At 48.9% G+C, this 71142-nt stretch overlaps 2 protein-coding genes across 2 annotated transcripts; one reads left to right on the top strand and one right to left on the bottom strand.

Moving 5' to 3' along the window:
- Positions 1-20268: 20268 nt before the first annotated feature.
- On the bottom strand, positions 20269-34875 carry LOC149866620 (C->U-editing enzyme APOBEC-1-like). Its single transcript, XM_090043974.1, has 4 exons — positions 34574-34875; positions 29193-29575; positions 23171-23361; positions 20269-21436 (listed from the first exon to the last, which is right to left on the bottom strand). The coding sequence occupies exons 1-4, from the start codon at positions 34873-34875 to the stop codon at positions 21314-21316; spliced, it is 999 nt and encodes a 332-aa protein (XP_089900100.1). The 3' UTR covers positions 20269-21313.
- Positions 34876-37396: 2521 nt separating this feature from the next.
- LOC149866619 (C->U-editing enzyme APOBEC-1-like) lies at positions 37397-46459 on the top strand. Its single transcript, XM_090043976.1, has 4 exons — positions 37397-37516; positions 41106-41503; positions 42669-42787; positions 44267-46459. Exons 1-4 carry the CDS (start codon positions 37485-37487, stop codon positions 44279-44281), a joined length of 564 nt encoding a protein of 187 aa, XP_089900102.1. The 5' UTR covers positions 37397-37484; the 3' UTR covers positions 44282-46459.
- The last annotated feature ends 24683 nt before the right edge of the window (positions 46460-71142 follow it).

Below are 71142 nucleotides of genomic sequence, written 5' to 3'. Positions count from 1 at the left end.
CTTCTAACAACTCGGGCCAGTCGCAGCCCAGTACCACTGGCTGGGGTAAATGTTCTGTGACCCCTACTAGAATCTGGCAGGTCTTATTGCCTACTTGAAGGGTGACCCTCACCCTGTCAAAATTGGGGGGGTCCCCACACCAACACTGCACCCTCACGCGATCCACTCGTCTTATCTCCCTTGCCGGTAACACATTGCTCTGCACCACTGTCTGCACTGAGCCCGAGTCCAGCATAGCCACTACTCTTTTTCCCCCTATGGTTACTTCTACAACCGGTGAGGGCAGCTTGTGGCCAACACGGGCTACATAGCTGCACATTCCTACCTGCATTGTTGGACTGGGTCGGGTGCTTCCAATCACACTGGCTTGCAGGGTTGGTTGTCCTGCTGCTTGATCCTGTGAGCCTTGTACTGCTTGGTGTGGTCGACCCAGCTCTTGTTTCCCTGACTCTGGGCTGGGGGTTAGCATCCATCCACATTTTTCTCTCCACATGGACCCAAGGGTTCTCTTCTTCATACCAGCAAACCAGCATCTTATAAAGCATACCGCCGTATAAACCTTTCCTGGCCAATGCACCACTGTGATGGCAGTATCGCTATCAGAGCCTTTCCAGGAGTGGCTCCACCCTCCTGTAATGGGCCAACTGCCTGCTCCCTCTGCTGCCATGCCTTGATCTTATTTGATTAATAGATTGTTGTAATCAGCAGGAGGCTGCCCATTTTACACGCCCCGGTGACAGGGGGCACTACCTGCGGCTCCTTTTCCTCCCCTACACCGCAGCCCAAGCCTCGCAGATGGTGCTGATGTGGTTTGACCTTGGCCCTGTTGTGTCTTGGCCCTCCCTGTTCCTCCTGGGGCTCCTCGCTGCCCCCTCCCGCTCGGGGCTCCTTGCTGCCCCCTTTACTCGGGGGCTGGGGCCAATGCACCCCCAAGATGCTGCGCCCTCTCAGGTGCCAGGACCCCCACACTACTGTGGAGTCCCTATGAGACCTCCTCCAATCCCTAATAGCCTCACCTGGTCCTCTGGTAAAACAGTAAACACAAAGCACAAAGCCCCTGGGCTATAACGTAAAACTAAACTGTCTGGTCAAACAACATTTGATCCCTACCAGGAAAAATACTCCAGCCCATGGCAGCAAACCAGGGGATGTTCATGCAGTCAGTCCTCGCGCCTCTGTCTGCACTGGCTGAGCTCCCTCTCCTTGGCTGCCAGAGGGGAACTGCCACCCTGCTCTCCTGCCTGGGCTTAAGAAGGGATAAGCCCTGCCCCTTCCTGTCAGCAGGTTTTGCTGGTTGCCCCAGCAACCAGCACCTGTGCTGCCCTGGTGACTGGCAGCTGCACCCCCCCTTCTCACCACCAGGGTACTCTCTTGAGCCGTCTCTGTTCTCAGACTGGTACCTAAGTGCTCTGCAACAGGGCTTCTAGTAACATGCTGCTGTATTCAAACTAACATTCACTAGCAATGCCTGGAGATGAACAAGGCTCAGAATTGAAAAATAAAGGCAAAGAGCTACCTGGGGACAAAGGAGCCATCATATCCCTGAGGGCTCAGCCACAGTAGGGACAGTTTCCTTGCCAGCCTCCAGAGTTTTAAGGCAGCCTTGATTGTTTATCTGGCCAGGTAGATGAGGCTACAGCAATGAAGACTGGGGCAAGGGAGGGTGTGGAATCCCTTTCATGGGAGATTCCCAGAAGAGGCTGAGCAGGCAATTACCAGGCTGGTTTGGGGACAGCACATCCTGCACCTGCTCAGAGGCCTGGACTCAAGGATCTAGGATGTGCCTGACAGTCCTTGAAGCCTATGACCTTCACCTTGCTGTTTGAGTTTAGATAGCATTAATAGGGGCAGAAAAGACTCTCCTGTTAAGGTTACTGATGGGAAAAGCCTTGGCTTCAGTAAATTTGCTTTATAAAGTCATCCAAGCAGAAATATATAACCCCTCACCCACACCAAGATGGAAGCAGAGGTGAATATTGGGGACTACTTCTTTTCTTTATCTCACTGGATCCCCAATGGCTTTATAGACTGTCCACACAGGGGGCCATGTCACCAGTTCTGTTCCATATGGAAAGGCTGTAAAGTTCACTTTTGTGCCAAAATGGCACATCTCTTTGTAATAGAGCTGTTGGACCTCGAAGTGGCCATGAGCAGCATGACCCAGGGGCTGCACCATAGGGCTGTACACTCATGGGCTCTACCAATGTGGACCACCCCACTGTATCCCATGTGCAGAAGGGTCCTTTCCATCTAGTATGTGTGTACAGTGCTCCAGACTCAACCTCAGCTCTCCAGCCATGGGCTCCCATGGTGTACTATGCTATGTCGCAGGGTCACCCTGGGTCATGGGCTCCCCCTGCACTGCAAGCTGCACCATACCATGTCATGCCTCACCAGACCACACAGCATTGCTCCTGTCACAGGGGCAAGGTGTGGAAGCCAAAGACAGGAGGAGCCTGGAAACCTTGGCTGCTGCTACAGCTGGGGCAATGGAAGGCATGGTGGGTGGGCGGGAGCCTGGAGGCTAAAAATAAACCCAAATGATAGATAGCCCTACTTTAGAACAAAACACATGTGTAAGGAGCCAGACACAGATCTTCTCCTTTGTGCAATTATCCAGCCTATCAGCACAAGGATGGCTGTAACTCAGGGATGACTAATACTGTTTGTACCTGCAGCATGGTGCATGCAGTGGTGTGTTTCACCTTTGCAACATATTGGGCTCATTTTACAATGGAGAAACAAAGGTGAAGCCCTCCAAAAAATAGCCAAATGTGAGGCAAAATTTGGGATGACTGTGTGTTAATTAGAAAAGCTTTTATAAGAATGTTGTGGAAGAGGTAGAAGTGCCAGTGTTTCTGTGTCTGTGCAGGTATTTAACAGATAGCAAGCCACATATTGGGACAAGTAAGTATCTAACATGCACTCCCATGCATTTGCATTTCACAGACCTGCATTTTGCATATTGGTTTGTATTCCATCATGGAGAGAACACAATACCAGCAAACTCTCCCCATGCCTGAAAAAGGGTGTTTGTACCCCAAATCTTACAAAGAACAATTTTTCCAACTACTTAGTTGGTCTAATAAAATATATCACATTTACTCAAAGAGTCTTGTCTGCCTATCTAACAGAATTGATGAATTTGTGGGGTGGTTACTGTTCTTTGCACCAAACGGCTTCCTGGGGTTGGCTCTTACCACCCAATCCTCACCTTTGCAGCTGCTGCACATGATCTTTTCCCTGAGTATGGTAGTTTTCCAGGAGACATTTGTTAGCAAATTGGTAATGATGACCAAAGAGTTTCTGCAGCTTGAATTCATACCCGTCACTATACCCAGAGCCAATGGGTTGTTTGCCCAGGGAAGAGACAGGGAGATACAGCAAGAGGGTCAGACCTAGGGAAAGCTGGAGAAGTTGTGAAGTCCTTAGTAATATAGGAAGGAAAGGAGTTAAAATTGGCAGACCTTGGGGGTGAGGGCTAGGTTACCCCACACATTCACCAAGGAGAAATGCTCTTAGTCCAGCCCCTTTACCCTCGTACTTACCCAGGAGAAGCTCACCCTTCAGTGATATTTGCCTCCAGCTGGACCTCATTCCTTCCCCACACCCTTCTTGCACTGTATTCCTGGCCCCAGCTTCCCAAACCTTCCCATATGCCCCCTCTTTCTTTCCCTTTCTGCCCCCTCCCACTACCACAGGGAACAAGTAATATGCCCAGGCTCCTTGTATTACCTCATCATCACTTGCATCATCAGTGGGCTATAATCATAAGATGTTTGGATAGGGATGATCCTGCCTCGGGCAGGATATTGGACTAGATGACCTCTGGAGGTTCCTTCCAGCCCTACTGCTCTATGACCCTGTAATGACAGATACCCTTCCATTGCTGTTGTGCTTTTCAAAGGTATCCTGTGTCCAGAGACATTTGAACACTGTCTGTTCTCCAGACATTGGCATGTGATGTAGCAAGTCTTTCAACATAGTCTTCCTACATAACTATTCCATACTATATGTCCCTTCTTTGTTCCCTGACCTTTGTGGGATTATGCAGCAGACCAGGTACTGGTGTTCACAACCTCTTACAAATTTAATAAGCTTTTCTCTAGATTTTCTATACTTTTGAGAAAATGTCTCACCGGAGTCCAGGTAGGAATTTCCTCACAGTCTGGGAAAGAAGGACAGGGCATCATCTGGCCCTGGGGCATGGGTGGAGCTGAGATTTTGAAAAGGGGTGTGCAGATGGTGTGGTACATCATCACACATGCTGTCAGAATATTATGGCAGAGTGCTGTCAGAACTGCACTTTGAAAATGTCAGTAAAATACGTAATACAAACAGTGTTTCCTTAAATTAGACAATTTGTTCAAATATTATGTTTATAAATATCACAACAATAAAATCTCAAAATATACAAGGAAAAAAAATTCTAATAAAAAGCCCTGGAGCATAAATCCTGTCTAAGATTCTTTGAAAGCACAGTGCACCACTCATTATTGCTTTATAATACCCTTCATACCGAGAAAATAATAAATTATTATGTTCAATTACGTTCACCCTATGAAACTGTAGAGCCCGAGTCTCCACAACAGAGGAGGAATGCCCTCCATATACATCTATAGGAAACTTCTATTTTTTTGTTTGCATTTCAAATTCTATATGGGGACATTGGAGACAATGATAGTAATCTGGATGTATGACCCCATAACCAAGGTTGGGATCTGGCAACATACACTGTTCTACCTTTTCTGCACAGCTCACCTGAGGTATACTGCAAGCATAAATGTGCTCCAGTAGTGTGGGGGTGAAGGTAGCAAAAAGCCCAGGTGGATGCAGCTAACTTTGGAGAGCGACACAGCTGCTGTGTTATCTAAATGACACTACCCAAAAGTGCCCTGGATAGAGCAGGTGCAGGACAGGAAGTTTGGATCTGAATCTGTACTTCCCCATAGGAGCAGAATCTGGAAGGGGCCTTCTGGGCCAACAGGTGTGTTTGCATTTTAAATGTCCAGGTCCAGCAGAGAATAGAGGTGAACATAAACCTCACAGTTCAGATCTGAACTCCCCGAAAGCTGGAGGAGGTGACCAGATCATAGGTTTGATTCCCAGCCTGTTTTATAAGATGATGGAAGGAATTGCAATTTCAGCTCTGAAGCTCCATGGGAATTGTCAGAGAGCCAAATGCTGCACTCTGCTACTTGGTGCAGCTCCCATGGACCCAGTGTCATCCCCCACTTGCTTCTTAACCAGGGCAACACAGCCTTCTCCTTGCAGGATTGTTATGGGCCCATTTTGGATGAGACACGTTCAATGCTTGTTGTGGTGCTCACCCCACTCACAGCAGCCGAGCTCCTTCTACTGCCCTGCTGGGGACTGAAGTCAGGACAGGCTGAGGGCAGCAGCAAGTCTCCTATGTCATTCCTGAAGCTGTGCTGGGTTTTCTGCAGAGGGCTCCCATCTCATCATTCACACACCCAGGTGTCTTTGGGATCTGACAAGATACCTTGACATAGGCTGCCAGCTGGAACAGTGGAAAAGGAGTGGTCAAGAGTATACTAAAGAAATGAATGGACATTGTTCTTTAATGAAGACATTTGTACAGACATACACATCCATTATCCTGCTTCAAGTCCCTCTGCAGTATTCTGGGTTAATGCAGTACTGCTTTCTCCCAGGACCTCTTGGTGTACATCTGTACGGTTAGCGTGGTTCATTAATCTGAAGACAAGCCTGTCAAGCTGTGCACTCTCACTGACCACCTACTGGTGATGGAGCAGCAGTGCAACTTCCAAGGGTGACATGTACAGGACTGTGCTGCACCAGTAAGAATCTATTTGTAGCCTAAGAAACAGCTCAGGCCACAGACAGAAGTGCTTGAGGCAGCAATGCTATTCTACACCACGCTGTGGGCTCCTGTTGCAGCCAGGGGCAGGCCCAGCTGATGGAAGCTGCAGATCCTACAACAACTGGCACACATCCTCTTCTCAGCTTTCCTACCTCTCTGCTAAGGGCAGCTCTTGCTAAACCAACCTCCACAGACTTGACTCACTTTTCCCCCAGGATAAGTCACTTAATCCTTGAGGGGAAGTTGAATGTCCTTTACATCTTTGTGCACATTTAGGAGTCTATTTCCTGGTACATTAGACACAGCAGCTACACTTCCCAGCTTCCCCCAGCACAAAGTTCACCAGTGCATCTCTACCCTGAGTGACCACCTCTGGCAGTAAAAAGGGCACTTCCCTTCATAGTTCATTCAGCCCTCAGTTTCCCTCCACGAACATGGGGATGAACAGATAGATAGATAGGCCTGGAGATTTTGAGATGCACATGCCTGGACCTCAGCTACCACCTCATTTCCCAGAGGCCATGGGGTGCCCTTCAATAACAGGCACCAGGAGAGTATGGAAAGAGAAGACCCCCCCACCAAGAGAAATACTCCACACCCCAGTGCAACCTCTGCACACAAGATGGGGGCAAGGCAGGTAGCACTGACCTGGACAGGAAAGGCTTCACAGTGCTTTCCACAGCCCCAACTGAACCAGTCAGGGGCCCAACTGGAACCATGTCCTACCAACAAAGTCTTCCATGGCCCAGACCTCTCAGAGCCATCCAGCCCCCCTAACCCCATCAGCCAATACCTAGGATGTCCATGACTTGGATGGTGACTCTGCTCTCCTCCAGGTTTCTGAGACTCTGGCAATTAGCCTTTACAGCAGGGGTGGACAAAATACTGTCCATGGGTCAGATCCAGCCTGCCAACTGACTGGATCCAGCCCATGGCTGCCCCCACAGCACTCTGCATAGGGCTGAACCCCACCTACTCTTGCCAAGACAGCTCACACCATGCCCACTGGCTCAGGCCTCAACCATGGAATCATAGCATCACTGAGTCGGAAGGGACTTAGACAGATCATTGAGTCTGACCCCCTGCCATGGGCAGGAATGAGCACTGGGGGTGGGAGGGGTCATAAGACCCCAGCCAGGTGCCTATCCAGTCTCCTCTTGAAGATTTCCAGGGAAGGTGAGAGCACCACCTCTCTGGGAAGCCGATTCCAGGCTCTGGCCACCCTTACAGTAAAGTAGTTCTCCCTAATATCTAACCTAAACCTATCCTCCCTCAGCTTGTGGTCATTGTTCCTGGTGACTCCAAGGGGGGCCCTGGTGAACAGACTTTCCCCGAGTCCCTGCTGGTGGCCCCTGATAAGGTTGTAGGCAGCCACAAGATCCCCCCTCAGTCTCCTCTTGCGGAGACTGAAGAGATTCAGGTCCCTCAGCCTCTCCTCACAGGGCTGGCCACGGAGGCCCCCAACCATACAAGTGTCCTCCTCTGGACCTTCTCCAGGTTCCCCATGTCCCTCCTGAAGTGCGGTGCCCAGAACTGGACACAGTACTCCAGCTGCGGCCTGACCAGCGCTGCACAGAGGGGGAGTAAGACCTTCCTGGTCCTGTTAGTGATGCCCCTGTTGATGCCTGACAGGGTGCGGTTGGCTCTGCCTATTGCTTCATCGCATTGGCGACTCACATTCATCCTGGAGTCCATCATGACTCCAAGATCCCTCTCTGCCTCTGTGCTGCTGAGATGGTCAGCCCCTAACCTATAATCATAATCCTGGTTCCCTCTCCCCAGGTGCAGCACCCTGCACTTGTCCTTGTTGAACCGCATCCTGTTCAGATCTGTCCACTTCTCTAACCTATCCAGGTCTGCCTGGATGCGGTCCCTGCCTGCCGGTGTATTCACTTTGCCCCACAGCTTGGTGTCATCAGTGAACTTGAACAGGGTGCTCTCCACACCCTTGTCCAGGTTGCTAATGCAGATGTTGAACAGCACCAGCCCTAGGACTGAGCCCTGGGGGACTCCACTGCCCACACCCTCCCAGGTCGACATCAACCCATCCACCACCACCATCCTCTGGGTGCGCCCCTGGAGCCAGTTTGCCACCCATGTGACTGTGCATTTGTCAATGCTGCAGTCCCTCAGCTTGCCCACCAGAATTGGGTGAGACACTGTGTCAAAGGCCTTCTGGAAGTCCAAGAAGATTACATCAACTTCCTCCTTCCCATCTAAGCTTTTTGTTACTGGGTCATAGAAAGAGACCAGGTTAGTCAGGCAGGATTGGCTTAGCACAAACCTGTGTTGGTTACCCCTCAACATCACCAGTGTGTGCTGCTTCCAGTGGGGCTGATCCCAGTGCAGCTCTGCTCTCCTTGCCTCCAGTGGGAGCTACCCAGCTGAAGCATCCCTGCCCTGCCCACTTGCCCACCTGCAGTTGTGCAGCAGGGGCAGGAGTGGGAGAAGGGGCCTCCACTGGAGGTGAGGGGAGCAAAGCAGCACTTGGCCAGCTGCAACCACACTGGGAACACCCCTGCCAACGGCTGCATGTGGTGGCTAGGACCTGGGTTGGATGGGCTGTTCTGCTCCCCTTGCCTCCAGTAGCTGCTCCTCCTCTGCTCCTGCTCCTGCCCTGCCCCTGCCCCTGCCCCTGCCCCTGCCCCTGCTGTGCTGCTCCAGGTGGATGGGTGGGCAAGGGGAAAACCTCAGCTGGGCTGCTCCCATTTCAGGTGAGAAGGGTAAAGCAGCACCTAGCCAGCTTCAGCCACACTGGGAACAGCCCTGCCAGAAACTGCGTGCTGGCCAGGGCTGGGCTGGTGGGTGCAGGCGGGAGTGCAGTGTGGGCCGCCCCAGGCAGGATTAGCCCCATGGGGAGTGCCCTGAGCTCTGCTGCATGTGCCTCTTGCCTCTTCCTCCCCCTCCTCACCCTTATCTGGCTCCTGGGACCTAGTACCCAGGCAGCCCGCACCCACAAGCTTGTCAAAGTCACTGAGATGCCAGCCCTTCCTTCAGATGCATGTCTATAAAGTGCCACTGACGTTCCAAGATCCTGCTTTCCTTATGAATTTAAATTTTGCTTTATTTTAAATGCAGAGTCTGCTATTAAGGTACTTGGAAATAAATTTATTCACTGTTGTTCATTTATGAAAGTGACAGTTTCTCAGCTGATATATGCAGGTTTATCTGCTTTGGCACTTAGCATCTCACTAGAGGAAACCAGAAAAACAATCCCAAGAACCACTGTGGAAGAGATTTCCTCCTGCACACTGGGAGGAAATTTCCAGCACAGCCCTGGGGTGTTGACATTCCTTTCTTGGCATTTTCTCCATCTGCCATTACAACTGACAACTCATAGAATCATAGATGTTAGGGTCAGAAAGGACCTCAACAGACCATCGAGTCCAACCCCCTGCATAGGCAGGAAAGAGTGCTGGGTTCAGATGACCCCAGCCAGATGCTTATCTGACCTCCCCTTGCAGACCCCCAGGGTAGGGAGAGCACCACCTCCCTTGGGAGCCCATTCCAGATTTTGGCCACTCTAACTGTGAAGAAGTTCTTCCTAATGTCCGGTCTAAATATGCTCTCTGCTAGCTTATGGCCATTATTTCTTGTAACCCCCTGGGCTGCCTTGGTGAGTAGAGCCTCACCAATTCCCTTCTGCACCCCCATGATGAATTTATAGGCAGCCACAAGGTCGCCTCTCAACCGTCTCTTGCAGAGGCTAAAGAGGTCCAGGTGCCCTAGTCTCTCCTCATAGGGCTTGGCCTGGAAGCCCTTAACTATATGAGTGGCCCTTCTCTGGACCCTTTCCAGGTTATCCACATCCCTCTTAAAGTGTGGCACCCAAAACTGGATGCAGTACTCCAACTGCGGTCTGACTGGCGCCCGATAGAGGGGAAGTATCACCTCCTTGGTTCTGTTTGTCATGCATCTGCTGATGCACGATAAAGTGTCGTTAGCTTTGCTGATGACTTTCGTCACACTGACAACTCATGTTCATCTTGGAGTCTACTAGGACTCCGAGATCCCTTTCCGCTTCTGTGCTGCTGAGCAGGTCATTTCCTAGGCAGTAGGTGTGCTGGAAATTTTTCCTCCCTAGGTGCAACACTTTGCATTCCTCCTTGTTAAATCACATTCTATTGTTTTCTGCCCATTTGTCCAACCTGTCCAGGTCTGCCTGTAGTTGTTCCCTGCCCTCCGGTGTGTCCACTTCTCTCCAGTTTTGTATCATCCACAAACTTGGACAGAGTACACTTCACTCCCTCGTCCAAGTCACTGATGAAGACTTTGAAAAGTATCAGTCCAAGGACCAAGCTCTGCGGGACCCCACTGCCCACATCCTTCCAGGTCGATACCAGCCTGTCTACAACCACTGTCTGGATATGACCCTCTAGCCAATTTGCCACCCACCGGACTGTGTAATCATCCAAGTCACAGCCTCTTAACTTGTTCACCAGTATGGGGTGGGATACCATATTGAAGGCCTTCCTGGAGTCTAAGTAAATGATATCCACCCCTACTCCTGCGACCAGGTGCTTCGTAACCTGGTCATAAAAAGAGACTAGATTAGTCAGGCATGATCTACCTGCTACAAACCCATGCTGGTTTCCCCTCAGCATAATTTTTCCTGCTGGGCTCTCTCATATATGAGCCTTAATAATCTTTTCAAAGACTTTACCGAGGATGGAGGTGAGGCTGACTGGCCTGTAGTTGCTTGGATCTTCCTTCCTCCCCTTCTTGAAAATGGGACCACATTGGTCCTTTTCCAGTCCTCCAGGACCTGGCCCATGTGCCATAAGCACTCAAATATTCTTGCCAGGGGCTGTGTAATGACATCAGCCAGTGCCTTCAGTACCCTCGGATGGAGCTCATCCGGGCCTGCCAACATAAACGCATCCAGTCCTTCCAAGTGACTCTGCAACATGTCAGGGTCAACGCTTGGTGGTCTGGTGCTCAGCTGTTGCCTCTCTACCATCCCATTGTGAGACTTGTCTTGCCCCTCGTTCAGGAACACTGAAGCAAAGAACTCAATGAGGAGTTCAGCCTTGTCCCCCCTGTCTGTCACCAATTGCTTTTGCCCATTCAGTAGTGGTCCTATACAGCCCTGGGCCTTCCTTTTACTCCCTATATATCTGAAAAACAATTTTTTGTTATCCTTAACTTGGGATGCCACCCTCAGCTCCATGGTAGCTTTGGCCTTTCTAACTGCCTCCCTACAACTGCGAGCTGAGGAGGCATACTCCTCTTTAGTAATTTCTCCCTGTTTCCACTGCTTATATCCCCCCTTTTTGGGCCTTAGGCTGCTCTGGATTTCTTTGGTTAGCCAAGGAAGCCTCTTGGCCCCTTTCCCCGTTTTCCCCTGCATCAGGATCATCTTCCTCTGTGTCTGAAGGATCATTTCCTTAAGGCACAGCCATCCTTCCTGGGCTCCCATCTCGCCAAATCACTTACCCTGCAGTGCGTCATTGACTAAACGCCTGAGTTCGCTGAAGTCAGCCTTCCTGAAGTCTAGCACTTCCACCGTACTAGTTACCTTACCCACTCTGCGCCTTATAGTGAATTCTATTATTTGGTGGTCACTGTCCCCCAGGTGACCACTGATCTTCAGGTCCCCTACCATGTCATCCCCCATTGGCAGTACCAGGTCCAGTAAGACATTCCCCCTAGTGGGACCATGTACCTCCTGCATCAGGTGGAGGTCCTGCAGACAGGATAGGAACCTGCGTGAATGGTAGGAATTTGCTGTCTGTGTCTCCCAGCAGATGTCAGGGTAGTTTAGGTCCCCCATGACTACTGCTTCCCTAGTCTTTATGGTCTCTGAGAGCTGCTTCAGGAGTTCCAAATCTAGTTCTTCCCCTTGGTGTGGGGGTCTGTAGCAGACCCCTACCACCAAATCCCTTTCCACTTGACCTCCATATATCCTAACCCACAATTCTTCCACTTTCTCCTTCTCCAATTCCATTTTTATAAGGGTTGATGTATAACGCTCCTTGACATAGAGTGCAACCCCTCCCCCTCTCCTCCCTGCTTTCTGTACAGTTTATAGCCAGTCGTGGGTAGAGTCCCACCAGGTTTCTGTTAACCCCACTAAGTCATAAGTGTTCTCTGCAAGCAGGAGTGATAGTTCATCCTGCTTGTTCCCCATGCTCCTAGCATTTGTGTATAGCACTTGAGCCCTGTGACTGGTGCCTTTGTTGCCCCCCAGCTCTGATGCCCAATGGGCCCCTTATTGCTTACCAGCTTATTGCTTACCTGTACTGTACTGCTGGATGTCCCATGGATTGCAGGTTCCTGATGTTCTCCTTCTTCTGCCTCCCCATTCCTTGTCTGAGCTAGTTTAAAGCCCAACATAGGAGATCAGCCAACTCATTGGCAATGACACCATTGCCTCTCATTGCTTTGGCCATTGCTGACTCAAGGCTGAGAGCTGACACAAGAACATGCAGGGGATTTCAAAGCATGCTCCTTGTAAGGGCTTTGTACCAATGAAGCCATAGTGTTACAGTGACACTAGTTCCATATTACAATGTGGCAATGCCATGCTGATGCACACACACATGCACAACACAGAAGAATGTGTGCAGAGATATACCAAACATGTGAACTGTTTGAAGAAAGATGGATTCAATGGGATGCCCTAAAAAAGACATTGCCCTTCATGCAATCACACAATTCTCCCAAATTAATCCTCAGTTTTAATGGATTAGATAATATACTTTGCAAGTGGACTTCAAGATGGGTCAGGACAACAAGAGAGGGTATGTGGACGCATTTCTGTTTTGGATTTAATTTTCTGTTGCAGCAGTCCTCCCCCCGCCCCCCACTGCTATCCCACATTGCATTGCTTCACAACAAGACACATTTCTATTTACCTGTGTGTTCCCTATTGCCCTGGGGTCAGGTGAACAGATGTTACATTCTTGCTTTAAAATGTTGTTCCCCCTATGCAGTCATACCTTCCTGGACTCAAATGTTCTCCTCAGTATGACTGCAAATGTTCTTGTCAGGATGGTAGCAACCACAACTTTTGTATCCATCTTCCACTGTGCAGAGGTCATGGGTTTCCTTGTAACCTGGAGAGAACAGAAAATCCATTCTAGCCTTAATAGAAACCACTATAATGAAGAGGCATACTGGCATATGCCCAAGTCTATGACAAAGTAGGTTTAGTCCTGTGCTACAGCAGAATTATAAGCCATAGCGGTTAGAAACTGGCACTCCTGCAAAGCCCCAGGGGGCTGTCCCTATGCTTAAAGGCATAATTCTGGTATTTTGTGAACAGTATTTTGTGGCATCCAGGTGACCACAGACCCCAGCCCTAGCCTGGACTCTGATGTAAAGGAGATCTCTCAGAACTTCCAAGATCTCTACCCTGTGTACTAACCCAAGGCAAATCCAGGACATGGGACAGCTCCCAGGTAATGCTTTATGGAATAGTCACTTAGGCAATGAAACTGGGAGCGCTCTTTTGGCCTCTCCTTTGTGCATAAGGAAGACATCAAAGCAAGGCTGGTCTTAGAAGATAACTTTAGATGACATAATAACAAGGTAATTTGTTCCAATTGAAGTGGAGGACTGTGCCAGGCATTCTTGATTTCCATGACTGTTTTGATTAATAGAGGATCCTGCTTAGTGAAGCTCACAGGACTAAGAAGCTTAGGGTCCTGAATGTGGAGGAGATCTGCAGTTTGTTCAAGTCAAAAGTACTAAATGACTTGGAGATTGTATATGAACCATAAGGAAAAATTAGCATGGAAAGGCTGAAAGCCTAGTGGGATGAGTAACCACTTTGCAAAAGGCATTAGGCAAGACAGCCTGGAGAGGGAGAGCACAGGGCACCCACCATTGAGCAGCTGGGGCCAGATTCTCTTCCATCTTCACTGGACAATCTATTCCAGCTGAACTTAGGCACCTAAGTGTGATTTTACTGCCCCCTGCTCATGTCAACTAATGCAAAAGGTAGGTAAGTCCTCCTCCTCACTGCTTTTTTGTGACTTAGTCATAAGGGTCAGATGTCAGGATGTTACAAAAGCAGACATATTCATGGATTTTCAGGGAATCTAGAAGGGTGAGTTAGAAATATACTTAGTCACCAAAGTCCACTGAGATGCTGTAACAGGGCATCTTTAATGAGAAAAAGGGCAGCAGACAGAGCCTAGAAAGCTGAACAGGGGCTAGCCACAAGGAGGAAGGCAACAAAGAAACGTTGTTGCCAGGAAGAGAGCTGCCTATCAGAGGCAAGGGGCAGACATTTGGCCAGTTAAGAGAACTCTGCCTGGGGGGAGTTGGCTGTAAGGGAATAGGTACCTAAGGAAATGGGTCAGTAAGCTGGTGCAGCAGGGAGACTGCTAAAACAGCAGTCATCAGCTGCCATGGCCCCCAGCCTTCAGGCCCTTAACAAGAAACCCTGCTCAGCTGGAGCGCCACCTGACCAGAAGGGGCGGGGCTTAAGATGCATATAAGTGCAGGGCCTAAGCCAGATCAGGCAGGCTGGCCAGCAAGCTACAGTGTGAAGCTCCTAGTGGTAGACTGCAGGAAAGGGCTCTGCTGATCCATGGAACCCCTTAATGATTCAAGTAAGGTGTGGTAAGAATAGCCACACGTTGCCAGCTTCACCAGTTTGCATGTGTGTGCACGTGCTTGCGTGTGTGCGCATGTGCATGTGAGAGAGCAAGAGAGAGGGGTGAGGGAGAAAGCTGAGGGTGGGCAGACCATAAAAGTGCAAATGCATGGACATTTGGGGTATAAAACCCTTCCCTGATGAGAATCACAGTTGGGAAGGGGATATTTGGGACTCCCTTCCCCTCCCCCAAATAAAAGGGGGGATCCTGCAAAATGTGTCCTGGTGCTGCTGATACTGCTTTTGGTTCTCTGAAAAAGATCCCAGCAAGGGGATGCACACAATAAAAATATTACCAAATAAATCCTGCCTCACTAGGTTTGTGAAGGAAGCTTGAGGCATCAGCAAGTTGACTCCTACTTCTTTATTTCATAGAAGAGGTCCAAGGCAGCCAAGCTGGTCAGGGTCCATTGGTAACAGATGGGAGAAGCTGCCATCCCAGGAGTGCCAGAGCTATTCCAAAGACCACATTAAATCTCATGTTCTAAAATTGTATTTACACTTTCTTTTTTTACAACAGCTTGACCAATCATGTATTCCAGATGGTTGTATAAAACAGTTTGGGCACAGTGTTCATAAATCTGCCCAAGTACAAACATCTTAATTCTAATAAAGAGATAACAGTTAAATATCAGTACAGAAATGCATGATATTGGTCAGATCAAGACCAAGGATTCACCTTAGCCAAGTCACTCCTTGAGCTTGTGGTTTAGGCACCCTATCTTCTTGTAGCTACTGACAACTGCCTGATGGTGAGTCATAGTGCCACGTTCAGCTGCTTTGGACTCCCGATCCTCAACAGTGAAGGACCTGTTCCTCTTTCCCCTTCATGGCTGGGACTTGACACAGACCAGCTGAGATAGGGAGTCAGTTGGGGCCAGAAGGAAGAGAACAAGGCAGGGTGAAGTTGTCCTAGTGAGACAGCTGCTTCCCAGGCAAGGAGGGGTCCAAGGGTTAAGCCATCTTCCAAGGGGGCTGAAGAGTTTCCATTGTTGTTTATCATTCTTCGGTGAACATTGAATGCAAAGTGAAGTGGACAACCCCGAGGGAAGGGCCAGAGAGGACTCAGGAAAATCATGGCCCAATGACTGGAGATCTTTGCCAGGAAGCTGGAGGGGTAGGTTCAAAATCTTCCTGAGTAAAAGAGGAGGTCTGGTTAGTAAAAGAATAAGAAGTGCTTCTGGGATTATTATATACTGAGTTCTGTATGAGCATGTAGACAGGCAGGGTTCTTTGGGTAGATGTGATATCTTTTATTAGACCAAATAAATAGTTGGAAAAAAGTATGAGCATGTCTGCACTTTTGTCAGTAGGTGAAGCTATTCCATGCTGTGTTTGTCTCCCAGCCCTGTCTGCTGTTAGAGCTGGAAGACCATTCAGCTAAGCCACCTTCTGCTTGTACACTGCTGTCTGAAGTAGTGAAATAGGGTGACTGAGGGAGGCATAGGGACAGATCTAGCAAAGAAAGTATTAAAATAAAAACTTGCTTCAGGAAAATGAGGCTTTATTTTTCAAACACCAATGTGTGTCTTCTTGGAAACCTACTCGACTTGTTCCTTGCTGGTTTCCATTCTGTCCTCTGAAGGAAGTATTTAGGGTCAGATCCTATTCCACAACATTGGGCACCTAAAAGTTTCAAGAGCAGATTAGACAGGCAGTTGACTGGAATGGTTTAGTTAAGGATGATCCTACCTTGAACAGGGGGCTGGAATAGGTGACTTCAAGAGGTCCCTTCCAAGCCCCACTTCTTATGATCTGACAGGTGCCCAGAGTGATTCTATTGCATCCTGTTCAAGTCCCTGAAAATCTATGAATGCATCTACTGTTGTAAAACAGCATAATCTCATCCTTAAGATTGAGTTTCAGAAGAAGAGTGGCCACAGCCACCTTTTGCATGAAAACTATTTTTAAATGGGAGGATAGGACAGAGTCTGCCCCTTAGATTCCACCTTCAAAGAAAACCCATGTTCTCCCTCCCCTGGCTCGGGAAGATGTTTCACAATTAAGATAAACTGAGCTAGATCTCTTTGTCCAGCTGGGATGACTTCCCATCCCCAGTGCAAGATCTGGCAGGGGGTGGGAGGCAGCCCAGCTGGGCTGCTTCCCTGTCCCCTGTGCTACGTTGTGATGTGCCCCACGCTGGGCTGCCTCCTGCCCCAGCACGATGTAACACAGGGGACGGGGAAGCAGCCCAGCTAGGTTCCCTCCTTCCCCCAGCTGGGCTGACTTCCCACTCCCAGCAAAATTTGAAACAGCGTTGAAACAGCCTTTTTGTTTCAAAGGAACGGAATGGAACATCTGTTTCAACTTAAAATGAAATTTGATACAAAACAATGTTCTATGGAACCGTCAAAACTCAAGCAAAATGGAACAGTGCCTTTTTGCACAGCCCCCCTCGCCCTGCTTGGGGCTGGCACATGAGGGAGCCTAGAGCTCCCCCAGGTTTCCACATGGGAGCAGAGTGGGACAGGAATAGCCTTCCTTGAACTGGTCCCTTCAGGGGCGAATTTGCTCCTGACAGGTTCACATGTAGACACACTCCCAGGGAAAGCTTACTGCAGAAATACTGTGCAGTAAGCTTTCTGCACATTAACTGCACATGTCTGTGTGCCTTGTATGGAGAAATATGCTTGTGCAGACTACAGAAGGAAAAGAAGCATGGCAGGTCTGGGATAGCAGTGGTAAAAGAAAAGGCAGAGTAAGAGTGAGGCACTGTCAAGTCTGTGTGGGGAAATCCCCATTGAAATCTCTAGTAAAAGGCAAGCAATGTATACAATCCAAAAAACAACTCTCTCCCTTTTCTGGGCCATCAGGAAAACATGCTTGGATTGAGATGATCTTTTTGGCCATGGGGGTCAGCGTTATAGTACAGCTTGGTCAGAAGCTGTCACAAAGCCCTGTAGGATGAGTCCTGATTCTCCATTGTATCACAGAGGCCACCCTCAGGGGCTGCTGAAAGGCAAAGTTACAGGCTGTGGCAGACTGAAGATAGGACAGATACCTTCAGGTTGGTCGGGGTGAGTTTCACTGCCGTCAGTCGGGGCTCCAGGGCACAGCATCCTGCAGTGTGACCACACAACTTGGCTCTGCTCAAGGCTGCCTTCTTGTGCTCTGCACAGATGCCTAATGTCCCAGGCACCCACTGAGTTCACTGCTTTGTGCTACTTCACAGGGCAAACCCAAGTGAGTCGGGAAATGAGATAGGGGAAAACATCTTCCAGGAAATGGAGCTCAGTTCCAGGTTCTGCTGCTTCATCCCTTGCATGATGCAGATGGAGCCACAGTGCCCTGTTTGTAGTGGGAGGATGTTGGTGTCTTTGGGAAGTTCTTGGAAGTCTGTGGAAGTGAGATGCTGCCTCACTTCCTTTCCATTCTGGGGCCAGAGTAAGATGGCTCCCCTCCTCCCCCAGCCCCTTCCTCATGTGCTGTAACCAATACCACAATTACCATTGCGAGCCCTAGGTTGTCCCTGATGAGAAGACACCCCAGATTTCCCAGTGCAATATTTCATAGGTAGCCCATAGAAATGGGCTGCTCAGATCCAAGTAGGTGGCACAGAGGCAGAAAGCACTGCTCCCTAGGAACTCTCTCCAGGAAAAGCTTCTCACCTAGTTGGGGCAGCACCAGATGACGAACAGGGAGAGGAGTCATCCCAAATACAAACGAGGAGTGGGTTGGCAGCAACTTGTGTTTCCTTTGGAGGGGGCAATTGTCATCCCATATCTAAGAGAAGAATTGGCTGAGGGTCACCTGAGTGTCTCCAGGCCAACCATCAGGTCTCACATGAAGGGCTGGAGAAGATGCTGATGCATCATGGGAGGGAGTGTAGTTTGTGCGCTGAGAGCCCCTGGGTGATTGGGTCTGTTGCTGCGAGGGAGGCTTGTAGCACATTGGGATCCCAGGGATGGCCGTGACACCCCCGGTGGCTCCATGCCTGCACCCTGCTTCACCCCAGGGCATCTTCCCTTCTCACCCACCACGCCTTGATGGAATACTAGTAATAATTATAGGGAGGCTGCCCATGGGCCTTTGCATGGCCCCAGACTAACTGACCTCCCCCGTGGGCCACTCCTGTCCCAGCCCCCCAACTCAGGCCAACTGTGCCCTGCAAGGCACCCAAAGCCTTAAACACTAATTGTGTGGCTCCAATCCTCCCCTACACCATACCTCAAGTCTCACGGGTGTTACCATAATGTTGTTCCCTCTGTTGGGGCTTCCGCCTCTTTGGCCTCCACTCCTTTAATTTAATTAGGCCTTCTACAACAAAGACCCTCTGCCTCACTGACAAGCCTCCCCGACATCCTTAATCTTCCCTCCCTTTCCCCTGCTCCTGTGAAAGGAGGGACCTGTTCTGCAGCCTCCCCTACCCTATGCATGCCCTAAAAGTTCCTGAAGAAGGAATGAATTGAACCCTACGCACCACCAGCCCCTTCAGTAAAGTGGACTGAGTTTCACTCCCTAGTCTTTGATTCCCCCTGGGCATGGCCTCAGTCCAGCCACAGCCCATAACAGCAGCACCATAAACTAATATCAGATCACCCAAATCCTTCCTTCCCATTATGCTCATGACTAGTGATTTGGAGGGCCTTAGAGAATGCCTTGTTATCTTTGATTTTTGTACAGCCTCAACTGTACTGAAGAGCACTCCCTCTATGAGAAATAGGCCCCTTGATGGCACCTTCAGCTGGGCTCCTGAAAAAACAAGGCACTGTTAAGGTCAAACACTGAAGTGACAAGCAACTAAGTGAGAGTCTGGCTGGAGACAGACAAGAAGGCAAATCAGGATGCACTGAACTCATGTTTCCTACAGCAGATTAGACCTGTCTCATACAGAATAGGCTGTTTGTACCAGTTCTCCTAGCTCAGGAAAAGGGTAAGTATATTGCTCTTTATTACTGGATGGAAAGCAAGCATTGTACATGTATATTTTCATTTAACTCCCTTGCTTAAAAAATTAAGGAAAGAAGAGGGCAGAAGGAAACCATTCCCAACACACACACTGACCATATGCATAGACACCAGCGGGCTGGAACTCCACCTTGTCTTGATGGTGTTTTGCCAGAGGAGGCGGCAGGACTTAACTCATCACCTCAGTGACTGATCAAGGGCTCTGCACTGACACCATCAGAAGATCAGGCCCCACTTGGAGACAGGGCTTCACCTACTCCTGCAAACAGCAGAGCTCTTGTGTGGAGATTTGCTGGCGTTATTCAAATGTGGGGAATCAGCTTGTCACAGGCCCTAGCTACAGACTCTGCCAGCAGAACTGCGATAGACGGACAAAAAGAAAGTTACCGTGAGGTGATTCAATGTTCCCATTCTAAATCCAGTTGTGTAATGATGGCTGGGTAAGCAGAGCACAGTCCCTGGTTGCTGCCTAAGGCAGAGTGGGACTTGTAATGGAGCTAGAGGAGTACTTCACCTTCCTGTCCACCAACCACCCCACCCTGCACCTTCTTTGCAGTAGCCCTGGCTCTGGCAGCAGGAAGTGCATAGAAGTGATGGTGCTGTAGGAGTGTTTTCTTGGGCACTTGACAAACATTTCAGTGCCAAAAAAGGGAGGTTATTTCTTCCCCAGCAAGTGAACCTCCAGCCACTGTCCCTGCACTGCTGCTGCTCTGCCCTCCCCATTGCTGGAGCCACAACTACTCCAGGAAAGATTCAGGGTACAAGGATGAACAGTACAACCCAAGGCAAAGTACTGGCCGGTTACACCTCTGGCTAAATCAGACATCATTGTTGGGAAGATCTTTAGTACAGAGACATCACCCTTTGGTTGTATCACAGGTTTTCTGGAATTAAGTTTACAGCACACCTGTACATATACAAGAGAACCAGGCTTTATTGGAAAGCAAAGCACAAGCTGAGTAGCATAAATGCAGAGTGTACCTTCAGGCTGTCAGTGGCAGTAGCCTAAATGCAAAGAAGGGCTAAGGCAGACTTACAACACTGGGGAAGGAAAGGCATTGTGGTTTTCAAACTTTTGACATTTGTGGACCCCTTTGGAAATTCTGAATGCAAGTATGGATCCCTTTGAATTGTAAGTGTGGATATTCATACGCTTTTGATTGATCACAGTCATCTTCAGACCCCCGGGGCTCTGCGGACCACAGGTGGAAAACCACTGGCCACCTTTGGACCATGCAAGTAGACTTCTTCCAAAGTCCAAGTGTGGCACTTGACCATTATTAATGGAAATTTCCTTAATAATTTTACATTTAAACAGTAATCGGAGGCATGTTGTTTCTAAGTGCATCTGTTACTTTATAGGGGTGTTTCTGTGAATGCAAAGGTAGGGCCTAAAAAAAATGCTAACTTTGTTTTTCAGAAAGCGTGATTTGGTAGTACTACATCTGGGGTTTTTTACCCAAACCAGCCTGTTGAACCACAGTCCTTCTTATGGACAGAGATACTTGTGAGATACACTGTTCATAACTTCCATAATTTTGTAGGACAGTTCAGCCAATGACTTCTGCAATAAAGAGCTTACATGATAATGATGACTACCAGCTTACATAACTGCTCTTAGCAAATGGAGGAATTTTTCAAAGAACTGTACTTGTTTTTTCACGGGATGAATTCACCCACCCAAAGGTCTACACTCTTATGTTAGGGCATTGCAGTTGCGTTTAAGGACCGTTCTGTCAGGTAAACCAGACCACAGAGATCCACAAACAGAGGAAACGTGGTATGTGTGGAGCAGTGGGCCTGGGACACTGTTGTCCCCATGCTGACAGCATACTTCCCTCCCCATTCCCCTCACCCCCCCATGTGATGGAGCTGCATCATGGGGACATTTTCTGGAAACTGGTTTCTGTCACTCAGCTGATGGCCTGGTTCTGGTACTCATGACCCTTGTCGACTTATCCAGCTCCCCAGGGGTTGGCTGGCTTAAGTAATCTTTTTTGTTCTTGATCTTGGACACGAAGTTGGAAGGTAGGGCTCATATAATTGTGTGTGATGATGTTTAAGCAAGGTCCAAAGCCCTGGTGAAGAAAAAGGGAAGTAAAATTAATTCCTTGGCACTTTAGACCCACTCAGGTATTAGATGGCCATGACAGGAAACAGCATAAGGGACAGGGAAGAGCTATCCCACTTGTCTGCGGAGCAAGCAGCAGGGAAGCTCTGACCACTTGTTTCCCATGAAACAGAGATGGGCCTGGAAGGGCCAGGCCTAGGCCATTCTGACAACTGTACTGGTTCATAATACTGTATTTTCTCGCATAGAACCTATACTTTTTTCATCAAAATCAGCTTGTGAGACCTGGGGTGTGCATTATATGCAAGAAAAAGGGATCCCCATGGGTCCAGAAATTTGGCAGGGGGATGGGAGGGAGAGCAGTGCCAGTATTCAGTGCTGCAGTTCTTGGAGCTACAGCAAGAAATGCTGTCACCACCCTCCTCCTCCTGCCGAATTTCCAGACCTGTGAAGAACACCCCTTCTATGCCCTACCCCCTGCGCACTAAGGTTGATCCATGGCCAGACCTGACACAGCCCCAAAACCAGTATGCTGGATCATTTACTTACCTATCCTTCAAGGTAGGATTTTTTTCCCTTTAAGCTGCCTATAGAAACCAGGGGATGAATTATATTTAGGGGTGTGAGAAAATAGAGCATTCACGCTTCTTGTTACTGTTGAGAGCCAGGCCACTTCCAAAGCTGTTCTGTGATATGCTTAATGATCACATTGGTGCACCATTACATTTGTCATCCAAAATCCAGTCTGATCCCCCCCAACCCTTGCAGTATATCAGGGGTGGGTAAAATATGGCCCCACAGGCCACATCTGGCACTCCAATTGATTCCACCTGGTACATGGCACCAGCAGAGTCCAGAGCCAGAGCTGCCACCTGCCCATGGGCCAGAAAAAAATCAATTGGTGACCCTGTGTGCAGCAGCTCCAGCTCTGGCAGGGGATGCTGGGCAGAGGCAGCTCTGCCCTTCTGCCTGGCACCACCTGGCAAGCTGGGAGATGGAGTCTGACCTGGTGGTGCTGGGCAGGTGGGGCTACTTCTGTCCAGCATCCCCCACCATGCCAGCAGAGGCCAGAACCCCACCTACCTGGCACCATGTGGCACTGGGGCGGGTGAGGGAGGGAACTGAACCTCCCTTCTCCCCCCACCAGAGTCTGCACAGAGGGTCAGTGCAGAGGCCAAGAGGTGGGGGCATTCCTGCCAGCCTGCCTCCCCAGGGCTGCTAATGTCATGGTCCCATCCCCAGCACAGCATGGCTCTCAACCCCATTCCTGCCTGCCAATGTCAGCAAAGCCAGGCTGTGTTGAGGTTGGAGGGGAGGGGTGCACAGGGAAGAGTGGAGGTAAGATACTACAGCCCCAGGCGGGCTCATTATTTTGTTCCTGCTCTGGAGCCAGCCTCGGTCGGCGGCAGGGAGCTCATGTGTGTGCAAGACTATATGTGTGTGCGACTGTGTGTATGTGTGTATGTGAGACTGAGTACACACACATGGCCCTCAACAGCTCACCAAAACTCATTAAGTGGCCCTCCAGTCCAAATAATTGCCTACCCCTGTTGTACACCCTTTCAGAAGAATGTGCCTACACAGCACCTGAGAAAAACCCAGCTGTTTTTTACATTTATGGCAGCAGGGTTCCCGCTCCCCCTAGGATGGAAAGAACCACTCCTAGCTCCATCTGGCCCATTTATCTGAGACTGCGCATCACTCCTGGATGCAATTCCCTACTGCTTAATGGGTGACCAACCTGAAGGATGCAGCTCAGTTCAAGAGAATACAGCATTATCCATGGGGCAAAGTGCGTGGGTAAATATTTATCATCCTCATCCTCATCCTCATCCTCATCCTCATCCTCGTGAACACCTGCATATCCACAATCATCATCAGACTCATCCTCGCTGTCATCCTCCAAAAAGGTATTCCAACAGTAGTTATAATCTGGAGAAATAAAACCCGTCAGTCATGTGCTGATGGACCTAGCACACTCGGAGACCAGCCAGGCTTGGGGCAGCCAGGCTTTTCTACGCCATGCAGTGGACTCCTGTTACACAGGCAGGTAGCCATAACTCAGGTAACCCAGGCCCAGCTGACATAAGCTGAGGATCCCACTGCATTTGGCACACGTGCTCTCTTCAGCTTTCCCATCTCTCCACCCAGAGAAGCTCTTGCCAAACCAGCCTCCCCAAACTCGACTCACTTTGTTCATTTTAGCAAATCTGGGCTACAGTCTGGGGAACTGTTTTATCAATGATTATTTTATGTGTGCATTTTATGGTTTTTTGGATTTTTTTCTTGTTTTTATTGTAAGCCACCCTCTTTCAGAGAGGGTGGAATATAATCAAATAAGCAAAGGGGAAGTTGAATGTCCTTGGCTGCTTTGTGGTGACCTGCAGCACCTGGGCTGTGCTGGCAGGGCACTCCCTCCATTTCACCATAGCCAAGCTGACATTGTTGGAAGGGGCTGAGGAAGAAGCCTGGTGTCCTCTTGCTGTTCTTTGCCTGGTGCATTAGACATAGTGGCTGCACTGGTCCAGCTTTCTGCCAGGGCTGAACAGGTGCCAGCAGGCTTGGAGATTTTGGGATGCACATACCTGGACCTCAGCCACTACCTCATTTTCTAGAGGCCATAAGTCCCCAGGGGAAAAGCCTCACTCCCCAGTGCAACCACTTCTCCCCACTTTCAGATTGCCAACCTGGGTGGAAAAGGCTTCGCAGCCAATTGCACAGCCCCATTTGAACCAACTAGAATCAGTGATCTATCAACAAAGAGCTGAATGCTATTTCACCCAGCAGAAGATGAAAGCATAGTTTGCAATTAATCCTGACTTAATAACTAACTAACCCTGACCCAACTAACCCTGACGGTAATCCTATTTTACTCCAGTCCTTATACAGAGGGTGATGGATGACATGCATGTCCCCATATGGCAGCTCAGAGGGAAATTGCCCACTAGCTGGGTAGCCTATATAGATACCAGAAATCCTCTTCAGTATCTACAAGAAGGAGCATCCTACAGCATTCCTGTAGACAGAGACATTCCTACATCCCTCCCCAGCCCCACACCCACAGCACTGGATGACCCTTTTATCTCCATTGCTCTCTGAAGGCAGACAGGAACTCTTTTAGGAAAGGGAACTGGCCAGCCTCTGCCCCCACACAGCTGGGCCCAACACTGGCTATCTCTGCAGTGCAAACTTGCACCCACAAGACTGTTTCCCTTTGCCTGCTCTGGCTCTAGCCAGGTAAATCATGCCACACACCTCCACTGGCTCCCACCTAGCGGCATAATGGGCAGGCACCCAGGAAAACACCTCTCCACATGCTCTGCAGTTGGCTGCAGCTGGCAATGCAATATGCCTGGATAGAGTATGACTGCATGCTGAGAAAGATGCAGCAGCAGGTCAGTGTAAGGGTGGGAGAAAGAGGCAACAGAAATGAATCACTGAGTCTCTCCAGAAGAAGTGGAGAGACTGGAGGTGGTGGTGGACCAGAGTGTGAATCCAGTAGGGCATCCAGAAGGCAGGGGGGAGTTGTGACCAAGAAGCCTTCATTGGGTGCATGAGGTCCCACTTACACCTGGTGGTCTCTGGTTGTCACAGAAACCAGAGGCATCCTGAGGGGCAGGGCATCACAGATGAACCTCCAACACGAAAGTCAGTGTAACAGGCACCTGGCACAGGTGTTCTGCATAGCATGTCTCCCCAGGCACAGAGCAGAGGCCCCAGCATGTCATGGTTGACAAAGAGCTGCAGGGTGCATCACAGGAGGATGTGGGACATGGCCCAAAGGGTCACCTGCACTTATGGACATGGGCCATGGGCTGCACCAAGAGCTACTCAAAAAGCTCCCAGATCAGCCTGCCCCTGACTGTCCTCCCGGACTATTCCTCCACTCATTGGCAATAACTGCTCAATAACTGGCCAAGTCATACAGCTCCTGGGGCACCCCAATGGTCTGGGAATTTGGCAGCAGGAGAGAGGTGGCTGTGCCGGTTGCCACTTCCATGCTGCCAAATTTCTGGCTGCATGAGGAGTCCTGCAGGCCAGATAACATGGCTCTGTCCAGCCAGTATGTGGCCAGATCTGGGTGAGTGGGGTTGATTTGGGGCACCACTGGATCGGGGCAGTGCTTGAGACTGGGCTGGTGTGCAGCTGGATCAGGGAAGCGTGGAGTCAGGTCCATGACTTGCCCCCATGCACTAACCCTGCACACGATCTGGCCCATGGACTGACCCCCGCACCACTCATCTAGCCCACAAGGCCAAAAAGTTGAGCACGACTGCTCTACACAACTGATCTGGTGCACTGGAGCACGTGGCTGTTGTGGAAATTATGAAATACAGGCAGTTCTCGACTTACAACTTTTCCAGTTACGTTTTGCACTTACACTGTTTATAAATTAACACCCAACTCGCAACTGACGTTCAACTTTATGACGTCAGTTTCGATTTTGCAACGCTTGATCTGACGCAATGCCATGCCAGTGAACAAGTTTGCTGTGTCGCCCATCTCCCTGGAGAACATCTGTCCAACCTTCCTTGGACATTTTCTTTAAGAAAGCAGCCAAGACTCCAGAAAAACCTGCAGCCAAGACTCCTGAGAAGACTCCAGCCAACAACCCTTCAAAAAGTCCAACCAAGTCACTTCAAAGAAATCCTTCCAAATCAATATGATTTCTATTTACAATATAATACATTAATGTGGCTATATTACTCATCTATAATTGATCGAGGACAAAATTCTGGGGTATTTTTGGTGAAAACAGGGAATAGGGCCTTGGTTGAGGAACCAATCCCCCATTTATAACATTCTTTCTTATGAGAAAATTGGTTCCGAGTTACAAGGTTTCAACTTAAGACAAGTTTTCAGGAACGAATTGTGTCTTAAGTCTGAGAACTGCCTGTATGTGTAATTATGCAGTAGGTCTGGGGATGTTTTATTGTGCTGCATGCAAGCCAGACAATAACAGGAATCTATGATTTGAGAGACACAGAGCCAGATATACAGACAGACAGAAGATGCACGTGCGCGTGCACGCGTGCGCACGCGCGCGCACACACACACACACACAGAAACACAGATAGGCAAAATGCAAATGACGGCAGGATGAAGTGTGATAAGCCATAGATGTGCTAATGTAAGAGAAAAGGTGGGGGAACAACAGGAAGGAAATAGGTTGGCCACGATGTCAAGGAAGTTGGCTCCAGGAGGTCTACAGAGACCCACTAAGGATGAACAAAGTAAAAAGGTTTTGTGTATTGAGAATGACAAGGTAAGTCTGTGAAAGTCTGGGTTAGTACTGACCAATTTCTAGAATTAAGAAGAAGGTGATGTAATGAGTGAGTAATCCAGGGAAAAGAGAGACAGGAAAAATGGCTTCTTGCTAATCTGAGCTGATCTGCTAGACCCAATCAGCATGGCAGAGCTACAATCACCCTCGCTAGTAAGGATTCTGATCGAGTGCTTGTAACTGTAATTACCCTGTGGGTGCAGTCATCAAGCAGTATTGTAAGATTACTATCTCATGTACAGTCAGTAATTTGTTATAGTATTTTAGAGTGTTTGTTTAAGATGCCTGTACAGCTACTGTTGGCCTTTGGAGCTAATAACAGTCAGTATTTTAGCTGAATTACTGACTGGGTCATGTGCATTCCAACAGGCGTATAGTGTAGTGGTGCACAATGCTTTGGCCTCACAGGTTGGATGAGTGGCACAGAGCCAGTTTGGAGGCTGGACTGAGCCTCACACATCAGGATTGGGCCCTGTATTGCCTCTGCTCACCCCCATGTGCTAGAATCAGGCCCTGGGGCCCTATGCTGTTCTCACGTGCTAGCATCAGGCTGCGCAATACCCCTGTCCATCTCCCCAGCACCCAGGCCTGTGATATTTAGCCTGCAGGGCTCCCCACAGGTCCAGAAATTTGGCAGCAGGCAAATGATGCCACCACTCTCCAGCCACCAAGTTTTCTGACCTGTAGGGATTCCCTGTGCCAAACGTTGCAGCTCTGGGAGCTGGATCTAGCTTGTGGGCTGGGGTTTGTAGCCATTTGTATACGCAGGTGGGATGAAGACCTTAACATAGATAATCCAGATATATATCATAGGTTTGTCTTAAAATCTTAGCAGTAGTGATTAATGTAACCAAATATATCAGATGTAGTTTTGCAACAATAGATCCATTTGTGTTGAGTTACTCAGATAAGTTGTAAAAACAAAGCAGCCTTGTCAGTGAGGATCCTAAACCAAGGTGAAAAGGAAACAGAACAGTGGCAAGCAGCATTCCATGATGGTGAGGGAAGGAGATAAGAAATCCTGTCTTCCAGAACTGAAAATTTCCCAAGGACATCAATCCCAGCTAACTGACATCTCCCTGGTCCGTAAGAAGGTCGGTTCAGTTTAGTTGCAAACATTTCAGTGAAACAAAAAAATGGGAACAAAACCAAACAGAGCATGTTTACAATAATAAATCCATCTATACATAGAGGGTATAGGCTAGGATGAAAACTGGAGAACCAAGCAAACTGAGCAAGATCTGCTGCCAGCCTGCATGCTACCCTCCTCCCTACTTTTGACTCTCTTCAGCTAGAAGAAGTGTGAATCTGTATTGTGCGGTTGTGGGTAGCCAACGGCACACTGTAATACGGGTTTATTTTTGTGTTTTGGGATATAAGCAATAAGAGGTCAATCTGTAGACCTGTCTCTTGCCTCTTTTATCAGAACCCACCTACCAGCTAACCTTTAATCCAGGTAATAGGGTGGGCTTCTTGATGTTAATGTATGTTCCACACACAGCACCCAGGATTTTGTGGCGTCTTGGCTATTTGCAGAGCCTCCCACAAAGTCTGTCTCCAGGCATTAAAATCTGCAGGGCTGTGGACTGATTGATACCAGTTGGCTCAGCACTGACCCTTTGACAAGAGCCTGGGGCCAGTATGGCTGAGACAGTGCTAACTGTGTTGGGCATCAATAGTGAGGTAAGGCACCTCTTGGTTGTCCTGCAGCAGGCTGCAGAGGTGGCACATGGCAGCTGCCATGAGGTGGAAGCACTGTATACAGAACCCATCATTCAGCCCCTCAGAGGCACCACTAGCTCCTGGCCTGGTCTGGCTGCTTGGCCAGGGGCAGAACTTGGGCATCCCTGAGGCTGAAGGCCATGGCGGACTCTGGGTGGCGCGTCCGCACAGAATGGCTATGTAACAGGAAATCAAATCCCTGTTATGGGAAAAGGGCAGAAAAAACCTGGAAAGCTGAAGTGGCCCCTTAAGACGCAGACCTTTGGGATCACTAGGAGCCAGAGGCCTGGAAGGGAGCCTAAGGAGAAGCAGAGGGAGCCAAGTAGTAAGCTTATCACTGACAGAGAGGGACTCTTCTCTCAGGTGGAGCAGAAGGGGTCCTGTGACCAGAAGGAGAAGGGCTAGTGAGTATAAAAGCCTACCACAGAAGCATGTCCTTGTTTGGTCTCTGGCCTCCCTCCACCCGGTCCTGCCTTGAGAACCTCACCCTCCTACCTAGCTCAGTGCCCTGCCCCTCATTGCTGCGGGTGCAAGTTACCAGGCTGAGGTGTAGCTAGATAATACATTTATCCAGGTAAATGTGATTTCTACCTGGAGAAAAAGTGGGATAGGATCACAGTTATATGGCTGGGCAAGTAAGTAGTGTTTAAGTGGCACTTATCATCCCCTGGGTGAAACAGGATTCTCCCCAAGCCCTCTGTGTCCTATTACACTTCCCTCTGAACCTTTCTGCCCCTCTGACCCCAGAGTTCATTACCTGGGATGGTCATGACTTGGATGGTAACTCTCTCCATACACATCAGCTTCCGTAAACCCTTGCGGTTGTGTTTGTCTTTATGATAGTAGAGCCGTGCTACATGAATGTTTAATTCCACATTGGTGTTTTCCTCTATGAAGTCTGCAATTCTGCCAGAGCACTCTGCACAGGGACTCCAGGACAGGTACCAGGTGATGGTGCAGAATCCGTCCTTGGAACTGAAGTTATTCAGGAAGTGGATTTCTGCATGACAGTGTTCAGTATTTTCATACCAGTGCCTATAAGGTCTGCCACCCCACGTTAGCTCAGAGAGCAGCTGTGTCTCTGATAGAAGGACACTTGGGTCAAAATTCTCCAGAAACACGTCCTGGGGAATATACTCCCTGGAACAGAAAAGAGATTGCAAGGAGTCACTGACTGCAGTTTCATAGCAGCTCTCCAGTCCCAGCCAGGAAGGAAGGAGTGGGATGGGGAAGGAGCAGGGAACACAAGGAGGGAAGCACAGGCAGAGCGAGGGAGCAGAGGGAGCAGCAGAGAAGAACGAAAGCTACAGCTGCCCTTACAGGTATGAAAGGAGAGCAAGACCTAAACCATCCCTATGCCCGCCCTAGTAGCAAGGGGATACAGAATAGGAGAAAGCTGCACGTCCCCAAACCTCACCTCTCCCCCCAAGTTTATCACAATCACTTTCCTCATCACAGAGCCCTGACATGCCCACACACCCCTTCTGCCAGGTTCAGGGACTGAGCGCTCAGGTTTGCACACACCTGTTTTGGACACTTGGACATTTTGAAAAGAAATCTACTGACATTTAGTTGATGAAGTTTTTCCTTCTTGGAAGCAGTCAAAGCAGTTATTTCTCAGCTCTGCTAACTGTCAGGGGAACTTAGGCACTCAGCACCATTCCAAGTGCAGCCGGGAGGACAAAGCAGGAGGGGAAATGCTGTACCCACAACTGGGCCTATCCAGAAGAAAGGTTTAATGTAGTGTATCTGTGGGGTTCCTGTCCTGAAGGGATCCCGCAAGGAAGAACTGAGGGATCCTGTTTATTAGTAACAACCCACTTTCTAACACTATATGGGTAAAGCAGAACAATATAGAAACAATGCAATTTGAGCAGCACCCTCTGCTGACAGTGCAAAACAAACATACAGGCACTGGATACACAACACCTCCCCATCTCAATGTTGTCTTATCAAGAAATTGCACAAAACTTGCAAAACACCAGGGATGGAGGAAGAAATTGAGTGTTAATATGTGTCTAAAATTGTACACTTTATAAAAGTGCCTTTACACAGTTTGTGCCATCCTGACTCAAGCCTACTGAAGCAGGGTCCCATACCAAATTTTCTCACCTATCACACCCTCCCCAAATAAGACTTCTACCTTATTTTGGGAAGGCAGAATGGAGAGCATAAAGATTTTTCCAGGGTCCTACCCCAGCGCTGAGTGCCTGGAGCAGGGGCACATACTTAATCTGTGCAATATTATGCAGTATTAAAGTTAGAACGGGTTTTGAGCAGTCGCACAGTAATATGTACTGGTTTCTGACTTGCACAGTTTGCCCTCTGCCACTAGAGGGCTGGCAAGCAGATATCTTGGCATGCTTTGCTGAAGCATCTCTTTCTTATATTTCCAACGGTAACCAGAAACAGCCGAGCACACAGGAAAGCATTGACTTGGCTGACCACCTGAGGACATGAGTTCCAACCCCTCCTTGGCCAGGCACAGGGTCCCCAATTCCCCCTAGACTGACCGTCCCAACTGGGACTGGATTTCCAGCTGCTTTCTGGAGATGAGAAGTGGCAGAACTGAGCAAATCCTTGCCCTGGCCAATGTAATTCACAGGCGCTCCATGTTTCAGTAGCTTGAGCTCCTGGTCCTGGGTGGCACTACTTTGAGCATGATGATGTTACCATGGGCATCATGTTTGCCCACTTGCAAGAGGCTGAAGGCACCATCACACAAGCCACTGATCTGCAGGCTCAATACTAAATTTCACCTTATTGCTGGGGACCTACTTAATTCGCAGATTTTGCAGAAACCACAAAATCTGTGATTGGCTATGCAATCAACAACACCAAAACATTAAGAAAATAAGATGCTGGCTCCCCAGTGGGAGCTAGCAGTCCTCGCTGCCAGCGGTAGGTGCTGGCTGGCAGGGCAACATGAAGGGCAGGAGACAAAATGATGGCTGCCCGCTTTTCTGCCTTCCTCCAGATGGCACCTCCCCGCCAATCAGCACTGAAGGGCAGGACTGCACAAAGGGCAGCCAGCAGTCAAGATGATGGCCAAACCCTCATCCCCCCCCACACAGGGCCTCTGCACCAAGCAGTGCCCAGGGTGGGACAGCCGTGAAATTACTGCAGAATTAGAACTTTATGCCACGACCAACCTGTGAACATTGTAAGTCCCCCTAGGATTTAAGTGGACCCCTACTCATTGCAGCTGGGCACTACTGGTGAGCATGGACTGGTGGGAGTAAGTTGTGCTCACCACGAGCAGCGGCCGTGGAACCTTAGCACGTCCTGTGGTACCTTCGTGGGCCTCTAGGCTGCGCTGCCCCCCTGCTCCAGCGCCAGGACGTGAGGCTTCCATGTCCTGTGTCCATTAAGACATGTGGCCATGGTAACTTGGAAACTGGTACCCACTGACATCCTCTGTTCCAGTTTGGCAGGGGATAGACAATGGTGATGTGGGGTGTGCAGTGCCATAACTGAGGATTTAGGGCTTTGGTTCATCAGGCTTGGAGACCTGCATTAGATAATCTCCAGGTCTGAACACCTCGGCCTCCTGAGCTGTGTGGAGGCCATCCGTGGGATCCATATATTCATTCTGTGCCTCGCTCACCATGCCTCAGGTTACATAAACCTGAAGGAGTTCTGCCACCCGTATCCTCCATGCTATATGCAAGGCAAGGGAAACCTTCCGGGATACCCAGAAGTTGGATGGTGCCCAGGCTGAAGTGGCAATCCCAGCCGAGCACTGTGGACAGACCCACAGCCAGGCTGTTGTAATCACAGAAATCTCGGCTGACTACTTTCTGGAATAATGTTCTGCCAAGCAGGAGGGAGTGCAGGGAGGGGACCTCAGAGTGATTGTGAACCCTACCTTCGTGGGGCTGCATCATTTAGTGTTGTTATCTGCTTCTCAGTAAACACCTTTGCATGCCAGCCTCTGGCTTCTTTACTTTTCCTTCCATCCAGGAACAGGACACACACCAACTGCAGGTGCTTCCTCAGCATGACAAAGGGTTTTTCAACCCAAAAGATGGCACCCCAGACAGTTAGGTTGAGCTTACCTGGAGCCTCACAGCTCCGCTGCAACCAGCAAGCTTCAGCCTGTCAAAGACATGATGGGCCTGGGCTTTCCCCAGCCAGGACTGTGTGCATGGGTGTGGTAGCTAGAGGCTATGGAGCCTCCTACCCGCCTTTCATCAGGGTGATCCTTGGTCCTGGCATTTCCTGGGGCTGCCGCACCATCAGCAGTCCCCGACCCTGGCAGAGTGCAGTTTTAGTGGTCATGTCCAGGACCTGGAGCCTCCTCCTTCCCCAGAGCCTCAGCTCATACCACCAAGTTCATCCTGGCATGGAAACTCAGCAGGGACATGTTCTTCCCCTGCTGGCTGGTGATGCAGTGAGTGCCGCCTCCAGCTCTGACACCAGGGCATTAAATGACTTTTAAAAAATGAAAACAGGAAATAGGTGCAGACGGATTGAGGAGGGTGGCATTCAGTCCATCTGCACCTGGAGCTTGGGGAACCCCAGCAGTGGGAGGTTCACCTTCAGGAACACCAGCTGCTCCACCAAACCAGGATCCAAGCAGGTGCGATGGGGAGTCACTACATCCCCAGCAATGCTGAACACCCTCTCACTCAGTACATTGGTTGGTGGACAGGGCAGGGTTCATGGGCAACCGTGGCCAGATCTGGCCACATCTGGCTGTGGCTTACCCAGTAGGCCAAGGGGTCGCACCTCTCTCTCAGCCTCCTCTGAAGTGCCTTGTGGGGGAGGAGACCTGGCTCTAGGGGAAATGTGAGGGTTGTGGAGCACAAACTCAGGTGATTCCCCCTCCTTTCCCAGAATTTCCCTTGCTAGGGCACTCAGATCCAGATCCAGCTCTTCCTCTGACACTGAAAGGCTCAGCATGGGAAGTGAAATGGGGGTGGAGGAGACTGTCATGATGGTGCTGCTGCTTGTTGTCATGGTGGCGGTGTGGAGGTGTTATGGCTGGTGCCCTTGGAGGGGATGCAGTTTCGGGCACAGGCAGTGGCACTGGCACTGGCACCGCTCCCCGCTCTTACTGCTTGTGGAAGCCTCATCCCTTCTAGTGGTAGGAAAGAGACTGTATCTCAGTTTGTGGGGTGGGGCTTACACCTCTCCCTCTACCTTTTCTGCTGTTTTTCCATCCCTCCCCCAGAGCACTGGGATTGGAAGGGACCTCAGGGAAGGATCACAGTCACTGGCCAGCTACACAGTCAATGTCAGAGCAGTCCTTCCCCGCCTACCCACTCCCTATCCTTACTTTCTATTTCCCTGCAAGAAAGCCCAGCCTGAGCTTCAAAACGTGAAACCTCTAGAAACTTCCCAAATATTTCGGCTGCCCTCTTTCCATTTTGAGAGGCTGTTTCAAAGCCCCTCGTTTCATTTCCATTTTGCTGCTTTGAGCTCAAAATGAGTTGAAATGGCGTTGAAACAAAACAGCCAGCGAAATTTCACACAGCCCTACTATCTAGATAGATAGATAGATAGACAGCTGTTTCAGTTGAATCATAGAAAATTGTGGCTGTTGGGTTGTTTTTTTCGTCTGAAAATCAGGGGAGGGGTGCATTAAATCAAAAAAAACCAGGATCCATGATGATCAGGCCTGCTAAAAAGGAAAGATCGGGGCCTGGCAGATGACAGAAGGTTGCAGAAGCAGGATATATTCCAGCCTGGAAGGAAAAGAAAAAGAAACACAATAAAAGAAAAGGAAGGAAAAAAGAAAAGAAAAGAAGAAGCACGAGAAAAGAAACGGAAGAAAGAAGAAGAAAAAAGAAAAGAAGCACAAGATCAGAAAAGAAAAGACAAGAAAGAAGACAAGATGCAATGAAGGAAAGACGAAACCCAGCAAAAGCAAAGGCAAGGAAAGCAGCAGCACAAGGCGCGCTTGGCGTGGGGGCCGAGAGCAGCCCGGCCCGGCGGGCACAAGCGGGCAGAGGACCCGCTTCAGCTCTCGGCCCGCGGGCAGCAGCGAGCGGTGCTGCCCGAGCCGGGCCCGGAGCGCAGCCCGCAGCCCGCAGCCCGGCCCCGGCCCCGGCCCCGGCGCAGCCGAGCCCTCCCCGCCGCGCACGGGCTGAGCCCGGGGCAGGGGCAGCGCTGCCCGGCCCGGAGCCTCCTTACCCGCTGCCCACGTACGGCTCCCCCATGGCCGCGCCGTCGCTCCGCCTTCCGCTTTCGTCTCCTCCCCAGGCGAAACTTGCAGGGATCAAAGGCCGCTGCCAGCCGGCTCCGCTCGGGCCCCAGCCCCGGCGTGGGCCGCCACTGAGCCCGCGCGGCGGCAGCGCCGGCTTCGCACCCGCCTCGCCGGGGCGAGAGGCGGCAGCTCCCGCTCCGCATCCCGGCGCCCGGCGCCCCCGCTGCTTCCCACCGCCCCCTTCCCCGGGCTTCCGGGGGTGCCGCCCTGGCCGCGTTTGTACCAGCATTTCTGCCTTGCTGCCGTGTACCACGAATAGTCCAGGTGTTCAAAAGGCAGGCTGGCCAGGCTCTCTGAGTAGATGTGAGCTCTTGTATTAGACCGACTAAACAAATAATAGCCGCTCTAATAAAAGAGACCACATCTGCTCAAAGAACCTTGCCTGGCTATGTCCTTTGACCAGCACGGCTGCAACCAGCAACCCAGCAAAATGTAGGCTAACTGTCGAGGGAAGTATGTGGTAGGTGCATTGGTCCAAGATAAAAGGCAATGCAAAACGCCAGAACTCTTGGTACCGAGATGACGCCTTTTATTAGACCCGCTAAGAAATCGCCAAGAAACCCCAACCAACCTATCTTTCTTTGCAAGCTTTCAGGCGCACGCACCCTTCTTCAGGCTGAGGACAAATCCAAGATGGTAAAAATCCTCTTAGGTAGAAAATAAACTTCATTTTATTTTGAGGCAGCTAATCGGTGCAGCACGTGTAAAACCAAAGTCACCCTCCGGGTGTCTTAACTGACTTTAAGTGGGGAGGGTATTTATTTTGGGAAATTTTTCATATTCCAGGTCAGATTAGCCAAATCAGTTCCAAATCCTTCTGAGTGAGCAAAACTCAATTGTCCAAACACCATATGTGGTGCTACAACTAGCAAGTCTCCTCCACCCCACACTTTTCAGCCTGGGGCTTCAGATACTCCCAAATCCACTGATGGGCATCCTGCATGCAGGCCCAAGACTGGAAGCTTGGGGTCTGGATGCCTCTGAGCATAGGTGACACCAAGGAGGGGCACAGGGAGGCACATGCCCTCCCTGAGACTGGCTGCCACCGAAGCCGCCGGCAGCAGCTGCGGGTGGTGCCCGCTCTCTTCCTGCTGCTCGCCAACCCCCCAGCCGCTAACTCTGCTGCAGCCACCTGCGGGCGGTCCCCACTCACCGCCACCAGACCCCCGCCACCGTCACCTGCAGGCAGTTGCCATGCCCCCCAATTTCTGATAGACAGCTTCCCAAGAAGGGCTTAATGACATTGTCCAGTTCACCTGGAAGACCTTCACTAAACTTAATGAATGCAAATAGGTAGGTTGTGCATTACCGAGTCCTCCACTTTGCAACGGCACTCTCTAACAGGGGCATGGGAGACATGCCCGTCGTTCCAAGTTACCAGGGTCACTGAAGCCACACACAGACACCCAGTGGCATCGTTCACTACTGCAGTGGTTTGGTTAAGGATTCCATCGAACACACAATCGCCCACATCCTGATTTGGCGGCAAGGGTCCATTAGGAAATTTTCATGATAGCACATCCATTCACGACGGCCCCATTGTTCGCACCCTCTGGGGTCTAGGAGCTCTCCTGCCTGAGTCACCCATTTACCAGGGGACCTGGGGGCCCAAATCCTCCCTGCCAACACTAGAGGGATTGGGACATAGTCATAAAGGGGCCAGGTTCTGGTCTCCACCCCCACTGATCTTCCATGAATATATCCTCTCAAGGGCTTGTTAATCCCAGAGGAGATGACCTTCGCAAACAGGGGTTTACACCCAGGGCACCATTCTGCGTATTGGATATGACTGCTGGATCCCCTGACTTGATCCAAAGCGCCTGTCTTTCATACTGGTGTAAGACTTAGGTTTGCACTGCACTGCCACTGTTACAGTTTTAACATGATTCTCCTGGTTTTCCGCATTAGCCACAGTTTGACCCTCTAATGCTTGGCAGGTGAGTTGTCCCATCCTAGCAAGCTTATTTCTCACTACCTCTATATCCATTTGGTTAAGCGCCACTCCAGCACTTCCCACTGATCCCAGGACGGTTGCTGCATCTCTATGAAATTTCCTGTGAATCCGGGATTTCCTAGCCAGGCCAATAGAATGGGCTCTGCCCATTTGCTGCACCACGGACGTGTCTGGGTGACATGAATTTCCCATTGCAAGACTACAAATCTTTCCAAGAACACTGAGGGGAATACAACAAAGTTTTCTGGGACCCTAGCTCCCAAAACTGTAGGAATCTTTTTTGGGTAGGTGGGACCCACCGAAATCCAGAAAGAGATCTTTCCTCCATTTAGCAACTCTTTATTCGTCCTGGGTTAAAATGAGGAACTTCTGCCTGTCCACACAAGGCCTCCCATACCTCTGCAGGGATGGGATGCCTTCCTGGCTCACAATCTAGCGATCCCACAATATTAGAAAATACAAACACAAAGTCTATTCAAAGTCTATCGCTCACGGCATGATCGTAAGTGCCTTCCGCTCTGAGAATTTGGTACTCCTCAACCTCAGTGATGTAATCGTCATCATTGGCCAAGAGCGTCCAATTGATACCCGGGGCTACGGTCACCTTGTAGTGGACCGTAACGTTCCCCTTTGGAGCTGATGCGTGCACGCCGCGGTGCGTGGCACCCCACAGCACCCTTGAAAGGATCCTAAGACATGCGTACCCTGGTTGAAAATCACTGTGGTAGAGGAATAGCCCACAGGAGGAATGCTTCTGTCTCAGATGTCTCTGTGGGGAGAGGGCTGAATCTACAGTCATTGGCTGGGATGGTGCTTCCTTCCTTTGTTTAAGTTTCGATTTTAAAACATAGCAGAGTAACAGAAGCTGCTCAGAGACAGCAGCCATGGCTGGCAACAACGAGGAGGAAACGAGAGGGTAAGAAGCCACCTTTGGCAAGCTTGTGTGAGTGTGAACTCCATGATATTGTAGAGAATTGCATCTCATCTCCCTGCAAACAGATCTGAGCTGAGAGCAATGGAGACTGTCCTGGCCAGGGCACTTTTGCTTTTTCTTGCAACTCTGCTTTGAAGGAACTAAGATTTGCCACTCTTTCCTCTGTAGGGCTTGTTCTGCTTCTCCTGTGTCACATGGATCTGGGTTTCTCTTCTGATCTCTCAGCTTAAAATACGTAGGGCTGTTTTACATACATGCATGCCATTTGGGGCAAGATTTTACATCTCTCTTCTTTTCCTTGAAATATAATACTTGATACCACATTTTCTGCTCTCTTCAGCTCCAAATGCAGCATGGATGATAGAGAAAAGTAAAGCATAAGGTTAAATATCAAGAACAAATATTTTTGTGCAGAATGTTCCTTTTAAAGAAAGTGTAGTAAACTCTTAACAAACATTGCAAAGCCCTAGTGATGAAGGAGTAAAAGAGAAGCTTTCATATATATCAGTGGTTTTCAAGCTTTTTCAGACTCCAGGCACACCCTGTTTGAGTCGAGGCACTGCTTCATAACTTTTGTGAATTGAATGGCACCCCATTTCAAAAAATAATGTATTTATTACAGTGCTTGCTTGCAAAAGGTCCTAGCAGTGGGGGCAGGGCAGCAGCCAGGCAGGGACAAGCCTGAGCCTGCCCCAATCTTTTCATATCTGCTTGTGGCATCAGTCAAAAGATCTTGGGGAATACCAGTTGAGAATCACTGATTGAGAGATATATATATATATATATATATGTATATATATATATATATACACACACACACATATATATACATACACACGCACACACATATATATGTGTGTATATATATATATATATAATATATATATATTAAAAATGCATTTTTTGAGAATTGTTTTCATGCAGCTGGTGGGTTGGTGTAAATGAAATGAAGTTAATTCAGTTGTAAATGTTCTCTGTCAGATAACTGGATAAAGTCTGAAAAACAGCAACATCAGGAAGCACCCAATATATGTTCACGTCTGTGTGTATTTTTATTATTTGTATAGGTGTGTATAAAATCATGGATTTTTAAAAGGAATATATGCATTGAGTGTGTTTCTAAAGGAAGCCAATTATACAATTGCACAAAGGCTACAAAATGTTAGGGAGACAGAAAGGGACTGTAAACTAGAAGTAGACATCAGGATTGTAATAAGTGTCCCTGGTATGCAAGATGTATGGTAAGCACACTTTGGAGTGGCAGGGGGAAGCAGTGCTGAGTCAGGCACAGAGTAGACCAGTGGGGGCCAACCTTTTTGACAGATGTGCTACAAAGTAGCCTCACACGCTCCCCTACTGTCACCCCAATCCCCTTCCCCTGCTCAGTGAGCTGCTCTGTTTTCTGCTCCCTGCCCTATCTGCCTTTGTGCTTCTTTTCCCCTCCTCAGTCCACCAAGTGCAGCACACATAGGTTACCTGTGTCACTTGTGGCACACATGCCTTGTTTTGACCACCCCTGGAGTCGACAGAGAGAAGTGGGAGCCCCTGCAAGGGCACTGCCCTTGTGACATGGACACTGCATGCTACTCAGCTCTCTCCAAAGCCACTGGCATTAGAGATATGACCGCAAGCAGAGTGCTTTATTACTTATTGTTTGAGACAGACACATACATAGTTCAGGTTGATATGTATATGTATTTCTGATTTTTGTGTTGGATTAAAAAGAACAATGAAAATTAGAAAGAGAGAGAGAGAAGGGTAGGAAGGATGTGGCTCGATGCCTCATTGACCACACCATCATGAGAGGAGAGCTGGGGTTTATTGCTAAGACACCCTGGAGGGGAAGTGAGGGTCTCTCCTAATCATGGAGTTGATCATCAATGGCTCTCCCAAAGTTTTTGCCATGTTTCCCTTTCCTGCTCAGTACATTTCTCTTTGCCTTAAAGCCTTGGACTTACTGCTTGTGCGGGTGGGCAAGCTGCTCATGAAGGGAACCCAGGTGAAGTAATCCCTTTTCCTAGGTTGCTGGGTGGGGCCTCGGGCCTGGGGTCACTCGGTATTTTCCCAAAGGAGCCCTGTGCAGAGGCCTAAGTGGCCAGCTCTGCACCTGAGGCAGTTCCTCTCCCCTCTCTCTTTGCACCATGTCTAGCTCCAGAGGCTCCAGGGCAGGACACAGGAGCAATGCTGCCATTGCTACTGGAGCTGGAGCTGGAGCTGGAGCTGGAAAGCTCAGGGCAAGTGCAGGAAGAAGAAAGGATGGGAGGGTGACATGCCCTCTGATCCACTCTAGCACCCCTCTCCCCTTAGGTAGCACTCAGAGCTCATGCCCTACTTCCCAAGCTGTCCTTATGCAGTGCCCTGTGGGGCTGTCTGGCTCTATTTCCTGCCTGAAGGGTTGTTCACACTTCTCCTCTAGGCGCCTTTTATGCCACCCTTTTTCAGTAGGCTTGAGGGAGAATATGCAAGGGCACATCTCCACTGTGTGCAATTTTACACACACATTAACACTCTCCTTTATTCTTCCATCCCTAGTGCTTTGCAGCTTCTGTGCAATTTCATAGACAATACTGAAAAGGGAATGTCTGCATCAAATGTTTCTCCTTGAAAAGACCGGGTGATGAGTACAGCACTTTCCCTCCTGCTCTGTCTTTCAGGACAGCAGCGTAACTGCTGGAGAGGGCAAGTGGGGCACCTGGCAGCAAATATGAGCAGTATGTTTGGGCCACAACAGGTGCAGCTCCATCCTGCCTGGGCAGCGGAGCCAGACAGGTGCAGCTTCATACCCAGCTGTATATGTAGAGAGCAAGGGGCAGGTGGAATGGTATCCTTCTCAGGGAGTCTGCCACAACAGGCACTGCCCTTTGCCAAGAGCATAACTGTATGTATTGGAGGAGAGCAAACAGGGCATCTGTGGGGGCTCCCAATGTGAGGCTGCTGCAGCCTGAGCCCATTTTGCTACAGCAGGAGCTATAGCAGTAGGTTTTTGACATAGTGGATTCCTATTTGAAATCACTGAATTTATTTTACGAATCATGTGGAACTGTTCATATGCCTAATGGTGCTAATACTGTAGGGCACCTCAGGAAAAACTTAATCAACTACATATCAGTGGTTTTCTCCTTTTCAAAAATGCTCAAAGTATCAAAATGACGTGCGTGCAAACCTGAGAGCTCAGTCCCTGAACATGGCAGAAAGGGGTGAAACAAAGTCAGAAGGGGTCTGTGGGGACATGCCAGGGCTTGTGATGAAGAAAGCAATAGGGCTAAACCAGCTTGGGGTGAATTAGAAAGCTGCAGCTTCCACCTGCTCCATACCAGCTTGCAACAAGGACGGATGCTGGGTTACAGCTCAGGTTTCACTTCCCTTACATTTCTATGATGGCAGCTCTAGCTTTTATTATTCTCTGTAACAGTTGCTCCCACTGCCCCCTCACTCTGTCAGCATCTCCCTTGATCTTTCCATGTGTTTTCCTCTCCTTCCCTATCCCTCTCATTATGTCCTGATTGTGACTGAAGAGTTGCTCATGGTGAAGCTGCAGTCAGTGACTCCTGCAATCTCCCTCCACTTCCAGGTGGTATATTTCAAGAAACGCATTTACAAATAATTATAGCCCAAATGTCAGGCCAGATGACACACACCTGCTCTGTGAGATAAAGTGGGGGAAGTATGGCAAACCCTGGCTACACTGGTGCAGAAATCAGCCTGAGGGTTTGCATGCTGAACAATACTTCATGGAAAGCATCTTTGAAAGTAAGAGACCTTCTGTTTCCTGCTATGTCACTTGGTACCTGTCCTGGAGTCCTTGTGCAAACTGCTCCTCAGAAATTGTGACGTTCCTAGAGAAGCACCCTTATTTGAAACTAACAATTTACGTGGCACGAATCTACAACCACAACATTGAGGAGAACCGCCAGGGTCTCAGGCTCTTGAGGGCAAAAAAAGTCATCATCCGAGTCATGGACATCGCAGGTAATGGCTGATGGGGTTAGTGGGTCTGGAAAGGCCAGAGCTGTCTGGCAGCTGGACCACAGAACACCCTGTTGGGGGGGGCACTACTGGTTTTAGCTGGGGTGTTGACTGGTCCCAGTGGGGCTGTGGAATGGGCCATGGAGACTTTCCTGTGCAGGTCAGTGGTACCAGACTGGCCCCCAAACTTGGGGCGGGGGGATATTGCACTAGGGTGTGGAACTTTTCCCTTTGAGGTCTCCACTTTCCATCCTTCCCTTGGTGCCTGTCACATAATTGTGCCTCCTGGTCCCTTGTTGACTAAGGTCCAGGCATGCATGCCCCCAAAATCTGCATGCTCGCAGGTACCTTCTCATCCTCATGATGAGGCTGGGGGCTTAATAAACCATGAGGGGAAGTGCCCATTTTTTTTCTAGAGGTGGAAACTCAGGGCCAAGATGCACTGGGGTGCCTTACGCTAGGGGAAGATGGACCAGCACGGCTGTTGCGCCTAACATACCAAGGAACACCAGGAAGGGATCACACTCCTTCATGGGCCTCTTCCAATAGTGTCCCCTTGACTACAGTCAAGACCAGATTAATGCATAGCCAAACTAGGCACATGCCTAGGGCCCTAAGTAAAAAAGGGGCTCAGTTATACTTATTTTACATATTATAATTATTGAGTGAAAAAAGTAATGTAAACATTTCATCTTCAGCTGGGGGCCTATGAGTTCGTTTGCCTTGAACCCACTACAGGGTTAATCCAGCCTGACTACAGTGGCTTAGAGGGGATGCCCTGCCAGCTCAGCCTGGATGCAAAATCTCCCCTCCCTGAAAATACTATACTGCTGCTGCTGGTTTTCCCGAAGAGGGAGAGGATATTCAACTTCCCCTTAAAAAATGAGCAACTTGTCCCAGTGGCAAAAAGTCAGCTGAGTTTAGGGGTACTGGTTTGACAAGAGGTGCCTGGGGCAGAGTGATAGGAAAGCTATGGAGAGCACGTGCGCCAGATGCCATGGGCTCCCAGCTTCCATCAACTGGGCCTGGCCATGCTGCCTGTGTGTGTGACAGGAGCCCGCTGCACAGCATAGGATAGGCTTAGTCCCCTAAGCCTGGCTGATGGCTGAGAGTGCCAGGACCAGTGATGCCTTCCTCAGCACAGGACTGACTGTTTTTATTTCTCCAGATTATAACTACTGTTGGGAAGTCTTTGTCAATAGACAGAACGGAAATGAAGATTTTTGGCCCTGGCACTTTGATCAACAGATAAGAGAGAATTATTTGCACCTGTCTGACATCTTTTGGGTTAGTAGATCTCTGAAGGAGGGTGGGGAAACTGAACCCCAGAGTGACCCCATGTCCCAGAAAAAGAGACTGAATAGAGCTGGAAAAGGCCTCCTTGTACTGAAGTGCTGAGGTTTGCTTAACTGAAAAGCATAGGAGTAAAAGCTGCACTGCTCCTCCAAGGGACAAACATTGCAGGGCTTTCCTCTGCCGCTGTATAAGGCCAGCTGCAGTGTGTGGCTTACACCAGGCACACTCCAGAGTACCAAATGTCTGGGTCTTATTCTAAAGACCCATCCTCCTGTAGTTCCCTTGGGAATACAGCTTCCACCGCTACATAGCACATGCTTCTCCTATTGTCTGTTTGCACTAAAAAAATTGCGGTCAGCCTAAGGCCTCCCCTGCTACCACCTGAGCTAGAAATCCCCATCCCTGTTACTCTTTGAATGGGGTTGAGATGTCCTTGTTACTTACTCTAAATTTTAGCTGCGGTGGAGAGTGAGATTAATGATCACTGAGATCATTCTAGTCATACATCAAAACCTTTATTGGGATATGCTTAAACATTAACTTATTTACAACAATACTATAATGCTTATGTAGTCTTGGAGTCAAGAGAAGCTAGGTGAGCAGGTCAGGCACTCTGGCTTCCTCAGGGACTCATGATGGTCAAAACTGCTCAGTGGAGTCTCAAGTGATTTGATCCCTTGCAGCTATACAACTTTTTTATACTTCTGGCTACAGGTTGTTAGTCATGTATGCTTTTCCAGGTTTGGTTAACCTAACACTGCAGTTAGTGCCCACAAAATGCTAACCCTCTATAGCAACCCAATACTTGCTCAACTCAGTCATGTCCACTCACACCAGCATAGGCAGGCAAGGTTCTTTGAGTAGATGTGATATCTTTTACTAGACCAATTAAATAGTTGGAAAAATTGTTCTTCACAAGCTTTTGGGCACAACACCCTTCTTCAGGCATAAAGGGAGTCTGTTGGTGTTTGTGTGCTCTCCCCCTCACACCTTCATGACATTACTCTGGCCAAGCGGGACTTACCAGGCCTATACCCTCCTCTGAAATCTTCCTGATATCTGAACTGTTAGGTTCAGGGCTTCATCAGTAATGCACTGCTAGTGCATGGGGAGCAGAGGCTGGTAAAAAATGAGATGCTTGGCCTGATGGAGCATCTATGATTTGCTTTCCTTCCACAATGAGAAAGAAACTTAAGAATTCTCACGATATCATTTGGTCAGAAAATTGCTGACCAGGCCAAACAGCGAGCCCATGTAATTATGAAGCACGTCCCAGAACTTCTTTGTCCACTGTCCTGGGTCTGAGCCCCACCTAAAGAAATATTATGAATCACTATAGTTCATAGAAAGAGTCCCTGCCCTCTCCATTTGATACCAGAGTGGGTCTAATGCACAAATGTTTTGCTGCTACTCTCTAGGAAAGAAATTAATTTCAGATCCTTTTTTTCCCACCAAAATATTCCCTTGCAGGGCAGGAATCCGTGAGTCCCACCCAAAAGGTCTCCTTGGATAGCTGTGAAGACACTGGAACAAAAGCTCCCCCAAACAATGGAAACCAGGGGCTGAGCTGTTGAAATGAAACTCCAGAACTTGGGGGATGGAGGGGGGGAAGGGAGGGATGAAAGGATGATGTTTGCATTGGGAAACACTATCCCAGTCCTACTGCTCTTTGTTTTCTCTGTTGGTGGGTCCTTGATGATTGGGCTACACTCAATCATCAAGTAGAAATGCACCAGACAACTTAATCCTGTGACTGTCCTCATTTGCATTACCAAACTCTGACTGCAGAGCTGTGTTGGAAATGGAGTGTAGTCCATAGCTAATATAGCTTTGCCAGCAAAACCTATGGGAAAGACACTGTGTCTGGGGGAAGTGGTACAGTGTCACCTTCTGCTAGCAGAGCTGGGTCCATGCCAGGGGTCACGCTGCTGTCCAGCTGCCACCACTCTTAAAAAACATTGATAATCATCTTAGCAAGCATAACTATGTTCTTGGCTGCTCCCTTTTCATTGCTCCAGCTAGCAGCCTGTGCAAAGCAATCTGGTCAAATCTCAAAGACAACCTGAGTGGAGGAGTGCTGGGATGGGTGCCCTCTGCAGAAAACCCCTGAAATGGTAAGAACCAGATTTCATGGCCACGATTATCCAGAGCCTGCCAAAGAGATTTGCTTCACTGACACACAGAAATGCTGCATTTTTACTGAGAGCCCTGCCCTGCAGCTGGAACTCCGGGTCTGTCTCCATGGTCCTGCACGGTAGGGCTGTGCGAGGCTTTGGACCCTGCTTCAGATCCAGAGAAGCTTTGGACGCTTTGGCGTCCGAAGCAGCATATCCAGATCGAACCGCTAGCTTCATTAGGATCTGAAGCTGGATCAAATAGCTGCCTACTCGCACAGGCCCACCGTGCAGCACTGCAGAGATAATTGAGGTGTGTAGTAAACCAGGGTGCATTAGTTCATGTGGAGCTAGGCTGCTCCTAGGACTCACTGCCCTGTGCTGTGTAGACACCCTGCCAGGCAGTAGTCATTCCCTGGAGGACATGTGAATTGGATTACTGTCCAGTGCCCTCTCTCAAAGCCATACTGTGCAGGGTGTGCCTTGGCTTTTGCTTATTTCAGTCACTCATTTCCAAGGCTCTGACTCTGAGTCTGGTTCTCCTCTCATGTACATTGTTACAAATGAATCTTCACTGCAGTCAACGGCATCAGTGGTCTGTCCTGGAAGGGAGCCTGGCATCTGACTGTGGAGTCAGGATGTGCCATTTTTCCAGAGTAATCTCACTGACTAGAAACACAACTTCATGGCGCCGTGACTCTGCCCCATGTGTCTTGCAGGGCCAGAAAGGCATTCTTTACAGACTGTCCTTGAGAGAGAGAAAGAACAAGTTTTACTTAAAGAAACATATTTTAAATCAGCCGCTGTGCTTATGGAGTCTCTGTTACACTTCCTGTCCAACGAGGAAAGTTTGTAGTTTCAGCCTCAGACCTGGAGACAGCCATGCTGTTTGCCTCTTTACCCACCCTCACAGAAAATAGTCCCCGGTCAAACAATACAGCCCTAATCTGTTCCTCTGAGTGCTAGCAAACTCTCCTTTCCTGAGCAGTGAAGCAAGGTGATATGTTAGATCTTGCCTGCAAAATCCCACCTGAGAGATCTGGAATTCAAAGGCAAGTTGGGATGTTCAGTTTCCACAAAGTTTTTTGTTTTTCTTACATCCCTCTTGTCATAATTTTTTTAACCAAGGATAATAAATGTAAAAAAACATATGTAAGTTATGTTTACACTTATTGCTAATAAAAAAAGAAACAAACGGATGGTCTACTGAGGTAGAAATCTGGACCAATGCAATCTGATTTCAATGCACGATCATGGTTGATCTGTTGTTGTAGGTACCAGAAGTTGGATATTTCCTGACTGGGTTTTCTGGCTGTTGATCTGTCTGTCTGTCTATCCATGCTCTTACAGCGCACATCACTCCGTCATGTGAGTTCCCCACTGCAAGAACGCAAGATGGTCTTGTGGCCTATTGCAAGCAACCAGAGAGTTTGAGTGCATCATTTCTTAGGTGCCCTTCTGGAGACCTGTTAACGGTGCATGGCTCTCAGAGGGGTGTGCTCAGCCCTTCCTGAAAACTCTTCCTGATGTCTTCAGCTGCCATTCCCTGCTTCCCTTCCCCCCCACCTCCCCCCCCAAAAAACCAAAACAGGCAAAACCCACCCCCCAAAAACCCACCGGTTGGTTCTGAAAAATTGGCTCTAAACTTTTTTTTAGCCAAACAGGGTCTAATCCTGCCCTGGTCAGGAAGCAGGTATGAGAGGCTGAGAACTGGAGCTATCTCATGGCAGGCTTATATATGTAGGCTGCTGGGGGCAGTGGGAGGAGGGTAGGAGGAATAAAGTCTTTGAAGGAGCAGGTAGAACCTGCAGGTAGAGCTGGCATTTTCTGAAGGGTGCCGCAAGTCTATCCAAGGGTGCCGTGAGTCTAAGATGGTTGAGAACCACTGCTTTCGGCAGTCTCCAATTCCCCATGCAGAGTTAGGCATATCACTGCTTCCCTAACCCTCCTCCCCGCCCGCCCCCTCCAAAGGCCTCCTCCCCACCATCTCTCTTCACAGCAAACTGAATGCTGACTACAGTATTGCCCTCTTTCACAACTGCATGGCAGGACTCTCAGTGCTTGCTGTTTGCTTTATAAAATCTCAGTTTCTGGATTATGGGGAAATAGCTCTTTTTATTATTTAATTTTTTTTTTAGTAATGTTCTTGCACTTGTGGATGCATAGGAAAGTTGGAAAGACTAAGATACCCAACTAAAATACCATAAGACAAAATAAGCCCCTGCTTTTAGTGATTTAAAAAAAACCCACTTTATTTTGAAGCCAGGTTCATAATGTTTCATAGTTTCATAGTTGTTAGGGGATCTTTAGAGGAGGATGACTCATAATTTTTTAATGTTTGGGTTTTGTGAGGCCCGTCCTGAAGAGGCTTCTAGGAGGAGGCCAAGCTGAAACCCCAAAGCGGGGAGTCAGCTTCGCAGAACCCAGAAGCCATGGGATAATGACCTAATGCATCTGCTGCTGTTTGCTGACAGGCAGAGATGAAAATAAGGGGAACTGTCCTTGCCCGACCAATGGCCCTGGAAAGACTCGGCCCAAGAGAAACTTAAAGATAACAGCTTTTTATTTAGAAATGACAGCCTTGCAAAATGAGATAATGGCTAGCTTTGATCCCAGAAAGACAGTAAGGCTAAAAGTGAACTCCCTTCTGGAAAAGAGAGTTAACGAGAAGATGGGTATAAAGGTCAGAAGAATTGGGCCCCGAGCAGAACTGCTTTGGGAAGGACAAGGCTGAGGACCCAATAAAGGAGGTACTCTCGCCACCCTGGACACAGGGTGGGGTTACCGAGACTTATCAGGTAATAACTCTGAAGACAGGGTGGGGAGTGCCTTTCCTCCAGTCTGACGCGCTAGCGGCTTGTAAGCTTACAGGATTAACTTGGTGTGTGTTTTTTCCTGCAATAAAAACTTACACTTGTTGTTTTACCTTGGCGTGGGACCTGTGGGTTACTCATCTTTCCCTTGGAAAGAGGGGAGCCCTAACAGGTTTGACAATACTGTGACCAAGCAGTGAAATAGCTAATGCTTAAAGTTTGATGCCTGTGGTAAGAAAATGTGGTTTAGAAACCCTTCTCTGACTTCAGAGACTTCTGACTTCAACATGAGGCAATAATGATGAAGAGTTTTTCTCACTTTCGTAAGGGAAATAACTGTCGTCTGTTCACGGGAAGCTTCTCTCTGAGGCCTCCCACCTACTGGGGATAAAATTTGATTCTGAAGACTGCTTCCCACTTAACTGGACCTTGGAACTGTCTCACGAATCTGAGAAAGAAAGACAAAAAGAAAGAGCCGATGAAGGAACAACAGATTTCCTTCTGGTGATGGTTGCTCATTTGGAAGTTTCTTCCCAAGCCATGACAGCCAAGCCATGGCAACTTTTACCAGGGGAAGACCTCATGTATCCATGATGCAGAAGAAGCCAGTCTGGTATCACAGGAGCATGCAGGTTCTTAATGATGTGCCCCAGGCACTCTACAGCACCCGAGCAAGCACTTGTAAGGCTTGGGTGCTGGGAGGGTAGCGGAGTTGAGGAGCGTGCACAGGACAGTTCCCCACAACTGACTCCTCAGGGCTCTAGCCGGCTCTCAGGGGTTTCCATTCACTCATCCTGCAGGAGCACAGGGCCACAAGATAGACCCCTTGGGAAGCCTGCAGGGTAAAGCGGAGCAGGACTAAACTGTGTATCCCAGAGACTGCAGAGGAAAGAAAAAGAGAGAGGAAAAAGGCAGGAGGAATCAAATCCAGTGGTCAAGCCCCCTATTTCTCCACCCCGCAAGGCCTGCCAAGCAATAGCAAGGCCCAGACCAGGCTTCTGCACTGGCTCTGCAGGATCACCCTCTGAGATAATTAGTGAAAGCGTGGCCCCAAGGCAAGCAGAGCAGCCACCAGGCAAACAACGAGTGGCACTTCCAGGGCTGGAGCTCATGCAGCAGCAGAATGCTGTGCCCTGCAGACCCGTACAGCCGCCCCACAGCTCTGTCTGCAGCTGCAGGAGCAGAACCAGGCCCAGGGATCTCAGCAGCATGCTGGGAGTGTCTCTGCCCATGCTGGGCCCTGAGCTCAGCCCCAGGACGTTCCTCAGGGGCAGGAGGAGTAGCAGTGCCCAGTGGCTCTCAGGGCAATACCTGGGGGATGGGGTGGTGCAAGGGGACGAGGGTAAGTTGGGCTCCAGGGGGTCCTGTCCTTCTGGCTGTGGTGTGAAGCCTCAGGGTCCTTGCGGCAGTAGCTGTGGGAGCAAAGGGAGCCCTATAGTCACCAGCACCCCAGCACAGGGTTTCAGACCAATCTCACCCTGCCAGAAGAACTAGAAGTACGTCTTTCTCCCGAGCTTGCAACTTCCCTGCCTTTACCAGAAGGTCAGGGGTAGGCTTCACTAAGGGGCTCCCACAGCGGCAGCAGCAGCAGCAGCAGCAATATAGGGCCTAGCCTCCTTCTCTGTAGGGCTTCCTCCAACCCACAAGTTTCACAATGCCAGGGGCAGCCTGTCCCCAGGAGCAGCAGCAGCAGCAGCAGCAGAGTATCTTTCCTTGCAAGGCTCTGTAGCCACCCAGTGATTTTTAAGGCTATGGATTCATTGCCTGGGGTCTCTTTGATGACTGGATGGAGAGGAGATGGATCAGAGCAGTTACAGTGTCTTGATCTGGTCCAGGCAGTCTGAGTTCCAGCTTTGAGCTAAAGACAGCCCCAGGCAGCCGGGGTATATGTAGGCACAGTTTTTGGCTTTAATGTACAGTTTGGGGTTCTGTTTCCCCACCTGGTGGCTTAGGGTCATCCTGTGTGTGTGACTGCTGGAAGCCTATACCCCCACACATTTTAGCCCTCTAGCTAGGGACCTATAGACCTAGGTTCTGGGACCTCGTCACTCGAGGAGATTTTGTACTTGGCAAGGATCCTTATTCACTGGGCTATTGCTGACAGATGGCATAGCAAAACTGAAAGAGTTTTGGACTCTGTAACCAATTTGTACAACAGAAGGGGAAAATGCTGTATGTGACTTGAGTAAACAGAAGATTACACCAGCACTGAACTGCTTGAGCAAGCACTTTGTGAACAACACTATATACAACCTAGAAAGGATGACAAGAACTGGGAAAACATCAATGACTAGAAAATCCTAAAGAGGGGTAGAAACAGGAACCTGGAACAACAGGAACACATTTGCAGATGAGCAAAGGCAGGAGACATGCTGTTGTCAAGGCAACTAAAAAAAGGTGGGGGGGGGAACCACCCATAACAAAGAAAGCAAAAAGGAGAGCTGTGGGCTCTTGCTATGTCTGCTATAAAAGACCGCGGACCCCAGAGATATTTGAACACCTGGCCAACTGAAGGAAGGCACTCCATCTTTGGGAATACATAAAATTTACCAAAAGCTTCTATCACGTCCTTGTTTTAAGCCTAATTGTAACTTTACCGTACACAACATTTTTGCCTATTGCTTTTAATCTTACGTATTTCTTGCGCTGTGCATTGCCTTAAACTCCATTTTGTATTGCTCTGTAGCTTGGCATAAGTGTTTGACCTCTGTATGCTCTCTGTGAGAGAACGGGTAAGAGTGTGTCTGTGGAAAAGGAAAAGATGACTAGCTGAAGAATGCAGACAGATAAAAGACCAAACCAAGAAGAAGCCACCCCAGAACAGTGAGAGAACAACAGCAATCAACCTTCAAGGAAGAACACAGTGATAACACAGCAAAAGCCCAGAGGACTGGGTGAATTGACAAGGCTATAAAAGATGGGGCAAGACATATCGATTTTGGGTCTTGTTCTGTATGCCATTGGTTCGTCTGATGAGATGGACAGGCAGGAGCCCGGCTCCCTACTCATGATCAGCTCGGCTGCCCACCTAGCTGATCTGAGTATTAATAAGACTGGTAATGTATACCAGCACAGAACAGAAATTGCAGTATGAATGTGGTGTGTGTGTGTATATTAAGTGCTTAATCAATAAACACGGCACCTTGCCTTATCCTCCCCTATAGGATCTTGCTTGTGATTTGAGCAATTGGCAATTTGTGTAACAACTTGCTGTACTCAATAACTTTCTGTACTCCGAGAACTGACTGTTCTTGTCCAAGCCCAGTTTCACTACCTAGATTTAAACATTAAACCTGGGCAACTCCATGAGCTATGCAAAAGGTGACCATATGTCTGATTTTTTCTGGGACTGTCCTCTCCCAGAAGCCCCTTCCATCTGTTCAAAGGAACACTTCTATCTCATTTTCAGCACATACATTTCAGTACCTGCACACACATGCACACGCTCAGGAGTGACCAGGCTAGTGGCAGTGGTGGCAGCTGCTGTTCTTGTGCCCTCTCCAAGTCAGTGCCTGGGCCTGGTGCCCAGGTTGCCCATCCTTTGTTATGCTACCAGTCATCCTCTAGGGGTGAAAAGGGCATATAAACGACCCACTTAACTACAAACTTGTTAACAGGAGAAAGGCACTTACACCGAGGTCTCTAATGTATTCTTTAACATATAATATGGCTACATGCCATCCCACTCCAATGGCCCCATGTGCCTTAGGGGCCTGTCTGCCTCCTAGAAGTGGCTGGATTTCAGCAGCTGTGGCAGTCTCTCTGTCCCCACTCCTTGTCAGTTCCCAGGCCTACAGTGCCGGAGGAAGAGTAGCACCACACTGCTCAGGGAGCAGAGTGTGCTAGACACGTGGCTGGTGGGCAGCAGCATCCCTGCTCCTCTAGAGTCTAGATGTGCTGCTCCCGTCGAGCACCTGGGAGTCTCCCTTTGTTAGTAAGCCAAGAAGGAGCAGGATGGAGCTGCCACTGTACAGTCACTTTTGCATTACGTGTTTATTCCTTAATTATTACTATTGATCTAGTTTGCTGTGGCCATAAGGTGACTGTTTACCGAGAGTTCCCAGCTTTGTTCTTTTGTTGTTTGAGTGCTGCTATTCCCCAGGTAGCCCTCCAGACAGATGTCACCTTGGCCCTTGCACCAGGAATTTGTTAATATTACTGGAGTACTCCTGACTCCTTCCAGGGCCAGAGGGAACATTATTGGGGTATTTCTTTTTCATATATGCTGTTAGTTTCACTCCCTTGTTGCCCTTTTGGGCCAAATCTTCAAAAGGGCCTAGAGACCATCCTGTAGAAGGGTTACCGGCTTCTACTTGATAATCAGATGACACCTTCCCAGAGGTCAGCAATGCTTCTTCAGCAGCTAGGTTGCCCAGCTGTTTAAATTACACTTGTGGTTTGCACCCCAGACGAACCAAGATCCATACCAGTTCCATACCTTATCTCAGATCACGCAGGGCCTGTGAAGCACACTAGAAACTCGGCCTGTGTGAATAGGGAAGTATTTGATTCAGGTTTGGAGGACAGTGATTTGATTCAGTGATTTGAATCACTGTCCCCATTCAAACTGACCAAATCAGCTCCAAAAGATTTGGCGCTCATTTGGAGAGATTCAGAGATTTGGATCGGCCAGGGAGAGGCAGGTACAGCCGGACAGCTTCAGGTTCTCCCATGGATCCTTCAGCTGTGCCTGCCTCTCCCTGGGTGGGGAAGGTACAGGAGAAGCCCCCATGGCTGCCCTTTCTGGCCCTATCCCCTACCCCGCTCCCGGCACTTAAAAAAAAAAGTTCTGCACTCACCAGCTGCAGCAGTGGTGGTCAGGGCCTCTGGGCACTTGTGGCAGAGTCCCTCCACACAGCACGGGGCAATGAGGGGCAGAGGGGATCGCCCCCCACCCCCCGGCACCCACGTGGTAGCTCCCTCGTGGCATGGGTGCAGCATGACTTAGCAGGCCACTGTGCACTGTCTGGGCGCGAGGGGCCACTGGGGCTAAGCGCTGTTGGGCTCCTGGTGACTGCTGCAGCCGGTGAGGGTGTGGCTTTTTTTTTTTCAAAGTGCGGGGAGGCTGGGGCTGGGCAGGGCAGCTATGGGGGCTTCCCCCGTGGCTCCCCCCACCCAGGGAGAGGCAGGCACAGACAGAGGAGCTGCAGGAGAACTTGCAGCTGCCCGGCTGTGCCTGCCTCTCCCTGGCTGATCCAAATCTCTGAATCTTTTCTTTGGCATGCCTGTATAACAGGAGGTTCCTGCATTGCCACACAGTGCTCCTGACACAGGACACAAACTGGTCAAAACGCATTGACTGGAACCCCTGCTGCTCAGTCGGGTGTCTGTACATTGCTGCCTCCTTTGTCATCAGCCTTACTCCTGTCACTCTTTCACAAGGAGCCGGCTTACCTTTTTTTCACACACCCTTGGCATACGGGCAGTGCCAAAGGAAGTGGTCAATGGTCTCTGCTTTTTCTTGGCAGGTCTCCCTGTGGCAATTGCATCAAATCCCTTGTCCCTCTCTGTACCTCCACACCTTCACTGGGGGTACTTGATGCGCTATCAACCGATTTAAGTCCCCGTGGCCCTTGAGGAGGTACTTGTGGAAGATCCAGTTCCAGATGGCTTGTCAGTCCTCATTGGGGAGTGTCTCCATGGTTGATAGCCTGTCTCTGTCTCTGATTGCCTTCTGTATCTTTTTGTGGTTGGACATAATCACCAGGCTTTCCTTCTGTAACCCATCCTCACTCCAGAATTTGCTCGGGACCCTACAGAACCAGGCCTGCTCCATGGTCCACGGTCTCCCGTTGGTTGGTGTGTACACCCCCACCAGCTCAGAAGGTGACCTGCAAAGAACTTTACTAGACTCTGAGCTCAAAGAAACAGACTGTGTTAAAACATTTCTGAGCAAACTTCAGTCCTACCACCAAAATCAGTGAGTGAGGATGGAGAAGATGAAGGCACCTTCATCTAGAAAAGCAACACCTGGCACAGTTTGTTCAAAGACCCCCTGGGAGGGGGACTGGACAGGGAGAACAAAAAGGACAGAGATGCAACTCGACCTGGAGACAGCGAGAAGGACTGCTACAGGATCAGCAGCAGCAGAAGCGACAACAACAAGGACAGTGAATGAACTGAGAATGTAAACCCCAAATCGGGGTTTGGACTAAAGGACTGAAATTGGGGTAGGTGAGAGTGTGCAGGGGAGTGGGTGCATTTATTGTAACGGGAAGCATGGGTTCATTAATTTTTTTTAAGATGTGTGATGGAAAGCTTATGATAGAGGATGTATATATATAACTATATATAGAAATATATTTTAATAAAAAAAGCAGGTGGTAAGCCTACTTCTGTTTCTGTCCACAGAAAATAACATCCTGCTTTAGCTACAGCTATATGGTTTGTTGAGTCCCAAGAGCATCTCTGTGGATGGCCACTGGAAGAGAAGCATTAGTTTCTAGACCAGTGCAGGTTGGGGGAGCACTGTTGTTGGGGGAGCACGTCCCCCCCCGCCATGCGCCCCTACCAGCTGCCTATGGCCAGGGGGCTTATGTTTTTGTTTGTGTTTCTGGTTGGCAGACCAGGTGTGGCTATAAGGGAGGAGGAGGAGGCCAGAGAGGGGTGTTAGAGGGTGCATTGAGTTTTAAGCCACACTGGGTGCTGAGAGATACACCATGAATACATTGGTGCCTGAGTGGCATCTGCAGCTTATGGAGCCCTGCCAGGGTCCAGGGCTCCATATCAGGCAAGCAGAAAGCAGAAAGGGACACAGCCAGGGCCAGGGGCCCCACAGCCTGAGAGGATCACAACCAGGGCCAGGGATCCCACAGGCCAAGAGGGGCTAGACACGAGCTGAAGCCTGGAAGCCAGGACCAGTTCAGTGGACCTAGGCTGAGAGGGGCCCAGACAAATAAAAGGGGCTGAAGCTGGGAAGGCAGAAGGCCCAACAAGGGCATGGAGGCCTGAGGAGGCCTGAAGTGACAACTGGTAATATCTGCAGGGCATGGCTGCCTATTGGGATGGAAGGAGGCTGTGAATAGCCCTTAAGGCAACAGGTGCCCTGGGACAGGGACAGGCCATGAGGGCACACTTAGCACTCGAAGGGAAGGACTGGATCCAGTGGGGTCTGGGAAGGACCTGCTGGTTCGAGGACAAATGAGGGCTCGCTTTGGGACCCAGGGGAGCCTCCCTCTTACAGATCAACTAAGCTAATGAAGGTATGGCAGACAAGATAAGAGGGAGGGTATCCAGGGAGCCTGAATGCAGCAGGAGCCATGTTGCTACCAGGACACATTGCATCTGCTCCTAGGGGGGAGGGGGTTGCTTGAATATGTTACAGCTACACCCATACAAGATGTAGGGGTCAATTTATGCCATTTACAGTTGCTGTTTCAGGGAATGAAGTCAATGCAGCGGTCTCCGCTTGGGTCATGTCTGTAGATTTCCCATTGCTTCCCTGAGGCCTAGAGATTTTCAGAATAGTGGCTAAGACCCCCAACCACAAGAAGGTCTTCAGCACAAGGGTATCAGGCACAGGCCCAAAGCATTTATCCCTGGGGGTGTCTAAACTGCAGTCAGGAGATGTGATTGCATGCATAGATATATCCAAATTTGCTTTGACCTAGGCAGCTCAGGTATCAACAGCTATGCAGACATGGGGCATGGTTTTTAGTGTGGACTATAGAAGGAGACTTCAGAATTCAGTTTAGGTAACTAGTCTGAGGCAGTCACTGATACATCTTTGCTGAGATTGGCATCTCTTCTGACTGGATTAAAGCTAGTTTGTAAGGTATCAGGCTATCAGCACGTCACCACTACACTGTAGTCAAGCCATGCTCTGGATCTCTTCCCTCCCTCCAAGAAGGACCTGTTGATTGTCTTCCCCTTGCCTTCATAATTGCTCCTATCCCCACACTCTCAGAAAAGCTTCTACCAGACGCAATTGTTGTGATCCTTCTGCTTCTCCCTCATTGTTTCCCAGTGCCACCAGCACAAGTCAAGAACTCCTCTGTACCTGGGGTGTAACACTGCAGGCACAGCTGTGCTAATGCAGAAACAGTAATGTCACCTTTGTCTGGGATAGATCATCCACAAGAACTTGGAAGGTAGAAATGAATGGAGAATCTGCAGTGAAAGGGATGGCTGCACAGGAAAGAGACGCTGAACAGACAAAGTGGTCCCTTTGCCCTTATGTGTCCCTGCTCTAAGGGTTACAGACACTTCAGTCTCCAGCCAAAAGATAAAGTCTGATTCTTCCATCACAGTAGAAACTATTATACTGTTGGGCAGAATACACCTTGCACTGTGCCTTGCTGTAACCAGACTCATCTATACAGGCTGCATCTACATGAGATGCTTACTGTGCAGTAGCTTGTTACTACTGTACAGTAGCTTATTAGTAATGCACAGTAGCATTGCAGGGCACAAACCATGATGCGATGCTACTGCACAACAGTAGAGAGCTACTACACGGTAGTAATGAGCTACTGCACAGTCAGTATCACCAGGAAGCCATGCACGGATGCTCCTGCGCAGTAACACCAGTGACTGCACAGTCATTTAGTACTTGAGTATGCAAGTACTAAATGAATGCACAGTAACAACTGCGCAGCCAGCATCTCATGTAGACACAGCCAAGTGTACCATATTCATGGCTTCACAGTCCCTATTTCAATATCTGTTAACCCAAGATTTATTTTGCAGCTAACTTTCCCTGAAAGTCATTCCACTATTCACCACTTGTGGATGTGCTGAGTAGCAGTACAGCTCTGCCACCAGATGCACTCTTGGCTCCAAGTGCTTCTTGTGACTGCTGCTCTCCTGCCAGTTCATGACTCACTATTTACTTGCAGTCCCAAATGTAGCAGGGTCCCAGGCATTAGCTCAGCCACAGCCACAGGGCTCCTTCCTCTCCATCAGTCTTCCAGCAATAGACATCACTCAGGAGAGATCTTTTCCCACAGATAAGACAATCATGGAAGATGATCACCCTTGACTGCGATGCAAGGGACTGCTGACTGATGAGGAGTAAGCCAAGACTTTTAAACTGCCTGTTCTTAACCCCAAGCAATCTTCTGATTCCTCCATTGCTCTGACAGATAATGTTCCCTCCCACTTTCTTAAATGTTATAAGACAACCCTATTTTCTCATTCAAAGCATCGTATCAATGTCCCTGGGACTACTATTCTAACTACAGGGACTAATGCATCTTTCCACTTGGCTCTTAGTAATTCAAACCACAGTGAACCAAATGACCCTGTTCTTGCCATATCCAGACACTGCCTCCTCCCATCCTCCTCCAGTTTACTACCCTAACAATCCTGATATGAGCAAATGGGAAATGTCCTGACTACTCCATTGGTAGAGTAGGTAGATCCCCTCTTAGGATTCACATCCTAGATGGCAGCCCTCCCAAAGTTGTATCTGACCTGATTGATGGGACTTCTTGATGGGTAGCAGGTTGAGCACAGCTCTCCTGTGTATAGGCCCAGGGTGGGTTTCTATTGATGAGGCATGATAGCATAGATCCAGGATGAGGGTCAACAGGGGTAGTTTCGTGCCGGAAGGAAGAGGAATGCCAAACAGGGAGCTTCTAAGAAGGAAGTTGGAGAGAGATTATGGAAGCCAATACTGGCCATTTTCAGTGGTCTAGGTGAGACTTCAGGAGTGTGACCATCTTGCTGCTCCAGGTGACTGCAAGTATTGAGGAAGATATTTCAGCAGAAAGTTTGAAGTCAGCTACATGTCAGGCAAAGCAAACACTTAATTCAGACCTCAGCCTAAGGGTTAATAGCCAATAGGTACTGGTAAACAATCAAGTATTTTGTAACTTTAGGTATATTGATATGATACTAATGTATAGGCTGATGTAAGCTAATGTACTGTGTACTCTAACCATAGATTTGTGCCAAGATTGTGCAGCTGAACTGTTAGGACCTATAAAGCCAGATATACAGCGTGGGCATCTTGCTAGTGTGAGCAAGAATTCAAGGAGAGAAGGTAGGAAAGGGGTGAAGAGACATTCCAGTCCAGTGAGGGAGGAGATAAGAAGTCCTCCCTCTCCAAGTCAGCAATTATGCAAGGACATTCAATTTGGTTAAAAGCTACTTTCAGAGATCATGGGTTAAAAATGGCCTGGACCACTACTCCAGGGACTTACAAACAGAGGAATTGACAGCAACCAATCAGAAAGTGCCTCTCATAGTGAGTAGCCCATGAACAGGCTGGCTGGAGGGAGAGTCAGAGGAAACAGCCTATGTCTATACTGCATCCTTGGTCTGTCCAGGGTGGATGAAGGGATGCTCCTCATCATACACCACCCCTGATCACGCATGCCAAATCCAGAAGTGCAGCAGTGAAGCCAGTCCCACATAGCTGCTCTCGAGCACAGTAGATATGGACGGTTCCTTTTCTGAACCCCAGGGGTCTCTTTCTGGCCTCTGATTAAACCCGTGGTTAACTATTGTTTGGGAAAGGATCAGCCAGGTTCTCAAGATCAAATAGTCAATTCAGAGCCACTCTTAGCAGGCCCAGTGTTGCTGCTCCTGCGTCCCCAAGACACCTTTAGTTCTCCTGGGAGCTAGGGGATGATTATCATAAGCACTTGAAAATTCAGTCCAGAAACAGTTGCATATTTTTTCCCTACAAACACCCCTCCTCCCCACCTCTTCCCTCCACAACCCACACACAAAGCTGAAACTAATTGCTGGCTGGACATTTTCTAACAGCAAAAGCAAAACTTCCAGAGAAAATCTTGTGGCTTCCTCTGAAAATGTGGACAAAAGCACAAAAAGGCTTGCTAACAGGCAGAACAAAATTAAACTACACTTAAACAATCTGAGAAATTGCAGTTGGCAGGAAGTACATTCTCCAGCCTGTTGCACTTAACTCTGCCCTGTGCTGGTGTTAATTTCTTATGACTAGGGCTTGCCAGAAAAGAAATACCACTTCCTGGAAAAGATCACAGACCTAATATGGGATTGTATTCTGAAACAGAGCAAAAATAAGCCTCAGCACCTTTCAGAATTGTTCCTGAGAGTCGCCGAGGGTTGGAGCACTCTCCTTGCAGGTGGAAGGCCCAAAATCAAGTCCCAGCTTCTAATTGCAGGCCCATCAGAGCAAAGACAGAGGCATTCACTACATCAATTAAATTAGTTTTCCTCTTGGTGTAAATTAAGCAATTTCATGCACATCCTTTCACGCCATCTGATAATGTGAGTTTCAGCCCGTGAAAGCTTGTGCTATCTCTCTATCTCCACACATATACACCTGGGTTATTACATAAGGTGCACACCTACCGTTCCTTCTACTTGACTTCAGACTAACATGTCTAACTACATCTCTCTGTGCATGACAGGATAAAAAGCCAGATCAGCTATCAGGGAGTGGGAGTGTGTTAGAGTGAGGCCTTGTTGCTCTAGTACTAGACCACAGCCAGAAACTGGGCCATTGCAATTTTGACTGCTGTGCCTGGCAAAGTATGGAAAGGGCAAGCACAAATGACTTCACTGGGGACTCTTCTCAACTCCAATCTGTTGTAGTCTGTGTGATCTCCGCCATAGGATAGTACTCGTTTCTGGCAGTACTATCCTACAGTGGACGTAATTAGTTTACTCCATCCTAATAGCACCGCATGTGTAGATGGTGACATTTTACGGTGAAGCTCATTAGTCAACTCCTCAATAAACATCTCATGTAGACATGCCCACTGTGTCCTTATTTATGGCAGTTGAGAGCCTAGCAAATTGGGCCCCTGACCTTAATTGTAGGCTCTGTGTGCTATTGTGATGCCACTATTAAAGAAACAAACCAGCAGGGAGCGGCTGATAGGAAAAGACACCAGGAGCAGGATGAAATGAGAGAGACAAGGATTTTGAAGGAAAGAAGGGAAAATAAAGAGGGAGACAGGCCGGTAAAGAAGGATAATGAGAAAGACATCTTTATTTGGGGCTAGGGGAGTATTAATGGGGTGCTGTTCAAGTGCTGTGTAAATGAGTTCATGTTGACGAGTGCTAGCACCAAAAGAGGTGGTGTTGATTCGTGGCACAGTTGCTTGCTCTGCTGCTGCAGAGACCTGGGTTCTACTGGCAGCTCTGACCTGGGGTATGGCTCCACATCCCTGTTTCCCCACCTACCCTCTGAGTGAAGTCTACCTGTTACCTTTAGTGTCCCAGAATTTCATCCTTTATCTGTCAAACATTTGCAAAGTTGAACTATCTTTTCTTTAGTCGTACAACATCCTAGCACCTTGGGGCCCTTAACACAACTGCTAACTATAAATAATGGGCTAGCCTACCTCAGGTGCACATGGAAATAACCCTGCCAGTTTTAGTTTCTGTATTTTATCATTTTCACTGTGAGTTCTTGTGTGGTCATCCATTCTAAATAGAGAGCATCCAGTTTCAGTTTAACTAGTCAGTAAAATGCTGACTTAAAAGTCAATCTAAATAGGGCCTTTGTTGGCCCAAATCATAGGAGTTAGTCTTAGGTGGCAGAGAACAGGAATGTCTGTTAACTCTGGACAACTTAAGCAGGTCTCGTGAATAAGAAGCACAATAATGCACACAGAAGCCAAATGAGAGCTAGAGTCTGTCAGTCAATCACATGTCTACAGCACACATGGATAGTGGTACCCAAGTGCTGGCACAGGTTGCCTACTTCACAGGAGACCTGGTAGGGTCCCCAGATCTTGTTCTGCCTGGTCTCCATCTTCACTCTGCCTTCTCCTCTACATGTCTCTTATAGTGTGGTACATGTCTGATAATCCCAGGCTTTTGTTGGTTGCCTGGAGGGGGTCAGGAAGGTATTTATTTTTTACCCCTTATGAAGATTGCTGGCTTCTCCAGGTTTTTATCCACCATTTTCTGAAACTCTGGGGCACTGGCCAAAGTTTAGGCTGGGGCTTTAACTGGAGGGCACTGATGCTCCTGCCAGTACTTGGAAAACCCAGAGGTGGCCAGCTGAAGGGTCCTGCTCTTTGGTTCATGGCCATACTCATGAGCAAATCTGGTGTTGGAAAGCAACTTTTCCTCTAGGCCTGACTTGCACAGATACTGGTGGGGGAGGGACTGGTGCCTCTGGCATTGCAGTGGCTAAGCACAGACAGTGCCCTTGTCTGCCCTGCTTTTACCTGCAGTGTATCATGCAGCCCTCTTGGTGAAGTGGTGTTACCACTTCAAGGCTTTTATGCCTTGAAGGGGCAATGTTCCTGTGAGTGCAGGGAGTCAGACTTGGTGGCCCAGCAGATCGCGTACAGTCCTGTTTCCTGACGTTCCTGTGAACTTCCTGGGGCGAGATGCTCTCGACCCCCGCTCACTCAAGACTGGCTCAGACTGGTCCGGACCGGTCTCAGTTGGCCTTGCCGTTTAGCTCACTCACATGTTTGCCCTGTTTGCCCACATACGGATACTGACTTGCCCACTTGCCAGTGTACTGACGTGAAGAGGAAATAGCACCCATTCGGTTACTGTGGCTGCATGCACCCATGGCAGGGTAGCTAACGTTTTGTGGTCAGAACTTCCCCAGACACACAAGGCTGATAGTTACACGTGTTTCTAGCTGTTCTCAGGCGTCTGCAGTTGGCTGCTTAGTCTTTTGGATTATTAGCCCATGAGACTGGCTACCCACATCAGGAACCCAAGCTGAGACCTGCCAGTAAGCATGGCTCCTTGGGTAGTGGCGGGGAGGTGAGACCTTCCCACGTCACTATTAAACCAACCCGCAAGTGCTCCCACATTCGCAGGCTTGCACTGAAATGGCTAGAGGTATGGGTTGAAGCGGGGCTGTTATGCAGATTTCAGTCTGCACAATGACTGCTTGTGTTTAGGTGGCAGAGCTGGGAAGCTACTCCAAGGTCAGTTTGCTCCCCATACAGAGATCCTGTCCCCGGAAAGAAGGGGCAGGTGGTCCCAGGCAGGAGAGCAGGTGGAGTGGAGCCAGAACAGAGGCCTGCAAGCTGGGTGTGAGCAGAAGCTACTTCCTACACTGGTGTCAGCCCCACGTGGATGGAGGGTACCTGAATGGTCCCATGGCTCTGCCGTGGTTGCACATGGAAGTTCCCGTGCCAAATGCTCACTTGTTCCCAGGTGAACATAGTTTGGTGGCAAGCCCTGCTGGGCTGCAGCTCCTCCGCCTGCCCCAGAGCCGCTGTTTGGGGCCCTGTTGAGGGGAGCGCAGTGTCTCTGGATGAGGCAGGCTTGGAGTGGCTGAGTTTAGAAAGGGTCCCAAGGGGGTTTTCTGGCCACACTGAGAAAGAAGCAGCCAAGAAGGGCACCTAGGAGCCTGTGGAGGCAAGGGGCTGCCAGGGCCTTGTTGCATGGAAAAGGGGTGGTAAGGATGGCTGTTGAAGGAGACAGACCATTACTATCCTGAATGGAGTGAATTGGTTGGGCAACTTTGCTGGGCATATGCAGATTTTGACAGTACTTTCAGGGACAACATAAATTATGGGGAAGGAAACCAAAGGGAATCTAATTACCTGGCAACTGAACAACATGTTCCTTATATTATATAGGGCCATACTGGATCAGATTTGGAGTATGCCTAGACAGTATTCTGTCCTGCACGGGGGTGAACACCAGATGCTTCCTCACAAAGAATTAGAAACCCCATAATGCCCAGCTGTACAATCATAAATCCCGAAAGCAGAACCCGCCCTTACTGCTGCCCTGGGACATGAGGGTTAATGTCACTAAAAACAAAGCTTTTCATCCTGTCTTGGGTATCCCAGGGTTCCTCTCATTCCAAAACTGTGTATTGCTTTTCTGGATCTAATTAAACTCTCTGCCTTGCTGACCCCTTGGCGTCATGAACCCTGCTTTAGATTAATCAATTATTGTGGAAAAATATGTGTCTCCTTCTTTCAGTTGAATGTACCGGTCACATTGATCCCCCCTATATTATAAGAAAAAGTGAAATGATTTACTGTATCCATGCCATTTATTATTTTCTGCACTTCTGTCACTGTCCCTTTCTGCAGCCCCTGTTGTTCCAGCTCTGGGCTCCCCATGGAGCTCTGCTAGGGCTCCTGAGTCCTGCCCTTAAAGTGTCCTTTGGTCTCCTGTTATTGCAGCTCATTCCCCATATCTCTACTTGGCTCAAAGGTGCTTGTGCTTGGATGCACTTTCTTGGCTCCCAGTTCATCCACACTTTTGGGTTCTGGAACCAGGTCTTAAGCTAAGCACCAATAAGGAAAATGATAACAATAGAGCAAAGGAAGAGGATGATGGGAAGAGAAACTGAGACAGAAACTTCTGTCATGTCACCCCTCCTCTTCCCTGTCAGTGGTACCAGCCTCACCGGCTCATTGGTCCACTTCTTACCCAAATGGCCAGGCATCTTTTGCCACCCTGGCCCCAAACATTAAATGTCCTCTATAAAACAGTCAGCTAGGACTGAATCCTCTCCATCTGCCCCTCCATCATGCTGACTGTAGCATCAGTTCCCACTCATGGTGGTGAGCCTGTGAGGCTGATGGATACTGGTGATATATTTTATCTATGTATAGTAGGTGGTTTGTGCTGGCTAACATTTCTTTATTTTAGAATTTTAGTGCTTATTCACTGCTTATTATTCAATATATTCAATATAAGTGTGGTTAACTAGCGTGCTAGAAAGCAAAATCATGCTTTTACAGCCTAGCAGAGGAGGAGCTCGGAAACAAGGCAGTTCTCATATTCCAGAGATTTTTCTTTAGGGAGTAGAGAGTGTCTAACAAACCTTGAAAAGAGAACTGGCCCCATCTCTCATGTATTCGAAAGATAAGAGCGCAGCTGCAGAAATTAACCTCCCTGGTACCTAAGAGTCCCAATTAGGGATGAAAAGAGTCCAGCTATATAATCAAATCGTACCAGATGCCTGGTGCATGAAACACACACATGGGCAATACCCTCATTAAAAGGACAAGGTATGTTGGACTGGACAACCAATGAACAAGCACCACTTAGGTACACAATGAATGAACTAAAAGTATAACAGTGGAGAGGAAAAAAGGGAGGGTATGTTCATTGCTCAACAACTTCCTCCTGGCCAGACCACCACAAACTGAAACAAGAAACCTGCAGATGATGATCATGTGCTGGCCAGATGTCTGTCTTCCAGGGTGCATCCTTGGAACACAGTGTATGGTGAGAACCTTTGCTTGCTTGCTAATTGTCTTATGCTGCTACTGTGTATCAATGTAGATCTCCAAGTTATCAACAGAATATGTTGTGATTGGTCATTTTAGGGATGTTGCACTCTGCCCACAATTGAGTGTCTTAGTTTCATAGTTTCGTAGTTGGTAGGGTTGGAAGGGACCTGAGCAGATCATCAAGTCCAACCCCCTGCCATGGCAGGAAAGAGTACTGGGGTCAAACGACCCCAGCGAGGTGTTCATCCAGCCTCCTCTTAAAGATCCCCAGGGTAGGAGCCAGCACCACGTCTCTTGGAAGTTGGTTCCAGATCCTAGCCGCCCTGACTGTGAAGTAGCGCCTCCTGATGTATAGCCTGAATCTACCCCCTGCCGGCTTGTGACCATTGTTTCTAGTCACTCCTGGCAGTGCTGGGGGGAACAGGGCCTTCCCCAATGCCTGCTGGTCCCCTCTGACTAGTTTGTAACAGGCCACTAGATCCCCCCTCAGCCTTCTCTTGTGGAGGCTGAACAGGTTCAGGTCCCGTAGCCTTTCCCCGTAGGGCCCGCCCTGCTGCCCCCTGATCATGCGAGTGGCCCTCCTCTGGACCCTCTCCATGTTGTCCACATCCCTCTTGAAGTGCAGTACCCAGAACTGGACACAGTACTCCAGCTGTCGGCCACTGATTCTTAAAATCAGACCAACAGTTTGAAAAAGTGCAAGTCTACCTATATATAAGGGAAATGGAAGTCTGTTTCCCAACCTGTTCTTATCACTTTTTTACATAAGGCCATAATGCCTTCAGGGCAGCAGAGATTACGTGCATTTACATGTGAAATTAATGTGGCTGAATAAACTCCGGTGCAGTTCACAGTGGAGTTTACTGCTCCCAGGCCCAGAGTTTACATGTGTGCCTGGGACCACAACATGTTGAACTGGGGTAGCAGAGCCCCAGCTGGCAGGGGGCCCGGGGTCAGCCTGCCGGCCTAGTGTTACCCTAACCCAGCTCAACATGCTACAGAGGGGCTGGCTGAGGTGCAACAGTGCTTCAGTGTGGGGATATGGCAGGCAGCCCCTGCACTGAAGCACCCTTGTGCTCCAGCAGGTGTCTACATGTGCATTGCAGTGGAGTAAATATCTCCGCCATGGGACAGTACTCGTTTCTGGCAGTACTATCCTACAGTGGACGTAATTAGTTTACTCCATCCTAATAGCATCTCATGTGTAGATGGTGACATTTTACCGTGAAGCTAATTAGTCAGCTCCTCAGTAAACATCTCATGTAGACATGCCACCGTGTCCTTATTTATGCCAGTTGAAAGCCTAGAAATGTAGGCCCCTGATCTTAATTGTAGGCTCTGTGTGCTATTGTGATGCTACTATTAAAGAAACAAACCAGCATGATGATCATGCTGCCAGTGGATAGACAACTATTATCTGCCATGGAGCTTTCTGTGCCAAGTACCTACAATTTGGAGTGAGCATCACACCAGAGAGGTGCAAAGATGGAGGCCTCAGGCATGGTAATCCCAAGACTCCCTCCCTTCATTCAGTCAAACCAAGTCTCTGCTTCTATCTCGGCTGGGCAAATCTAAATTTGTTGTGGTTTTAAAACAGTGGTCAGTCTTGGGACCCCTTCTCTCATCACTGCAGTTTTCAAAACAGGCTGAGCTATTGTCTCCCAGGGTTCCTGGACTGATGCTGAGCTAGGCAGTATGACTTCCCTGGGGACCTTTTTCAATCTATTGCAGGAGGCTTTCCTCACTGTTTGGGTGTGGGATCACGTCACAGTTAACAGGGACATGAATGCTTACACTGAATGCAGTCTCAGGGTCAGCACGGTCTCACCCCAGCCTTTGCAGGGCATTGAGTATCCTGAGGCTGTGCAGCCTGCCCAGCTGTGCTGTCTGCTGCCTGTTTGCTTTGCAATGTAGCACCATCTCATGGAGCCGGGAATCATCCCCTCCCTTCTGCCCCCCTCCTCCCATGCCTGGCAAAGGTTGCTCCTATGCAGGCTCAACTTGCTGCAGGACTCAGACTTATAAGCCAAGACTTATACCCTACCAGAAGCGGGGTGACTCATGCAGCTGAGGTGGGGGTCATGGCTGAGGGTGGGTCTGCTCTTCAAACCTGCTCTAAGGAGATAGCAGTGAGCAAATCCCCTAAGGGAGCTGCCAGTTCTCTGGCTGCGCTCTCCCATGCCGTCCTTTTCCTGTGAACATTGTGGCTGAGCAGGGAAACGCCTGGGGGCTTCACTGGGCCTTGGCACTGCTGAACCAGTCTTCTCTGCAGTCAGCAAATTCTCCCTGGAAGGTGCTTCAGTGTAGCTGGAGGAAGAAAACTGCAGTACCACTGGGGGTGGGGGGGAGTTAATACTGCCAAATAATGAAACTGTGTTCTTTATCAGCTGCTGTTAACCTCCTTCCTTGTCACAAAGGCTCATCCTTTCCCTTGTATTTAGAGGCCTCATCTCATCGCCCTGCAGGTTCAGGGAATGGCCCTGGGGCTGGCAGGGTGCCATTCTCCATGAGGACTAGTAAGTCACACGAGCCTGTTCGATTTTGAGGGAAGCCAAAATTCTTCCCACAGCATCATCCTGAAAAAGCCTGGCCTTCCCCTTCCACCCTTCTCCTGCACTGGAGATGATCTTCCCTTGCACTCCAGCTGCAAAACCTGCCCACAGTGACACTGCCCTGAGGTCAGGCCCATTGGTGTGACAGAGTGCTGTGCTGCATTGTACTATTGCCACATGAATTGTGCTTTCCACCATTTCTGTGATAATGGTGTAGGCCTCAGTTTCCTTGACTGTATTTTACATTGCTATGGTCTGAAAAAGAACAGGTTAACTTTACCTTGGACTAGACCTGGGAGTGAAGGCACTTTCCTTTCTCAGCCATTAGTGGACAGGCCCTTAAGACTAGGATGGGCCAATCTATACCAGAGGACCACTAATTTCTGCCCCCCCCCAACTATCTCGGATGCCAGGAAATGCATCAAAGAAGCCTCAGTGGGGGAGACTGGCTTGAAAAGCTGGCAATTGATTCTTTCACACAAACTGCAATTGTGTCTCAAAGTCTTGAAGTCATTTCACTGGCCTCAGAGTTTAGGGGTGAGGATGCTTAACAGTTAGCAGATGGCATCCGCTCATCAGGTTTATCTGAGTGCTATTTATGCCAATCAGATATTTTAATATTTTCTTAGGTATTTCCTTTGAACATCAGCCAATATTGGAGATCAAGAGGCCATATCCTATTCCACTTATGTGAGAAGTAAGGGGTTTTGATCTTTTAATGGACAAACTGTACAATTAAGAGAGATGTTAGACATGTTTTCAAGCACAAAGAGGTGTTCCCCAGGTCTGTGAAAGAAGCAATCTGAGCTGAATACCAGCAATCCAAACTGAATACCAGGTAAAGCAGTGACTCTGATCAACACCATACATAAATAAAAGCAGTAACTTAAAGGAATGGAGCATATTTTGTTTCAGGTCAGTTCAGCATCTCTGAATCTACCTGAAGTGCAAGGTAATGCATGCAAGTTGCTGGCTGACTTTCATACATTATTCACCACTGCTACAGACTCAACAGTCAAACACTTCAATTCAGTTTAGAAACCCACATCCAAGGATTTGTTGTTGTTTTCCCCCCTGAGAATGTAGAAACATGCCACTTTGAGAGGAAATACCGAGGAAGCATTTTGCCTTTCCCATATCAAAATTTGAAAAAATCCATGATTTCCAATTTTTAGCCTATCTTTTCATTTTTGCTCAGCTGTGATTGAAACCTAGTTCATTGTGTAGGCAGCACCTTTGTAAATGGGTAATGTAAATGGGCCCCTGAGTGAGTGAATGATGGAGAATCACAGCAAGAAATAGATGTGGAAATGTGAAAAACCAGAGAAAAAGAATACCATCCTTCAGACAGATATGCTAAGAAAAGGCTGGATGGAGTGACTTATGATGAGGTCTGAAAAACTAAATGCAATTAATTAACAATGTATAAGCTGGAGGCTTTCTAAGGGATAAACATTCCAGAGGAGGGGGAATTGTGTAAGTCAGGGGGTGGCCAACCTGTAGTGCACTTGCACAAGCAGCATGAGCAGCCTCTGTGTATGGCACACAACAGACTAAAGAGGGGACAGGCAGATAGGGCACAAAGCACAGCAGTAGATCGGGCAATGAGCACAGGTCAGGAAACAGAAAGTAGAGCAGTAAATCAGATGCAGAGCACATGGCAAGGAGCAGAAAGTGGAACAGCAGATTGGACAGGGGAAGGGGAGTGGAGTGGCGTGGCACTAGGGGAGAGTGTGGAGCTAACTTGTGGTACAGCTTCTGAAAAGGTTGGACAGCTACTAGCAGAAGTGATTTGAAGGGGTAATAATAGAAGGGCACAGATGAAACTCAAAGAGGTGAGCACTTCAGGGTGCAAACACACATAACGATCAAACCCAAATATCCCTGAGTGGGAGCTAGCTCACAATTGTGTGAAGTGGTGTGGCGCTGACAACAGGGGGTGGGAATGAGCACACAGCCCAGCATACCTCACATTGGTGTGGGAAGGGAGAAAAGGAGTCCCAAAAGGTGAGCCACCTGTGACGGGCGCATTTTTACTTTTCAGTTTTCCCTTCTTCCCTAAACTGGAGTTCAGTAAATTTCAACAGCCTGCAATGGACCCACATCTGCCCTGTGCTTGCCTGATGGGAAGGATTTCAGGGGTTCAGGGGACATGATGATGAGTTGTTGCCAAGTAGGGAGTGAGGACACAGGTGATTGTTAGAAAGGTTGCTCTTATTGAATACGCAGGGCATGGGGACTCATTGATAAAAAGTGCCAACACAAGGAAAAAAGGGGGGCAGGAGTTTTGGCTGCGTACCAGTTGCAATAGTGAGGGGAGGCTTGGGAGAGTGAAGAGCAAGCCATTGGGAGTTCCCATGAGACCTATGTCATGAAACACTTGGCGTCCACACATAACCCTGAACCAGTTCAAAATGATGATTTTTCAGGTAAACTTCAAAATCATTCATAGGCAGCTTTCAATGGGTTTAACAGACTTGTATGACTGTCTCCTTCCAGTCTAAATTGCATTTAAATTGCTCTGTTATATGCATCCATGTCCTTGAGCAACATCAAGATACATTTTCTGTGATGAGGCTCTGAGGCTGAGCAATGGCTCTCAAGAACAGAGCAGAAGCCCCCTTTAACAGAACTGTTCAAAACTAGAGCTAAGACACATTAATGGGGAACGCTGATGAAGTCTAGGATGAGCCACCTGGGCCAGGGCTGCAACTTCATGGTAGCAGCAGGGAAAAGTTTAGGTGCTGCTATTCCTAAAGCCTCAACTACCTGAGCTACAGGAGAGTCCATTATGTGTCTGCTACAGCAAAAGTTTCTGACTCAGATGAGCACTCCTGTCCCCATCCACTCAAAGGCAGGGTGCACACATACTCTTCTCAGGCAAGCCAGAAACAATCCAACCTGGCCTTGAGCTGGACAAGTGGGGGCTATTGGTCACATGTTGACTTAGCAGATTTTTCTTCACAGGCTCTCTCCCACCTGCCTGGCTTGCTGACCGTGCACACACCTAGAGGGTCAAAGTACATACTGCGGCCTGCACAGACACAGGTTTCTGCAGCTGTGATTTGAGGCTGAGCAGGGACCTGTGGGTTTTGAAATAAACTGATCAGAAACCACTGGTCATTATCGATTGCTCTGTGAAGTCCATTCTCCTCTTTGTACTTCTGTTTTTCACCTGTTGCTCCATCCAGCCATATCAGGCGAGGCCAGGAGTGAGCAGGTGGGGTCCATCAGCACAAATCCTTCCCTCACACATTACTTTGTTGAGCTTCCACTGTAGGGAGGAAGGCAGAGGAGATGTGAGGAAGCACTGAGGCGGAATTACAACATCTCCCTCAGCCCAGGGCTGGATGTCAAGATAGCACCCTACTTCCTGGCCTGTTTGCTGCAGTATGAAATACAGAAACAGCAATGGGAGCCCCAGGAAGGAGAATGCAATTGTGTCCTCTTTTCACCAACACAGATGGCATCCCTCACCTCATCACCTATGAGGAATATTTCCAGGCATGAGGGAGTCATGGTCTGGCTTCCAGCACTGCTCGTGTATGACACTCTTGGGGCCACATGGAGGTAAACTCAAGGTCCTGCTCTAGCACCACAGAGCTGATGCCAGAGTCCGGGTGGAAGCGCAGCCACACGCAGTTAGGGGTAGCTGCAATATCTGCTCTGCTGCTGAGAAGGGCTGTGACACCTACGACACTCAGTCCCAGCTTCTTTTTCCTGATGGGAACCACTGCAAGATCATTCTCTGGGTCTTACACTCCGCCAGAAGGAGGACAAGGAAGAGCAACCCAAGGCCTGGGGCATATCTGCCCGTTCCTCATGCTGGCAAGTCTCCCTGCGACTGGCTTTCCCTCATGCTCTGATTTCTTCACTCATGCTCAGCCTCCCCCACTGTATCTCTTGGGAATATTGATATAAAAATCGTGGTTCGTTTCTTTGGAGGCTCACGAATAATAATTCTTCAGGCACACATTGTTAGTAACACAAAGGATATATTTGCAAATAGGGTCAGAGTGAAGACAAAAGACCACACTCTGCCCCCAAGGAAAACTCTCAGCTGGGTTTTATTCCTTCCCTCCTGGGCACGTGTGCAGAAGCAGGAACTCTTACATCTCATTTTCAGTTCATACAGACATACATGAAATGACGTCACGTCATCCATCGCATGTGCATTATAATTAACTACTTAAGTATGCGGGGCGGATAGGCATATATGCATTAGCTAATTACGCATGCTTAGAAAGCTCTCCAGGTTACCAAAAGTTCAAACCCCTCTCTTTCCCAAGGACACAGCCAATTAAATCACAGTCTTTGTAGTTTACAAGAGTAGAGGCAGAGGAGTTTGAAGGTATGTGTGATTTAGTGTTACAAAGAGATAGTAAATTAGCGAGATGTCCTTGGTGGTGTTTCTTTTTATCAGGTACGAGATACAAACTGTGCAGTTCTAACAACACTCTATTCACTATACATTTTTAATACTTTTTCTAACAATATCCCCCCTCAAGATGCTTTCTGCTCCTTACTTCATTTAGGCAAATCAAGATAATTACGAGGAATTTTTCTGAGGACCATGACTTTTGCTGCAGTCTGTGCTTTAAGGGGGACTGCTGCAACTTGCATTCCTTCTACTATGGTGGTTATCAATCTAGTGAAACAAGGAATAAGGCAAGGGATAAAAATCAAACCAGTCAGAGCACACAAAAGCACAAACCCTACTTTTCTCCACCAGGGTTCTCCAAATAATTTAAA

This window comes from Crocodylus siamensis, chromosome 4, assembly GCF_052110815.1.
Source record: "Crocodylus siamensis isolate JL-2025a chromosome 4, ASM5211081v1, whole genome shotgun sequence".
NCBI classification, from domain to species: Eukaryota; Metazoa; Chordata; order Crocodylia; family Crocodylidae; genus Crocodylus; species Crocodylus siamensis.
This window is presented reverse-complemented; position numbering and strand designations above follow the sequence as displayed.

Coding starts and splice junctions, on each gene's coding strand:
- LOC149866620 (XM_090043974.1), bottom strand. CDS start 34,875: ATGCTGGTACAAACGCGGCCAGGGCGGCACCCCCGGAAGCCCGGGGAA. Junction 29,576..34,573: donor GAGCCGTACGTGGGCAGCGG/GTAAGGAGGCTC, acceptor TTTCTGTTCCAG/GGAGTATATTCCCCAGGACG. Junction 21,437..23,170: donor AACTGAGCTGCATCCTTCAG/GTTGGTCACCCA, acceptor TTTCTTCACCAG/GGCTTTGGACCTTGCTTAAA.
- LOC149866619 (XM_090043976.1), top strand. CDS start 37,485: ATGGCTGGCAACAACGAGGAGGAAACGAGAGG. Junction 37,517..41,105: donor AACGAGGAGGAAACGAGAGG/GTAAGAAGCCAC, acceptor CTCCACTTCCAG/GTGGTATATTTCAAGAAACG. Junction 41,504..42,668: donor CCGAGTCATGGACATCGCAG/GTAATGGCTGAT, acceptor TTATTTCTCCAG/ATTATAACTACTGTTGGGAA.